Below are 60,544 nucleotides of genomic sequence, written 5' to 3'. Positions count from 1 at the left end.
ATATGTTTTCTTTAAGTTTTGATATTGCGAGCTTGAATATTCTAATATATTATCTTCGCTCAATTTTTCTTCCGATAAATAATTTTATCTTTTTTACTTAAACGTATATTCTACCTAAAAGGATTCTCTTTAATTATCAACACGTTTTACGGTTAAACGTGAGTGATGTTAACTTAAAGTTGATTTCATTCAAAAACGTCATTAAATTGTACTCTTTTATTTGTTATTGATGAAAGTTTGCATATTTGGTAGGCACCGCACAAACAACATTTTGTCTAGATAGATTTGAGCAAATACTAGTAAAACACGGCGGAAGTACAATGTATATACATCTCTTGAGACAAACTCTTTCGTTGGAGTCTGCTCTGAGTACAAATTATGATTTATAATCTGTCAAACATCATTTCTCTTGTTAAAAATGTTGCATGCAACTCTTTGCGAATGATGTAATGGGCAATAAGATATAATAATAACGAAGAAATGATCAAGCTTAGATTTAAAGGTATGAATGTTGGGAGCTGATCGAATATGAGCTGATAGTTTGTCCATAGAATTGGTGAACAAAAGAAGAATCTGTCGCCATACGATTTCACTAAAAATAGTAGTAGTTTGTAGTTTGTAGACGTTGACAATCACATGATACTTTTTCAAGAAGCGAATCCATGGAGAGTTTATTTCGTCAAGTTCATATTCTCTTTTGTCCTCCGAGTCCTTCCTGAAAAGTTAAGTACCAAGCTATCCGTGATCGACGTGCGTGTTTTACTAAGGAGATGTGTGAAATTTAATCTAATTCAATTTTTAAAAATAACGTCATTGTCTAAAACTTGTCTTCGAGGAGCCTTCTGAAAATTGATCCAATCATGACAATCGACCAATCAGATATAACCTTCCGAGGACGCTGCACTAATGACACTTAGGCGCAACAAGTTCATTTTCGAGGTCATTTTGCTCCTGTTTGTTGGATATAGACCAATGAAGTGTGAAATTGCCACTTTCTTGAGTATAACTAGTCGTTTTTTTGTCGATTTCAGTTCGTCTTTCCGAAGATTGCCTGATCTCAAAGTATGTATAAAAATGAAATGTCACCCCCAGAGTGACAATAAAATAGGGCCTCATTTTGTATAAATCGTTAGTGATAGCTTCTTTTGAGGAGAAGCATTTCAGTTTTCTTTAATATTTACTTTTAATATGATGTACGGTCCACCATCGCCAGCCGTGTCCTACCTAGTGCCAGGCCTGGCAGCAGAAACAGTCGATCTAAAGTATCATGCACGAATCATGGTCTATTACGTTTCAGAGGAAATGATACAGATCTGATTATTCCCATCTCATCATATCGGTAATATAGGCGAACAAAAGATTCTATGGCTTCGCCCACAGATATCCGATGAGAGGAATATTGATTTAAATCTAAATTTTAAGTTTCCCTCAATAATCACCTAACTCTCAGATCCCTATACACTCAGAATATGTTGAACTCCCAACCAATCCAGCCTGACACTTACACCAATAGGACAATAATTTTAACTTTAGCAATGCCATTTAAAACAATTTTAGTTTGCTTTTTGGTAGTGAACGTCATGAAATGCGATAAATGATTCAATGTTTTGTTTAGCCTTGAATAAAAGATGGATTTGAATAACAACTAGTTAAAATTGACTTCAAAAACATTTTACATTAGTGTAGGCCAAAAGGTCAAAATGTCTTCAGACTCCCCCCCCCCCCCCCCCCCCGGCCATAATACGCATTTAATTTTCGGGTTTCCTATCTACCACCCCCAAACAACCGATCCCAAACTTACTATGATATGTAATTGTGAACACAGTCTAATCCTCCAGGATGTAGAAAGCGCATGGGGAGACAACTATCTTATAAAACAACGCAAAACTTCAATGAAAATTGTTGGCAAAATAGCTCGCAAAGGGTGTTTTCTTTGGGCAGAGATTCTCCCTTGGTTATAGGGAGACTATACTAACCCGACCGAACCAAGCCATTCGGACCGGACAGTGAATTGTTGCCATGGATAACTTTGGATACCAAGTGTTTTTCTGATTCCTTTAACCTGTAGGATAAAATGGTCTGGTTTGATTGGACTATTAAAGACAGTCCGGAAACTACGTTAGATCCATTAAAATCAATCAAGTAAAAACAAAAACAAAAACAAAACAACTCAGGCCTAAATTTGAACGAAGTTACGAGTTATCCATTACAGGGGTTTACTTGATGAAGCTCTCACGCGGTAACTTTTTAAAGAGCGCAAATTACTCAGGTAGTCCTAGATTTTCACATGTTCTTTAATACGGAACCATAAAATTTGGACTCAGCTTATTTTCAAATTAAAAGTCATATTAACCTTAAAAACATCAATCATTTGCGTTTTTCTGGTCGTGTAGGGCCTACAATTTATTATTACAACATACAGCCACTGTCGCTTGTGGGTAGCTACCGGGTAGATAGATATACAATTCTTATAGATCCATGGGTGTTATTGGTAGAAACCATTTTGGAGGCATTTGTATATTCATTAAACATTCTTAATATGTCTGGCATTGATATGCTGGTTAATGACTTTACAAACATTATTCATTCTGCATGCAAGAATCTCAAACAGAGAAATCACAGAAAGAGGAAAGTTAGCAAGCCATGGTATGACCATACATGTCACAAATTAAAAAGTGAGATAAGTAAGATGGGAAAGCAACTACACAAAACCCCAAATGACCCAATTTTAAGAGGCTTTTTCTTCCATTATAAAAAATTGTATACTAAAACCTTGAGACGTTGCAAGCGTTCATTCAGAGAGAATTTATTGTCTCTTATTGTTGATTCTGAAAAAAGAGATCTGAAAAAAATTTGGAAAAAAAATTAGTTAATAATTTGAAAAATAAAGACAACTCAGTCAGTATTAATGTTGCTCCTGCGTCTTTAGTCATTTTAAATCACTTGCACAAAAGGGTATTCACTCTCAACATTTTGATGCTGATTTTGAAGCAAAAATTAAGAGGAGACTATTAAGTGGTTTTGAGTTCTATAGTAATGAACTTCTTGACTCTGAAATTTCTGCCAGTGGAGTGTTAACTGCTATTAGATCCTTGAAATCAGGCAAATCTTGTGGCGATGATGGAATTTTAAATGAAATGATTAAGAGTGGCTCGGTTATTTTAATGCCAGCTCTACTCAAGATCTTCAATGCTGTTTGAGTTGTGAGTTATTTCCAACTGTGTGGGCCAAAGGGTATATAGTGCCTATCCACAAAAATCTGGGCCAGAAGATGACCCTTCAAATTACAGAGGTATTACTATCAGCAGCTGTGTAGGGAAACTATTTACTATTATTCTGAATAACAGAGCTGACAGTTTTATTCAAAGTAAAAATTTGCTCAGTTGCAAGCAAATTGGTTTTCACAAAGGATGTCGAACATCCGATCATATTTTCATTTTAAAGTCTTTGATTAATTATTACAAGTTTCAAGGTAGTTTAAAGCATTTGTTTACATGTATGCTTTGTACTTACAGAAAGCTTTTGACAGTGTTTGGCACTTAGGGTTATTTTATAAATTATCAAAACAAGGCTTTAGTAGTAAGTTTTTGAATATTGTAAAGTGCATGTATGATAATGTCAAGTCATGTATCAAGTTATCATCTGGTTATACCGATTCATTTCGTTCACATGTTGGTACCAGGCAAGGGTGTAATCTCAGTCTCACTTTATTTAATTTTAAATTATTTGCCAACTTTACTTCATAACAAATGTATTGATGCTCCTGTTTTGCTTGATAGAAAACTGCCAATTCTTATGTTTGCAGATGATATTGTGTTACTATCAACCTCACAGCATGGTTTGCAGCACTCACTCAGGTTGCTTGAATCCTTTTGTAATAAGTGGCGGTTATCAATAAGTCTCAAGAAAACAAAAATCATGATATTCAATGCAAACTTTAATCCGCATAAATATAATATCTACATTTATGGTAAGAGATTAGATATTGTTTCCTCTTATACTTACCTAGGTATCACTTTTATTCCATCTTGAAATTTAAAAAAAGCAAGGCTTTCTTTAAAAAACAAAGCACTGCGTTCTCTATTTGCTTTTATGAAAACCTTTAACTCTCAAAATGGGACGCCAGTGGTGGTACAACTGCATCTTTTTGACTCTCTAGTCAAACCAGTGTTATTGTATGGATCAGAGGTTTGGGGAGTTACTTATTTAGAAAAGTAAGTTAAAAAAGATTTAATGATTACTTTCTGAAACCTGACGGTGAATTTGAGATTGATCAGTAGACTTGGTTCAAGTCTGTGATTTGTGAATGTTTGAGTGGAGTGAACGCAATGATTTGTATTTTGCTTTCATGTGAAACGCGCGCGTGAGTGGACGCGATGAGTCGGGTGAACGCTATACAGGGGAGTTTCACCCGGTGAATCCGGCAGAAACTAACTCACTGTACTGCGCAGACTCAAAGGTAACGCATTCAATCGCTGGGAAAACCTGGCCTGGGCTACCAAATTCCGAATAGGTTTGTACGAAATAGGAGAGACACAAGAGAAACTATTATAAATGATTTTATTTTTTAAAATTCACCGACTCGAACCAAATCTAATTGTTCAGATGAAGGCATGCAAACACATTCTTGGTGTTAATAAAAGTGCATGCCTCCATGCCTGTTTGGGAGAACTTGGGCGTCTCCCACTTCTGCTATGTATTATTGTTAATGTGATTAAATATTGGAGTCGTTTAGAAAGTCTCCTTGCCGTAGCATTTGAACTTGAAAACAAATTGCATAAGAAGGGTCAATCTACTTTTTTAGACTTTGCTAAATCTGTCTTTGCATTCTGTGATTGTTTTTTTTTGTATTTAAATTGTTTTATTGGTAACATTTTCTTTAGTAACATGAACTTAAATTAAAATGAAGTACAGTGCTTAGTTATCTACAATTTTGTGTAAAATTGAAATCCATTTGATGCAATGTCTCTCTAATTTGTCTTTTTCCAGAGCTATTTCGTACTCTAGATGGTAGTTGAATTTCACTTGCAACATAAAAGCTGCAAAGTGTGGTTTACTCTGTTTCATTTTCATGGCATAGATGTGTCTTTTGGCTGACAGTAGCAAGTGATTATGAATGTCAGAGCAACCGTCAACACCAAAGAGCACTTCATTTAAGTTATGTCTAGTGAACAAACTGAGAGATTCCTCGAAAAATGTGTGAAACTCGTTCCAGAAGGTCTCAGTGAATTTACAGGTGTAGAAAAGATGATCTAGTTTCTCGTTGCTGTTTTGTCAGAATGAACAGAGCGGTGATTGGTCCATGCCTCTTCTAGATAGATCGTAGTTTGTGTACAGAATATGATGAAGAAGTTTGAACTGGAATTCACGTGTTTTGTGTCTATGGCTACCTTAAATGGTAGACTATATATGGGAGACCATGGTCCAGTAAAGTCATATTCTCTTTCATAATAGCGTCATTAATTGGACTTAATTCCTCTTTACTGTAAATGGCGTTTCTGATGCTCTCCCTGGTAACTTTGTGGGAGGGTCGAAAGTTACAATTAAAAAACACATATTCGTGTTCATCTTTAAACACCGGTTCAACCAGCAATGGCTCTGGCCACCTAACTCTGAGACATGTGATTGCTCCATAAAGAAGGAGGACTTCGTTCCCTTGGAGGTTTTGTTGGCTAACTTTTCCCATGACAGATACCCCTCCTCGGTAAGTAAATCAAATATTAAATCAAACCCTTTCTGTCTTAGCTTTGGATTATAGACAGAATGCCCTCCAATTAGAACATTTCTGTTGTTCCAAATTGTTTGACAAGTAATGTCAATCTCAGAGTCATTGACCGCAACATTGCAGACCGACCAGGATTCAAGCATTTCTTGGTAGAATCTCGGTAGGGGCAGGCTGAGTGAGTAAATATCGATTCTGTGATTGTTTGCACTTAATGAGAGAGAAGAATTGTAAATTGTCTACAGTTATTAGGACAGTAAGACATTCCTTGAAAGCAAAGTTTGTTGACGTCTGGAAGAAAGCCATAGATAGTAATGAGAAACTAAATATTATTGTAAAATTAAAACTGTTTTCAAATATGAGAAGTGTCTGTCTTTTGTAAAAAAATCCTTTTGATAGAATAGCATTAACAAAAACAAGAATTTCAAATCATATTTTCCCAGTTGAAGTTGGTCGTTATAAGAATATTCTTAGACACCTTAGACTTTGTACTTTATGCAAAAAAAAAAAAAAAAAAAAAAAAAAAAAAAAAAAAAAAAAAAAAAAAAAGATGTTGGAGATGAATTCCATTGTATTATGACTTGTCAAAGTGCACCTGCACAAGGTTTAAGAGTATACTTACTGTAATTCTATTTTTGAGATTCAGGCTCAGCTGAAACATTTTGACAAGATGTCCTTCTTCAAATACATAATGTCTTGTTCAGATGATTCCTTTGTACATATAACTGCAAAGTTCTTTAATGAGCTGATGAAAGCTTATAACATGTAATTTTGAGATGACTTTTTTTCATCTCTCTCCTACGAAGTGTTTTTGATCTTGTAATTCTTTTGTTTTGTATTTATTTTTATGCCAATGTCACGTATGTGTACACGGCTAAATAAATAAATATAGGCCTACGCTGGGCAGCCCCTGTGTCACAGAGATCGTATAAACAAGTCAAGCGTATATCTATCTATAAACCGCAAGCGACTGCAACCATGGGTTACACGATAGTGCACGTTTACCCTGACCATGTACTAATTCATGATCACGGTGGTTGGAACGTCTACAAATAAGCCTAAAGAGGGAATTGATTAAAGGTACAAATAAAATCATTGGGAACACTATACTATAACAAAATGCTATGACAAGGTAAAAAGCAAACGTCTCCTTATATGTCAAACACATTACTCATGCAGTGATGAGTAAGTCGAAAATATCCGTATTTTCATGTGAATCACCGTCGCGTCCAAATAGGAATACAATCCCTGTTACTTTCCGATTGAATCATGGGATATTTCAGAGCTCTGGCAACAATGTGGAGGAACGAATGTACATGCTATCAACCATATATGCAAATAAAGGAACAACACCCTATACACCTTGTGCGTGTAATACGGGACTTCTGATTGGTTAAGTAGTAGCGTTTATATTTCGACATTTCAAATTAAGAATTGCAAAACAAGATATTTACGCTTTATTACCGATTGTACTCACACAGATATGAACTGAAAACATGTTTTTTAGTTTATAGCAAAAAGAGTCACATATAAATAATAATTGCGCGGTTATAATTCCCCAGCTTTAAACCAATCAAAACATCCGAATCGTCTGGTCATGACGTCACTTACATATCAAATGAGGTTTTTCTTCATTCTACGTGACGAGTGACTTTGGCAAAAGAGGAGCCTCGTCGCCATTCCGAGAAGAAGCCGATCGTATTCCTCAAGTTCACGAAATACGTCGACAGAATGGCTCTGAAGGTCTACTTGCTGATAATCTCGATAGTTTTCGTGTACTCAGGATGCCTCGCCAGCTATGTAGAGGTAAGTTTTTGTTTATTACTACGAAACGATCGTTTTTCACAACGCGTACGCACTGGGACTGATCAAAGACGGTATCTATAGACTTTAATATTGCTGCGTGCTCCATTGTGTGCGATTGTCAATAATAATAGGCGATCTGTCGACTTCGAAAGTTTGATAGATTTCTCTTTGACAGTCTGAACGTTATGACTGAAGTCGGTATTTGGTTTCCCTGCTTTCCCCCAGTGTCGATCTCGTCTTCTCAACGCGCCTCTTGAAGGTAGAGTCTGGATAAAAAGACGACGGGCGCTTTGATGTTAATGCCGTGCGCAGACTTCAGGAGAAATCGTACATGGTTTCACCTACTACACAAAACCTGAGATCGTTATTTTCTTAAAGCACATATATTGCTCTCAAGACTTTCTCATTTACCGTTTGAAAAGGCATTCTGAGGTGTGAAAATGGCCCCAGCTCAGTGCCTTGTCTCTTGTTCGGGAAGAGGGGCCACCATACAAAATGGCGGCCGCAATCAGACAAGGACGAGAACTCCATACATAATATGTATGTATGATTCAACCAATATCGATAATGTTCAGCGTTACCCTTTCCTAAATTATACAGCAAACTTATATTTATATTCATTTTGTGTATTTTACTGTGTTTTTTGTTTGGAAGTTAAATACCACAGCATATGCAAGGTGATCACATGCTTAATGAATCCGTGCGCGTGGTTCATTTTGAGGCCCACACAATCACATACAGTCTGTAGGTACCTAGCGCTGGCTAAGAAATATTAGCAGACCATTTACCTTTTAGGTGGTGTTTTACAGATTATTTGATAACATAAGCTTTTAGAGAAATTGATCGTGTTTTTATGAAAGATTCGAAATACTGAAATCATTTTTTGGCCGACAGACAGGTGCTTCAGTAGGATACAGGAAGTAGTATGCCCATCAACAACACTTCTATTGCAGCGTCCCACATACACAAATAAAACATCTCTATGACCCTTTACATTAACAAAAGAACCCACAACCCTTTTCCTGTTGTGTCTGCCATTGTGTCAATCGAAAGTTGTGCATTTCCAATATCAAGAGAGACAAGTATTCTAATGGATATTGATGATGAGGTTCACAGGGTGGTGAGACAGGCTGTCAACATTTGAGGAGCTGTCCTTTATGATGCATGCATCTTCAGTGTCTTTGTTCACATTTTAGAAAATTAAATGTACATGGCATTTCTGTGACTCAGAAAATAGTATAGAATAATGATAATAATAATGTCAGGCCTCTATCACACTGATATTTATTTAGAATGAACTTGACATTTGACTCTGGCAATATGGCATCAGTCAACTGCTACACTGTAATGCAAGTGCCTGATAAATTTTCCATAAAGTTATCTTTCATAAAGTTGTCAGACTTGAAGTCAAATCTTAATATTTCAATAATTGTAAACAAAACTAGATGGACACCTGTGGTAGAGATGTTAGAGTGAAATCAGTGTTATAATTTTGACATTGTATGTTTGAATGAAGTAAGCAAAGATTGAAAAGTGATCTAAATTACTTATGAGTTACAGTTTTTTGTAACCAAATTTAAATCAATAAGAATTTGACTATTATTAAAACGGTCAGCCATTGGGTGTAATGTGTTGAGGGCCTTTGCAGTTTCCAAATATGAAGAGAAAGTGCAAAACCTTAAAATACTGAATGATAAGTGGAAACCACAGTTCTGTGAAGTTTTCCAGGAAAAAAAATGACATGTATACAATGTATGAAGAGATGTACTGGAAAATGTCATCACGTCTGGTGGGTACTACCACAAGTACTCTGTAGAGGTACATGAGCTTGAAAACTATTGATTTTTAATTTTTTTAATAGCATCTCTTCAGGTCAGGGATCGGTATTTGTAAATTCATTGGATGATGACCAAGGAAATAAAAGAACTACAGGTGTACTAATGTGTTAGGAATAGATATCAGTAATTGCAAAGTCTAGACAAAATGATATTAAAATTCAGTAACAGTTTCCATGTCAGCCCGTGTTGTCTATAGTCTGATATATCTTGCCCAGTTAGTTGAAACTAATCAATTTCTCTTGAGTTATCCGCTGAGCTTCTTCAATGTCTTTAGCTTTCTTGATTGTATTGCTCGATAATATGGTGATATTGCCTTCTTCTCTTGCATCATTTGAATATTACTGTAGTGCATCATGTTCTTCACTGCTTATGTACAGCTTCACAACTTGGAAAGTGACAGTCCATTTTGTGACATTTCATTCAAAGAAAAACATTGCAGATGTCCAATTGAGCCTAGATGTTATTGTCAAGGGCATATGTAGTTTTGACTCGGTGTCAGAACTCTTGTTCAGTGTTGTGAACTTGACCTTCATACCTTTTGTTAATCGTGCAAAATATTATGTACAACTTTTGAGGTTGTAAAAGTTACATGGTTGTTTCCATGGCGTCTTGAGAACATTCTCTCCATCTAAAATTACTGTACAAGTAAACAGCAGTCATGAACACTATTTGTTGAGATTTGTAAATAATATGTGATAAGACTAAATATATTACATAAGCTCACATGACATGAGTGCAATTGTGGTTGTATATGCCCAATTAATCAGGATATGATAACATCAAGCACCCATGAACATTTTTTCCCTGAAATATGTGCTGGAATGACTAGTTATTATATTAATAGAGATATCTTGAAAAAAGCTGCTCATGTACTCCAAAGTAGTGGGACTTTTTAGTGTATTGAAAAGAATATGTGATAACAAAACAGGGGGATTGCTTGCCAACCTGATAGCTGATTGTGTGCAAAAATCATGCACCAGTGTTTTTCCATTTGTACGATAGTATCTTTGTGAATTTGACCTGTAAGCACATGTTCTTTGTTTCAACCTGATGACACATATGTATGTACCTCATGAGAATGGCATCTTTATAATAGTACTTTCTTCACATGTAAATCTCTAAATGTTATTTTAATCTGAATTTGAGGAAAGAAATGCCAATCAGACTGAATTTTCCTTGAATGCTTCAACTGTGCTCAGTTGCTAAGGCAAATGAAAGCATTAAAGTGAATACATTAGAAAGCTAATGTTAAATATTTAAAAGCTAAGCAGTTGTAATAGGGGGCTATAGTTATGTTAAACAAGTAGTGTAGTGTTGCCCTGCCAGTGTTTTTGTAAAGGTTTGGGAAACCTGGTTTCAACTCCATTGCTGCCATTCCAGGATACTGTATGATGGCATTAATGTACCATTTAGAATCCTTGTAACATGACAGGGGAACTATTGAGACACCGTGGGAATCCTTGTAACATGACAGGGGAACCATTGAGATACACATGTACCGTGGGGAATCCCCATAACATGACAGGGGAACCATTGAGATACCATGGGAAATCCTTGTAACATGACAAGGGAACATCGGTATTTTATGTTGTATATCACCCTTTCCAAAAAATGCTGCTGATTTGGCAAAGACACTGAAAACATTTTTCAACATTGTTCAGTTCAATTCATTGAAAATCAAAATACTGTAAAAAAAATCAAGATTCTAAGAAGATTAGTGTCGGTGTTACACATATTGCTGTGATAGATACAGTCTTTACTAGTTGTTATCAAGTTTGAGCCGATAATGACAAAAGAATCTTACTCCAAAAGTGAATAAGAGCATGTGTACATGATGATAATGAAGACAGAGAATTGAAAGTGGTAAAGGCCAGAGGAGACTTGAATCTCTCTGTTGTTTATATAAGCCACATTATGATGTGTTCATTTTAAATTTTCAGATGTCCTAGCTAGCTAACTAGCTGCAAACCTTATCAAACTCTACAAATGTTTTTTTCCTTCACAAGCTTCAATAGAGTTTGACAAAACATTCCTGATAATTTGCATAAGTTATTCAAATACTCTGCATTGCAACACATTTAAATACAATACAGAAGCTATACCCTGTACAGAAGCTGTTGTTGATTACAACAGAACCCATGGGAGACTGGTGTCCCATGGGAGATTGTTTACAATAGTCAAGCAATTCTGTAATGGAATATTTATGCTGAAAATTGAAGATTGAAAGTGTTGTTCTTTTGGCTTTGTGTATAATGAAAGAAGCAATATTAATTTTTGCCTACCAGTACATTACATTTAGAAAGAACAACGCATGAACCATGTAGAAATTTACATATTGTATGCTTTCTGTATACAAGTGCATGGGAGATAGGTACACATTGACATTGGAGTCTTGATCTCCAAAATGCTGAACTATGCTTGACTTGTGGTTGATAGATATATTTTGTGTAGTAATGAATTCCGGTAGCGGTAGTGAACATAAATAATATTGTAGCTGGTTGTTAGTGAGTCTAGAAAATCTTGACTGGCATTCAGTGTCTGTCATACTGTCATTCAATACATGTACATTCATACTCCCAGTATGAAGCTTGGGGATACTGTAACAAGGACAGTGTAAGTGCACTGAGCTACTTAAATAACATAAAACACTGAAGATTGACCCTATGGCATGAAATCTTTGAAGAGGTCTGTGTACTCTCTATCAACCTAGTATTCACCACAATGTTTTTCACAGACATTCAGCTGTAAGACGTTAGCAGACTTTAAAAGATGTTTTCTTATCTGATGGATTAATTGATTTAAATTCAATGCCATACGTGTATGCAAAAACTGCCATACAGAAAAGGAAATCCTGAATTTATAGATTGTTTTCAGTCATACTTGAGCTGAGGAAGATGCCATTATGATATTTCCTGTTATAGTTACTGTTGTGTATTTCTAAGTTTTACCATGGTTGCTTATTCCAGCAACAGTTATTTCACAAAAGGATAGGTATCTTTCATGGATCCCATTCAGTAAGTCCTTTTTTGTTTCAAGAACAATAAATTGACACTAGCACAGTGCCGTATTTATGTATTGGTTTCTACCCAAGCCATGTTCAAGGGGCCATTCTGTATCTGGTGATATTGATCCAGATAGGTCTAAATAGTGTCATTACAGTAATAAGTGAAAGAAATAACAGTGAAGGACAGCAGAAGGTATGCTCAGTTTTTTATAAACTCACACATCAAACTATCTTGTGGTGTTTTATTTGATGTCATTTGCCATTGTTTAATGGAAATCCAATATTCTGATTGAATATTTACTTTTGAAAATATCAGAATTATACAAACTTTAGGGGAGCGGTTTAACTTGAATTTTTCATGTTTTTGTTATAACATGATCACAACAGAAACATTCTTCAAAATTCGATTTTGTGAAGCAAGGGTTTTGTTCTGTAACTGTAATATTTACACACACAAGCTGTTTACAATTTTAGGAGATACAGAATGAATCTTTGAAGGTTTTTTCAATTTTAACGAGTTTTTAAAAATGTTCAGGACTTGCAATTTCTCTTCAGTGTGTGCTTGTACTTCACATGTAACGTCTTGTGTTCTCCACAACTACGAAAAAAAAGCAGAGTGGTGACATGACGAATGTACATTGCAATGCTACAATTAGCATATTCTTTTGTTGTGAAAATGTATTCTTTTGTATAGTTATTAACATGTGAATTGCTTTTAAAATATCAGGGGGTGGCAACATCACAAAACCCCTTAGCTGAAACCGAGTCTTTCTGTGTTGACAAAGATACAGACATTGGTATTCTATGTAAAGTGAAGCCCTGCAATTTCATGATAAAACATCGAAGTCTGAGTCTGCTGACCGCTTGCAATGTACTTCATGCCATATTTTGTAACCTTTATCCAGCCAAGTTCATATGCCACCACCAGGTCAAGTTTGTCAAAGCCAGTGATGAATAACATGTCTCAGGTGTTACATTTTAACAAAGACTTGAATATTAAAAGGCCCCAGGAAACAGAGATGCTATTGAGTACATTTGTGCATATATTAGATTTGATAAATTAGATGCCTGGCAGGTGTGAACAGTTCAGCTTGGCTGGCATATCACCTCATGTGTGCACATTCCAAGGCCATGCTAATAACATAATGCTATAGGAGCTAGGCTAGCAGACTGATTGTTGGAAAATTTTAAGTGTAATTACCAGAAATTCAGTGATAACTTCGATGATACAGTGACCTAGGACGTGATAGAAGTATTTGTTCATAGAGCATAGGCGATTTGAATTACAAATAAGAATGCTGATTTGGTATGCAAACTGAATGCTCAGCCATGTGTGCGCAATATGACATTGTAACAGCAATATTGCAGTATTTCTACAAATTAATCTTATTATAATCATGAACTCTTGCTGTTCATGCATACAAATGATTGATGTCTGTTTTTTTACATCAGATAGAAGCTATTTATTTCATCATTGTTTGAATTTCACACATGCATTTTCTATTGAGATGTTGATGCTTTATTTAGGGTGTGGTCAAATACGTTAAACTGATGCATCTCTAAAGACATTAATAAGTTTTGACAATTATTTACATCTTAAAAAAATAGATTGAACACCTTTGTACATCTGCTCTTTGTCAGGTGATATTGAAGAAAGCATTTGATCACCATTGTTGTATAGCATGATAATTCTTTATGCTTTCACAAGACAATTAATTTTTTTGTCAGTTACTTTATTTGTAGCTAGTTGTGTGTTTAGCACTCAAAGTAAAGGCATACATGATGTGAGAATGTGCAAATTTGAATAGTTATTTCCTTGTATATGTGTACATATCTTTCTATGTACCATTACATTCTGTAGAACCTCTATACCTAGATTTTACAGTGGCATTCTGTGATTATCTTTATCCAGGCTGTTGCTGGTATCTATGACTTGTCAAAGGGCCAACCAGAACCTAGAATAGCCATGTACTGTGGTGAAATCAACATGCATGTAGATCTCGACACCGGTAAATGGGTGCCAGATGAAGATGAGCAAGCTGACTGCATTGAAAAACCAATTGATATTCTGGAGTACTGTAAAAAGGTAAGTGATGTGAAAACTACAAACATCTTGAACGTGTCAAATTCACTTTGGAAAATTTTATGGAATTGCCATCTTTTGTGATTTTTTTGGTTTCATAACTAAGCATGTCAAGGTTCACACTTTTTATTAAATTCTGAAATGGACAATATTGATATTCACTTTTCCAAGTTATGTTGTTTACTCTAGACAAAAACTGGATGGTAAATTCTTTCAGGATGGAAAAACAGGTGGCATATAGTTACAAAAACCCATAGATCCATTTCATGGCAGAATTTACATACAGTATTCTTCCATGACCTAGATCACATCCAGAACTGTCAGATGTACTAGATACTATTTGTATAGCACCATGCAATAGATACAATCTATTATTAGATTTTACAATTGATTCTCATTCAATGGTGCAAAACATACTGAATGGCTGCATGTCAGGATTAGTTTGTTTGATTCACTGAACCATATACAGAATCATCGAACAGAAAAAACAACAAAGTAAAGAAAACAAATTACTCTCATGAAAATAACCTTTAACAAAAAGGATGATAATGAATAGGTGAGGACATGGAGTAAAGAAAGTGCTAGAAAATTTGATCAGTAACAATGTCTTCAGAGACAAATGTGTTGAAATAACGTAAAGCTGGATCACTGTTTAAAATCTAGTCATAAAATCTACTGTAGCCTTGAAAGCCAAGGACGTTCAAGCTCATTCATGTGAATCAGGTTTGTGCCCAATTATTGAATGAAATTATGTGGTCATTTTCGCTGTGTTTGATTTTTTTAAATCATTTATTGACATTTTTTCCTTTTCACAATTTCTTTAGAGGCATTAATGATAGCATTTTCAGATGAATTCTGCATACATGTGATGTCAAATATACACTGAAATCTGATCACAATAGTAAAAGTGTCTTTATGATAGACACATGAATTACTTTTGGAGTTGTAACAGTTGGCTGAAAAGTTTCCAGATTTTTTTTCAGTCAAAGTGCAAATATGTCAGAAACTGCGTAACTAGAATTATAGTTTACTCTACTTATCACATACTGTGTATACTTAAACAAAATTTCATACAATTTAACGGCCAAATCACGTATCTAAACTTACCACTGCTCAGGCCGTACATGATGCAATATACAGTGGTTGACAACTCATTAAATTATATTGCGATCATTGTTAATGTATTTTCATTTCAATATCATTTGACACCGTGAAAGTTCGAAGGCTCGGTGTAATGTTCTTGTTGTTCATCTGATGGGATGTGATGGTCATGGATGCTGGAAGGAGGGGGGAGGGTTCTGGGTTGTTCAGATGGAGTGGACTTGAGGGAGGGGCAGAGGGTTCCTGGATTGTACAAGAGGAGTGGATGCTGGACGGAAGGAGTTCCTTGATTATACAGATTGAGTAAATATTTACTTGCCATTTGTGACAGAGAAATGCTCATATAAGGACATAGAGACAATAGCATGTTTTTGTTTTGTGCTTCTGTAGTCTATAGTTTGATGAAGCAATGTTGCATAAAATAAACATTCTTTTATTCTTTGGACAGATATATCCTGACCTTGAAATCACAAATGTAGTTGATGCCAGTGAAGAAGAGAAAATTAATGATTGGTGTCGAGTTGGTAATGTTGGAAAGTGTAAGCATTCACATAAAGTTCAGCCTTACAGGTGTATTGGTAAGTTTTCACTACATTATTCTAATGTGCCTTCATCACCTTTTGCAAAATTCATGCATAGACTTTCACTGTGACTCAATTATAGCCATAAATCAAGTTTTAGGGTAATGTGCATTTTGCCTTTATCTATCCTCAATTATTGGCGAGATGATCCTTTGCCAATTTGCAAACAGATTGTGATGTCCTATGTTTCAATGTGTCAGTTGCACAGAGTGTATGATATTTTTCTTCAACCTTCCAAACAGCAGTAATATTACCTTAAAGGTATACTGTCACCTGTTCCAATTTTCCCCCAGTTACTATGAAAAGAGAAAATCTAACCAATCACAGATTTTAAGTGGGTGGCCGCTTTTTAAAAACCGCGCCCTCGCATTGGCATTTTGAATACAAGGAATGCCCCTTTGACCATATATGGGCGTATTTACATTACAGGTGACTGTATACCTTTAACTACTTTCCCATGTACATAGTTCATGGACATGACACAATGAGATTCATACACTCATCAGTTTGTTCATCAAGGTCAAAAAAGGTGCCAGACACTGGTTTGTATGATGATGTCACGGTGTCTATAACAGTCATTCCGACATTTATATCATGGATTTACTTTGATTACAGTTGGTGAATTTGAAAGTGATGCTTTGATGGTACCCAACGACTGCAAGTTTTCTCACATCCATGATTCATTGGTCTGTTTAACTCATGACAAGTGGGTAAGCCAAGCTAGGGAGTCTTGCATAAGTCGTGGTATGGGTCTTTATAAGACTGGCATGTTATTACCTTGCAAGATAGACGAATTTAGCGGTGTAGAGTTTGTGTGCTGCCCAGAAAAACCAAAGGAAGACATACATAATGGTAAGTTTGTCTGTACATGATACAATACAATGCACAGCATTTGTCATGTGATAATGGTGTGTTATATCACCAACTGACTGTTGCCTGCATAACAGTATTAACAGCAGTACACAATGACTGTTATGTCAATATGGACTGAATCAAGGGTTTTGTGATAACATTCACAGCAACTTTGCCATACAAATATTTATGTCTGTCTGATTCTGATCTTTATTGGAAGTCAGTGCTATCAAGTGTTGCTAGATCTGGTAGCCTATGAAGGGGAAATGCCGTATGTAATTCGAGAAAGGTGATACTTGTGATTTCACTCTGGTCTATGATTTAACCCTTTTCCTGCCAGACAGTATTAAGACTATTACTTCCCCATCAGCCAAGTCAGTAAAAAGCGGTATTGAGCCCAAACATGACGTATTTTCACCCGCTTGGCTTGGTCTGTTATAGCATCTTTAGTCCAAAAAAATCAAGTTTACAGTATTTATGTTTTCAACAGCTTTCAAATGTACAGTATTATGTTAAAATACACCATATGGAATATGTTGTGTTTCATTAATTTTAACCATCTTGACCTGGTGGTGAAATATGGACTTGGCAGGAAAAGGGTTAAATAAGGACAAATGTTGATGATTGATTTTGTGAGTTCTTTCCGTAACTATCAACATTTGGCTGTTGATGAGAAGTTGAACTTACAAATCATCTGTGATATGATTATGAATTAGTTCACAATTGATTGAGATGCAACTTTGGCTCTTAACAGAACCAATTGTAGAAGCAGAGCCCATTGATATTGAAGAAGTAGATGTTGAAGAAGATGAAGATGATCCGTATTTCAAACTGGAAGATGAAGATCCCAAAGAAGAACACATGGAATTTGAAGAAGCCCGTGAACGATTGGAACAACATCACCGAGAAAGGATGGCTAAAGTGATGAAACTCTGGGAGGAAGCTGAAGACAACTACGAAAAAATGAAAAAATCTGATCCTGTTGCAGCTGAGAGAGAAAGGAAAGAAATGATGGAGGTAATAGTCTGCAATAGCAATAGTCTGCACGGCAATAGTCTGCAATGCAATAGTCTGCACGGCAATAGTCTGCAAGGCAATAGTCTGCAGGCAATAGTTTCTTGGCAAGGCAATAATCTACTGGCAAGGCAATACGGTAGTCTACTAGCAAGGCAATAGTTTGCTGATCAAAGAATACATTTTATGATTATTTTGCTTTGAAGTTTGACCTGACCTGCAATTTGAAATGATAAGTTTGATTTGCATATCAAATATTGTAATTTTGTTGTGATTGTGTGTGACTGAGTGGATATTTTCCCCAAAGAAACTACAAGAAGTTGGTATGTGTAGTTATATCATACCAGTATATTGATGGCGCAAAACCAGCGATCTGATTGGTTGAGATGTGAAAAGAACCGTGGTATATTGGCGATATACCACGGCTGGCATACGCGCGAGCTCTCAGCTTGAGCAAAATCTGTTTTTGACGTTCCACGCCAGAATTTCAATATACTGTTATGATATAATAGCAATAAATCACACCCAGCAACGGTATACCACAAGATTTTGACCAGTTCACGACATATATGCACTCGCTATCGCTCGTGCATATATGTCGTGAACTGGTCAAAATCTCGTGGTATACCGTTGCTGGGTGTGATTTATTGCTTAAATATCTTACAGAAATGTGAAAGAGTTCGTCTTGATTCACAGATTGAGAGACGAGTTGTCAACTGAACTGACTATTTATTTGTCTTACAGAGATTCCAAGCCACTGTGATGTCCCTGGAACAAGAGTCCGAAGCTGTAAAGCAGCAATTGCGTGACACTCATCTCAATCGAATTGAAAAACAAATCAATAAGAAGAAACAGAATGCCCTTGATGCTTACACAAAAGCCCTTCAAGATGTCAGTCCAAAGGTAAATGTTTCATTACAAGTGAATTTGTAAATCTTTTAGGAGCCAATGTGTCCTAATTAGGAATCTCATACTGTGTTTCTACTTTCCTATTTCCCATTCCATGTATGTACAATGGACAGAGAGTAATTTTGTCATCACTTTGGTCTGCAGAATATGTAAGAGTATACTAAAAAATTATGAAATCAAATTTAATGTTTTCATTCTTATTTTTCATGAACTAGACTGGACACAAATTTCTGTAAGTATGCCGATACTAAACTAGTCTTATTGATTTTGTTTGTTTGACTAGCCAAAAGATGTTCTCCAAGGTCTGCAGAAATTCATCCATGCAGAACACAAAGATAGGGTACACAGTCTTCATCACTTTGAACATCTGAGACAGACAAACCCCAAGAAAGCTGATGACATCAAACCTGCACTCTTGGAACATCTTCATGAAATTGATGACCGTGTCAATCAGAGCATTGAGATGCTGAAGAGACAACTACCAAACATGTACTCTGTCCTCAGTGATAAAATTAGTAAGTCCCTATCCACTATACACCGCAAACTGCATCTTTACTTGCCTTTGACATTTACTTTGTGGGTTCCTAGGTGTCTACTCAATTATAATTTGTCAAACTATGACACACAGGTAGTACTGATAGGTCGGTTTCCCTCATGTTGTAACCCATGCAAATCTCTATGGTACATCTCAGGATTGGTTTAAATGATCAACAGTCATTGACAAGTAGACTTCATGTAAAAGATGAAGACACACATTTTATTCAAATTGGGAGTACAATTGTGTTGATGACAATTTTCAGCTATCTTCACAAAATTATCTTTATAGTTTCTCTGCTCGGTTTGATATTTCCTCTCGTAAAAAAGGTGTTGTAATTCCTTTCTTAACAGATGACATGATTAGGAAAGATGACAAGTTTGTTGAGAATTCATTACTTCTGAAGCCAGTACCAGTGATGGCTGTTGATGACACAAAACCAGAAACAGAAGAGACACAGAACGAAGAGCTTCAGGTTGAAAAAATTGAGCAACCAGCGCAATTTGATTGGTCAGATGACGAAAATGATGAGATGGACCCAGATGTCAAAGATATGCTTAAGTCAAGTAAGTTTATCCATTCCCCACCAATCCTGTTTCAGTGTGTGGAGTGGAGAATGATCAGTTTTGACATTTTTACACAAGGCCGACAATGATATATTGAAATACAAAATGACACAATTGGAAATTCTGTGGAATTGTGCTTGAAATGTAGGAGATATGATGAATAAATGTGATAGATAGATATTAATGGATTACTATGACAGATTGTAGGCTATGTATAATAGACTGATACAGGTAAAAGTATTAGCAGCCTTGACAAATACACTTGGGAAATACAGGGCTTTTTCGTCTCTCATGATGTGCTGTTTGACTTCTAGAGCTGAAGATCTGTTTGACCTTTAGAGCTGAGAAACTCACGAAATAGCAGGCTACCCAAATAGCGCCCTCAGTGTACAGGACATGCTGCACTAAAATAAGTTGATAGAAACACCAAACATCTATAATAGCATGGCACTAGTGTCTCTTACATCTACCAATATTTACCAGTTTTGGCAGACATAACCATCATCGTTGATAGCTCATTTTACTGTTCAGGAGGTTGTTATATAAATCAATAGAAATCTTGCAACATTTGACTGTTGTTTCACTTAATACTGGTATGATTGTTACAGCTGTTATGCCTGAAGAGACAACCTACGATGATGAGACTATGGAAGATGAATCCATTCTTCCTGTTGAACAGAAGAAAGCCATGGAACCACAGTATGCTGCCAATAAGAACAGCAACTTCAAAGTCAAAGAATCTTTCAACAAAGCAGTAAGTTCTACCTCACTATAAAGTCTCATCCAAATGACATATTTGACTCTAGTTTCCATCACACTATTGTTCAATGTTTTTGCACTTTTCTGTTCAAGAAATGTTTTCATAAAACTTTAATTATCACCCAAGGTATCTAGAAAAAGTTCAGGCATTTCTTTTTAATTCTTTTTTGGTGTATGTCATGATGGAAATTGCAGAATGCAAATGTACAGGGCTTGGTCAGCGCCACCAGTGTTCATTTTGGACATGTAACTGTAGTTTTCAAAAACCCCACATCATTCACCACCAAAATTCAATGATTAATTGCTTTTCATTGCAGCACCTCTTATAAGTACAACATCAGATAACTTCAATGTAATAACCCTTTTAAAAACAACTCTGTATAATTTGCAAATATTGGCTGGCTCTTCATAAAAATTAACGTCCTAATAGTTACTGTTGCCTCGAGCTGTCTTGTACATTATATTACTGGTTGTTGGAATATAACTGTTCCATAACTTGCAAGCCATCTGCTTCTGTATCCCATGGTAAACAAAACATGAATTGTGAATTCATGTAATTCAGGGACAAATTAAAGTTGTAATTTTGAAATGTTGTTTCATTATTATTACAGCCATCTGTCATGAAGAAGAAGTTAACAGACACTCACAAGTCAGCATTGGCATTGGGTTTTGGTGGTGGAGCTGTTGCTGTAGCAACCGTTGTGATTGTTGCCTTGGTAATTGTGCGTAAGAAGTCTCAACGTGTCCCTGTGAACCATGGCTTTGTTGAGGTTGATCCAAAAATGACAATGGAACAGAGACACATCAACATGATGCAACAAAATGGCTATGAGAACCCAACATATAAATATTTTGAAATGCAGTAAAGCCAGGTATACCACTTTTCTTAAAATGAACTTTGTCACGTACAATCTGTCCCCATGTTGATCACATGAAATTGTGCTTATAAGTATTCATTACAAACTTCACAGAGAATAGTCAGAGCCAGTTTGACCTGTGCCAACTGCCAAAGTTCATTTGAAGATGCAGAGGTGTTTAGCCTCTGTGAGGAGTATGATGAACACGTAGTGTGGCTATCTTTGATGGGAAATTGCTTGTCGTAATAGAATAATGCAAGCAAATTGAACATATCTATAAACAGTGGTATGGTTGCTGTCTTGTAGAATGGGTAGCATTGTATTGAAATTCTCATCTTTTGTCATACTAATGGATATTTTGTATTTGATGTCAATTCATGGTTCTCATACTCCTCACAGATAGCCGTGACTTTTCTGTCTTTCTTTTCCTTACTTTTCCAAGTCAGTGTACACAAAAACATCTTTGTCAGTAACTTTATGGTACTTAGCACACCATTGTACAGTAAGAATGCCAGGACATGTCAATGTCATTATGAACCCAGAAAGATATGAAATGGATAGCATAGCATTGTAAAGTCTCAGAATGAATACAGTCTTTGAAAACCCTTCAAGTTTTTTGTGCCCACATACTGTGAGATGTTCATTATGACATTATACATTGAGGAGATTGTTGTGTACTGATTGAATTATCAAAGTTTAGTGTTAATTGTGTCCTTAAATGTAAGACTAAAATAAGAATCATGCACAAATTGTAAACATCCTAGAATTTCAAAGTGTTTCTAAGTAGCTATTAGGCATTCTGACGGGGAAATAGATATAAAATTCAATATTCAAACCCCAAACGTATTGAAGATTATTGTGTAATTTTTGCAAGATTTTATCATGAAATTGTAGTGTTTTAACATCATCTTCAGTATTTAAGAGTGCTATCAAACTGATTTAGCTTCTATGTCCCTCACAAAACCTGTTACACTGTTTGTTGTCAATGGAGGTAAAAGGTACACTGTATATTACTATTTTGCCGTCAAGTGAATGAAACACAACAGATGACTGTAGCATATTTTGTCATAGTCCAACTCTTTATTTTCTAGGAATTAACTCATACAATTTTTGCAGGGGTTTTGTCACAGACAGTATGTTTAGATCTTTGAAAGGGAATGTTTAGATCTTTGAAAGGGAATTTCACTTTTGTTCCACTTTTCATTTTGTGACTTTACAGGACAATGTCAATATCTTTTTTCGTAGCAGGTTTTGTAAGGGTTCTGTTTTAAGATACAATTTTAACCATGGTGATATTTACTTTATTATCATTTATCCTGTCTCTACATACATTTGTGATATCAGTTTTTATGCTAGGTGTGAAATCCACTCAGACCAGAAATTACATAATACTGCCAAGTAAACATGGATCAATATGACAGATAGACCCATGGCAGTACACTCATAAATTCATCAGTTTTCTCGATTTCCTTTCCCATCATGCAGTGGGGTATAACAGTAAACATTGTCCCTGGCAGTCTATTTTTACCTTCCAAGATACTTTTAATTTATATTGATTTTGTAATCATATCTAAATTTTATATATAGTTGGCTATTTCAAGATGATTATAGCCGAAAGAGGCACCACAGCGAGACTTTGAAGACAATGTTGTTTTACAATTGTCATTGTTTATTGTAGCTTATATAATTGTCGGGATTAGAGTGGTTATCTTACTAAATATATAGATAGAAGATTTCTGATATTTAATAGAATATACATGTCTTGTAACTCTATGTGGTTGGCTTACTTCAAATGGTTGAGAAAGAGGAGTTAAGTTACTGTAATGTCATTTGAAGCGCATATTTATAGCACAGATGGAACAAAAAGATTACACAGATCAGAATGAAGTGCTTTTTGCAATAACTGTCGGCAATATCGTATTGTTCAAAAAAAGATTAGTTGTGCTGTCATGATCAAGTATTGTGATGATGAGAAAAACTAGTATGGTGGAAACTAGTATGGTGGATCCCATGCTTTCATTCCATGAAAACATTGGAATCCATACAAACATGATAAGAGTACTTGCTTGCAGTGAAGTCAAATCCAACATTCTCTACTGTTTGAATAGCAAATATAGAGCTTGTACTGCAAAGGTATATGTATAGGTATCATGGTGCGGTGTATATGCAAATTATGCTTGTCATAAATACGAAACTGCTCTAGGTAAATGACAAATCTTTTAGCAGTGAAACTGAATTGTATATGTGAACCATTTCATTGATCTGTGCTGCCATGTGTAATATCTTGTCACTTTTATTATTAAATTTACTCCACAAAAAAACTGATTGTGCCTAGTGTATGTATATTCAGGGACAACATTTTGTACATTGTAACCTTTACTCTCCACTTGACACTCGTCATATGTAAATCAGTCTTTTGCAAGTTCGTTTTTGTGATAAATATCTCTCATGCAACATAATCACACGTTGATCTGGGGCTTGGTCTGGCTGAAATGTTACAAGGTTAGGTCTGGCTGAACTATTACAAGGAGCTCATGCCAATTCGTAAAGACAAGAAGGCTAGTGGTGTACAAAGGTTAAGCATAGACTCTTGCCCGAGGGTTTATGGGTCAAGTGAGAAACGTGTGGACAAATTGTTCCTTTAAACTGATACTAGATTGAATATTGAGCATTTAACACAGTAAATAGTACAATCCACACATAATGACCAGCCTACAGCTTCATTAAAATGGACTATTTTGGGTAACTCATTGGCTTCCTGGAAACAGACATGCCATTGCTCAAAATAAGGCCAGTCATATCCTGTTTAATGAACACTGTTCAACGTTTGCACTGAAACTTTGATAAATTACTCGGCTATCACCAGTCTCAGTCGTAGATGACATGGCCTCCTTTACATGTAGCAGAATGTTTGCATTCGTAGAAAGCACTTCAAACTCACTCAGTAAAATTTTCAAACTTTTAACTGCTTAACATTTCCAACAATGTTATCCTTCAACTGGCAGTTTGCATGTATCAGTGCAAGAATGATGCATACCATGTGATTGTAAATTGACCAAACATGATAGAATTGATTAGGTTTTGTTACAATAAATGCAATGGTTTGCTTATGTTCTATATGCTACCAATTCACAGTTGTGTGTCAGCTTGACATATTTATACTCGACATGTGCTGACTGGTTGCTTGGTAAACTCTTGACTCAGAACAGTTGTCAGGAAGTGAGAGTTGTTGCTGCACATCAGCTGTAGATCATAGATGGGGGAAACAGCACCTGGTAGTTGTTGCATCAGGGCACGGTCCCTCTTCGGCTGCAAGCCCCCAAGTGCAATCTGGGTAACCGAGACCATGGAGGGTGGGACTAAACAGCGCCCTCAGTAGATCAACAAGCCCTTCAGGTCACAAGTGCTCGCGAAGGAGTGATGGCCTATAAGCGTAGGTAAATGTGAAGAAAGACGGGTTTAACACGCTTTGTGTACTTAATCGAGCACCACTTGCAATGGTCTCAACATCGGGGAGGGGCGTCACAGGAACTCTCATGTGGTGATATTTCGTACACCTGTGCCAGTTCCATAATTGATCCTATAGATTCCGTTACATATTGATCAATTGACAACTAAATATCAATTAAATAAGTACATGATACCAATGGGAATTGGCCGATACCAGTGGGTATTGGCTGATGCCAATTGGTATTTGCTGATACCAATGGATGTTTGCCAATACCAATGGGAATCGGCTGATACCAATGGGTATTGGCCGATACCGATGCGTAATTAGCCGATACCAATGGTAATTGGCCGATAGCAATGTAATTGGCCAGAACAAAATGGGAATCGGCTGATACTGACGGGAATTGGTGATACCAATAGGAAGTGGCTGATACCAATGAGTATTGGCTGATACCAATCGGTTTTGGCTAATACCAACGGGTATTGGCCGATACCAATGTGATACCAACGGGTATTGGCCGATACCTATTGGTATTGGCTGATACAGATGGGGTATTGACCGATACAAATGGGAATTGGCCGATGCCAATGTGATGCCAACGGGTATTGGCTTATACCAATGGGTATTGGCTGATACAGATGGGGTATTGCCGATACAAATAGGAATTGGCCGATACCAATGTGATGCCAACGGGTATTGGTTTATACCAATGGTTAATCCTCTATCTGAAGTGAAATGTACAGTCGCCATAATTCTTTAAACAAGGGGTTTTACTAGCCTTGGAGATTGATGGCGTGCCTCTGATTGTAATTTTTACAGGACTATTTGCTTATTTGTACATATGTGCCATCAAAGTCTTAATTGGATTTATGATGAAAGACCAGGTACAGACATGCGTGAACTGTGTTCGTTCAAACCATAGACAGTGTTCAAACATGGCACAAGGGCAGTCAGTGTACTTTGCCATCTGTCCAACACTGTTATGTATCACGAGCAATTATTTATGTTCGATTGAAGTACATTTGTATGGGAAGCATTTTTCATGTTATGGGGACAAAAATTAAAATTGAGAGTAAGACCAAAAATATGGTATTGACCGATACAAATGGGAATCCCAAACTTTCTAGTATTGTGAATTTCCTACTGCTTATTGGTAAAAGGTACATTTATATTTGTCGTTGTAAAAAGACCTTGCCTAACTTTACAGCATACAAAAGATTTGTGAACTCTATACAAAAACTGAGTATCACATTGCTTTGAGAAAAGATAAAATTGTTGCCCATAATAAAAAGTGGAGAATTTACAGTACTAATATCCACCAAGACCCTAGCACAACAGACATACACAATAATGATGTATGATCACTACTTTATTGATTTCTGTAATGTCTTCTTTTTTTTTCTCAGATTTAATGAGACATGTATTTGAAACTTTTTGATAACTCCAATAAAAACGTTAAAAAAAAGTACATTTGTAAAAATGTGCACCAGGACTCTGTACCACGATAAACATATCATTTTGTTTTGTTGTAAGATCCGATATGGCGAGCATGTATTGCTAAGACCGTATCCATAGTTTCTTGCATGCCTGCATGATATCCTTGGCAAAGCAGACTGGCCATTTTACTGTAATTTAATACGTCCAAAGCCACAACCTGACAAATATTCTTGAAGTCGGTTTTATCAAACCGTTCACATCGACAACGTACTACCAACAAAATAGGGAAATCCCTTCCTACCCCCACCTGCTGTTATGATGTTGGTAAATTTGGACACTATTTTTGATGTTTGACCCTTTGTAGAGTTTGATTGATATTTTTGACTGTTTTTTCAAAGAAGAAGACTTTTTCTCTGTGAAATAACAAGAGAATTTATAATACCCCAACTGTTTTCACACATTTGCCAGTTACCGAAATCCGCTTATGATCAAAGTTCATGAGCATCAAAGTGGAACAGCATCGACGAACAATGTTTCTGTTCCACAATTATCCGGTCTACATTATGCGATAGACTTCGACCTTCGTTGAAAATTGTAGTCCGGTAATATATAATTTCTACATGTTTCTGCTTTGAATCGCACGATACACAAACCGATATTATAAAACTTTGCTAAAACGAACATAAAGCGTGAACTCCCTGCATGGACACCTAAAGGAGTACTAGTCTATGTTCTCCATACTGAAGGTGTTTGTCAATGGTTCTACTCCGGAATAAAAAGGACGCGATGTGTTCTACACACTCAGTACGCCCAAATAATCACGTGATGCCGGTACAAACAAGCCCACATGTGTACTAACGCGTATGGAAATACACGTCGTCTATGCGCGTTTGCCCACATGGCTTTGTTTGTACCGTGGTCAATTCGAATTCCGGGTTTGGCCTATTGACAAACACGCACATGCCCGAACAAATATAGCTAAGTGCTAAAAGGACATAAATTAAGAGATGAACGTGTCAGCGTAAAATGTTGGCAGGATCACCAGTCCTCCGGGGTCCCTTGACGTCAAAGTGTGTGGTATCGTGATATACATTTCTCATCACTTTATTTCGCCATAGGATTGATAGGATTAAGCATCTCCATGATTTATCTCCATGATTTTAGATTGTACTTTATTCAGATGATCTCTTTATCAACTTCCGAAAGTAATACTCCTGAAAAATGTAGAACTAAAATTGAATTCAGCAATGATGATTTTTCTCCTATGACTGTAATTCATATCAGTTTTTCAAATTTTGATTTAAATAAAGCTTATTTAAGGTATACTCGGAGAATGAAAGCAGTACGTACAAATAATCAAATCTTTTCTCTTCCTTTAAAAGCGCAGCCTTATCAGACAGCAAATATTTACCGAGGAATAAGTCATAGTATTACCGTGGTGGCGCTTTCAGAGGAGTAGGTATGGGTCAACACTTGCTCTAGAATAGATTACGTAAAGTGTTTGGCAAAGAAGCTTGGCGAGACTTCGATGGAAATAAGTATTTGTTTTTCAACTTTGATTGATGCGTACATGATCAACAGAAATTAATTGTCCTGTATTTGTACAAGTTGTGTATGCCAGCATCTTGTCATTTATGTCCACTTGCTGGAGTTGCAAAGATCAGTCCATAGAAGGGACTATCGACATTTACGAATTGAACGCTTGTCTCTTGTTAAAACATCAATTATACATATAACTATGAAATAAAGCTACCTTGAGGATATCATAATCAAAATCCTCTCAAAGTTGACGAAAACGTGTGACTCATTTTTGGAAGGACGCGGCACTTTGATTGGGGTTAGAGGTTACGGAGAGGGTCTTATCGATAAAAGTCGTTGCATGTTTATTTTGCTTCAGTTGACGCGCTATCAGTCATATATACAGATGCTGTAAAATTCAGAAGTATCGCCATATCTCCAGGTAGCAAGTCCGATCAAAAATGTCTACTGACGGCCAAGTTCCCGGTTTCTCCACTGCCGACTACGTCGTTTTGTGTTGCATGTTGGCAATTTCAATGGGTATCGGCGTTTACCATGCATTCGCGGAAAAGGACAGCACACATCGAAAAAGTTTCTTCTTGCTAACCGTAACATGCACGCAGTGCCGGTTGCGATGTCATTGGTCGCGAGTTTTATGTCAGCAATAACGGTCCTTGGTACACCTGCCGAAATCTACATCTATGGAACTATGTTCTGTTATTTCGGTCTCACCTACAGCATAGTAATGTGGTTCTCTGCGGAGTTTTATATGCCGATCTTTTACAGATTACTGATAACAAGTGCCTATGAGGTAAGTTAGCGGTATGACCCACGTCTTGTCCTAACCTTTTCACATGCCATTAGAGTTGAAGCACAAGGTGTATAGCTATAAATCATGTCCTTGAAAAACATCCAGTCAGCCTCGACACCACCTTGAAATTTACCACAATGGTTTGTATGGATTTGTAATGATAACACAATTAATGGCCTTTGAAATTGTTGATGTATAGTTAACATGTTAAAATTATCTATAACAGCACCATATGATGCGAAAAATGAGTCGTTCTGAAAATAAATAGAAAACATCATTGCTACATCAACTCAGGATGGTCTTCATTGGTACAAGATCATTTTGCGTGAGCGATAAAATTCCTCCAACGTTGACACACCACGAATTCTTGTTTGAAAGCTAGAACAGATACATTGCTCTTTCTTCATGCTTACCGTCAAGTCATGATAACTTGTGATAATATTAACACAGGAACGACCGGAGCTAGTTAGTTAATGAATTGTCGGAAGAAGCAGATACGGCACCGTTCGCTGTTTTACCAATCCCGAAGATGAACATATACGGCTATTTAGAGCTACAGTGACAATTTTGACAATATCTAAGCTTATATGTCAACTACAGTAATTAGTCTAATTTTTAATGCAGTGCTTTGTCAGTCCGTTGTGCCAGTGTGTTACGCACCCTGCAGTCATTTTTTATATTATTTCGTTTAAGCCTGGCCTTGAACAACAATGCAGGATGCACGGTCACACGTACACTCGATGATGTGTGCTTGGTTCTGGGTATTTCAACAGGCTGTGGGAAGTAGACTTGAGAAACTTTCTGATACATGCTACACACAACCTGAAAAGTAACTGTCAAAATTTACAGTTAATGTGCCTTTAAATATCCTAGAGTGTGTAATGAGTCGCATCCTAAAACAAACGGAGTATTCACTGAAAGTAAAAAAGGGCTAGCGATGTCACAGACCTTTTTTAAAAGTTAAAGGACCCGAATGGACAACCGATAAAATCAAACGTCCCATATATCATGAAGTTGAAAACAAATCATGAAAGTTTTATAGGATTATATAACTGAGACGTCGTAAACTATAATCTCACTTGTAAGCTGATAAGAAAGTTCATACAGAGGAAATCGTCAATGTTGTTTCCATGACAATGGACAAATACCATGTGATTGCAATACAATTTACTGTAGACCTCGCCCCGTGAAGCTACAATCCCGTAAATAGCCATACTTATACAGCCCTACAATTTATATCCATCGCGTCAAACCTAAGACTTGTAAAACTTTACATTCAGAGTTGTTACATATCGCAAACCACAAACAAAGCAGTTCCACGGAATATTTGGTATGTTTCATTCGCAAAACCAATCGCATCTAAAAAAAACTGGTGCATCCCTGGTCTGACTACAGCACAGAGAATGTGCATGAGTTCAACGTATTAAGTTTGCGACATGCTATAGCCATCAGTTATGCCATGCGGCAGAGAAATAAGGAAGTTTTCATATATTAGGGAGATGGGGGGGGGGCGGAGGAAATCGGAGCGTGTCTGTAGTTTGAAATGTTGTCCTCCCCAACTCCTCTTTCTCAAACATTGCTCTCCCCTTGACCAAGCTTGTTTAGGGTGGCCCTCCCATATCCTCAATTTTACTGTGGCCTTGAAAAATCTTTCGATTTGATACAGATATGTGGTGCATGCAATTACCAGACACTAAGTCATTTTGATGAATTTTGTGCGTGCAACACACACCAAACAATATAACTTACACTGTTAAACCATACATGTAATATCGTGATTTTCAAGTTGTGCGTCACTCTAACTGACCGTGTTGGAAAATACATGTATATGTTATTTCAGTTCCGGTATCACTGTCAATGTCATTGTTGTAAAAGTCAATAGAGTTCTGTAACACTGTCACGATCGCGAACCACAGTAGGGTAGAGTAACCGTGCTAGAACGTTTACAGCCACATCATGATCATGATTATCATTGTCATCATCATCATCATCATCATCATCATCTTCTTCTTCTTCTTCTTCTTTTTGGTAAGTTGATATCGGAGGCTGGGAACAAAAGATGTAAACTATGCAAGACATGTAAAATATGACAGGTATTATTTTACTCAGTGGGTAACTTTTCGAAATTAGCTACCCGGATGGCCGATTGTTATTTGTTTCTAATACCTTACAATTTCTGATGGCAGAATTGCATACGTTAAATTCAATAATTTGTAAATCACAGGGCATCATACCTTTCTAATCAAAATCAACGCGTGTTGCATCACAAAGTGTCAACGTTTGTATCATATGAAGGTATACCACAAGTACTTGCCCAACCGAACTGTCGTTATCTCAGACAGTCTCTTCGTGAAGTAAATCTCTTTCAAATCCAACCTATGACAGTTATTAAAACAGGTATACATTTAGGTCTACTTAATAGAAGTTTAAAGCATTGTTCCTCAAAATTCCTGCCCTGTTGATTCATAGACCGAACGCGTAACGTGACACCAAGACCTGTCGGTTACGAACAAATTTGCATATCAACAACTGACATGGCACTTTCGTTTGATTGGCTGCCCTCCTACTTTAGATGTGGCACCTCCAATTGTAGAAGGCGTACACAGAGAAAGTACTTTGTTTATTTCTTCCGCGTACTAGAGAGAGTGAGACGCTTACTGCATTAGCCCTCAGAACTCTCACCAAGATGACGGCTTCACCAACCATTCCCGCTTTCTCTACTGCTGATTCTGTGATTTTTGGCTTACTCCTGGCCGTCTCGGCAGGCATCGGGATCTACCATGCTTGCACGGGTGGAAAACAGAAGACCGCCAATGAGTTTCTGATGGCCAACCGCAACATGAATCCTCTACCAGTTGCAATGTCCCTGACAGTTAGTTTCATGTCAGCCATCACCATCTTGGGAACGCCAGCAGAACATTATGTCTACGGGTCAATGTATTCCTTGTTCGGCATTAGTTATGCACTGGTGATGATTTTCTCGGCAGAGTTCTATATGCCGGTGTTCTACAAACTACGGTTAACAAGTGCCTACGAGGTAATGTTTTCAGTATTTCTGCCTGCAATTGCTGTATTGATCGCTTTTTACCTTTCCCTATTGACAATGCAATATATATTGAACGTTATTACATAACTTGTAGAGAGTTTCACTAGACATTTTGTTTTCTTTCAGGCTCAACTTTACTTTGTCCCATTCTGTTTAGAGATGTTTTCAACACTTCAATTATACAACATAACTTCCGATGGCTTTATAAGGGTAGTGATTTACTTTAGTTAGTAGACGTAAGTTCAGTTGATTCTACATTTCCAACAATGATGGACTGATTGTAAAACTCTCGGCTGCCTAACGGTTAGCTGTAATTCTGTGAGGATGAGGCAACCAGTTCTGACTGCATCGTCCTCAAAATAAGCCAAGAAGTCAAAAAACATGTGACCAAGTATAACATTGATGTCAAGCTTTAGTAGCCGAGGTTGTCATTTGGTGAGAGTGGCCTATAACATGTCTCCGGTAGACACCAGAAACAATATCATCCTTCATTTATCTTTGTCATCAGCAGATGAAGGAGAGTAATCTTTATCGATAATTTTTTCAGCATATTTTAAAGTTTTAACCAATATAACTGAATTCTCAAATTTATTTCAAATGAAGTACTATAAAGAATGAGTGACTTTCTGGTCCTGCTGCTGCCCATTCTGGGCGACGGGTTTATAGTAACCTTGATCCAACAACAGGCCTTCCTGTCTCGAATATACACAAAAAATACTTGGGTGGACAAATCTTTAATTTTACTGCAAGTCTAATGCACAACCTCGATCGAAGGATCTCTTTTTCTGTTTATGTTAACTCTAACTGAATCAGGCGTGTTATTTCTAGTGTACAATTGTAACTGTTGGCCCAACCCATGGAAGTATGAAACTGACCTCCAAGCCAAACCGAAGGTTAACAATCTGTCCATGAATAACACGGGACCCGTTGTACGAATCAAGTTCTGTTCCCGCTGTTTTCCTTTGATATGTTTATGTTAGCCTCAGAGCAGTTCATATCCTTGAACCTTTTCTTACAAACCAGTGGGGGTACTTTCATCAATCACAAAAAGCCCAAAGTCTGCAAGCCCCACCTTAGCATCATCTCTAATGTGGCGTCTACAAGAAATCACAATGCGAAAGTCGGAAAAGATCGGTAGTAAGTCAAGCGTTGCGCCTTTTGCGAAACTTTATGTACAGCTATAGTTGTTTGCACATTAATGTGAAGAAAGTTCCTTAACTTCAACACTATACTGTACAGTGGTGTAAACGTCCCTGACCAGGCAAATGTATTACAAACTCGAATTTGTACAGAAAGAGGTAGTAGCTAGATTCCACCTTTACGATACAAAAAAAAAAACAACATTCACCAGTGCAATGACACTATTTGACTGTCCCACGCCGTGCGTCACATAAATTGTAAAACGAACGACCCGTATTAACATCTAACCACAAACAAAAGCTAAAGCCACCGTTCCTGCCTTTTGTCGATGCTTAAAAACATCGCGACAGCTCTATGATGTTTATGAGGATGCAGAAAGCACTGACCTAACCACGTTCCCAGGAAGCTGATTTACGTCATGGTCAAATGGCCAAAGAAAGAAATTTTCACACTAATATTGTAAACAAAGTATGGTAATCAAGTTTACATAGAGTGCTACTTGTTGCCCATACAACCATTTCTGATACATTCTCGCCGCTGCGACTAACATATAGTTTGGCAGATTTTGAATCCATGGCGTAAGGTATTCAAAATAAACATGTGGCATTACATTAATATTGGGAATGTATGGGTATTCAAGCTGCAATGTATTGGGTCTTGCCTGTAAAGTTGCAGTAACGGTACTGATAATTTATAGTCTGCATAATTCCTGTCGGACTCAAATCGTTGAAATCATGGTCCGCGGTGCAAGTCTACCAAAGTTCAAATGAATAGCCTTAGGGAACGATATGTAGCATTTGTTAATTGTTTATCAGGCTAAATGTCGTCAAAAACTTGATGAATCCTCTCGGCAACTCTCGGAATGCCCACTTGCCTTCACAAAGCCACAGTTACTGCATTTTCAAGTGCAAAACTGCCCCTCGACAAAACCTGGTTAGTCATGATAAAAAACCCCATATCATGCCCTTCCTTAAAGCAGCATGCAACTCGAAATAGAAAGACTTGGGCCTTTGATTAAATTTATCGTAAGGAAACCTTAAACCATTACCTTTGGAAATCAAGATGACAAGTTGCTGCCAGAGAAACACATTTTCCGATATTTTCCGACACTTAAAATTCAAAACACCAGCCGCCCCTGTGTTAATGCTATGGCGAAAAATTAAATTTTCGAATTTCACAAAGTGTGAAAACTAAATCAACTCCATGAGCATCAAAATGAGTGTCCGCAAGAGATAGAACAAATAAGTATTGTGAAAATATTAGCGTCCGAATATTAGTCCCCCAGGAGCACTCTATATGCTAAATGAAGTTTCGAGATTTGGATCTTATAACTTGTATGTATATGATGCAGGCCCCTACAAGCAAGTCATATAAAAGTTGATACAAAAAATTAAAAATCGGATATATGGCAAAATCAGATGAAATTTTACGAATATTCAATTACGCAAAAAGAAGCATCCCCTTTGCGACGGTGCCTCTCAAGATTAATAGAACAATGTGTTAAAATAAACACCCATTAAGTGAATCAAGCTCCATGCAAATTTAATTTTATGAGTTTATTGGCCTAATTTGTGGGTCAGGGGTGTAAAGAGACCATTCAGTTGGATATTAAGAAAACATTCAGTCGAGTTCAAATTTGAAATGCCGTTATAGTGTCCAGATACCATTTTCACCACCACAGCCCCTTTTTATACTGTCGACAGCAGCCGCTTGTGCCATTGTTGACGGTCAGTGCAGCTCGAACGTATCGCTGAGCCTAGTGCCTTCGGCACTCGTTGTGAGGAATAATATATTCTATGGCACTTGCCCAGTATTTTACTCGGAGACAAAGAAGGCAAGAGGGAATGGCAACAGTCTATACCCGTTTGTTGCGTCATAGCTATTACACTAACAAACAGTCGCACTGTTTGTTGTTCAAGACTTACATATCAGGTAACCCTGCTTTCAAATGTTGAGCTCACTGTTGGTGCAGTCGATAGAAGTACATATGCACAAGTCGGGGCACTAGTACAAAGGACATTATTTGTTCATTCAAATTTACAGCGGATGACTTTCATAAGAACACTTTAAAATGTTATATCAAAACGATACAGATACCGAAACTTTAAGAAAGACTTCGATTTTTTCATGTGAGCCATTAAAAGTCTTCAAACCCGACTGTGTCGGTTAATGTGTGGCATCAACAGTAGTGTGTTTCGTCAGGCATTCTATATTTTGTATAGAGGGGTGAATAATGAAAAATTTAATGGCTGAGTTGCTTCATAATTACACTTCGCTGTTGGAAGTTAATTGAACTGGAGACCACGAATATTAGCTAGCATAGGAATTTGGAAAAGTGATTGAAGTGTTTACTTTGCCCCATGTTGTGCAAATGTCTCTTTTATCAGATAATTGATTAATCGATTTGAAGTTACGCAGTATGGTGACCTTAAGCGATCTACTAAAAACAATAAAGCTACCGCGTTCTTTCGTGCACTTGATGATAAATTGGATGCATGAACATGACTTTGACTCGTTTCGATTAAGTTTCAATTGTTAACAAGAACTGAAAATGTGCGAATAACGATTTGTTTCTATTTCAGTGAGAAACCGTACTTTATATCTATCTATCTATCTGTCCATCGACATCTATTTATCTATCTATCTATCTATCTATCTATCTATCTATAACATATGTGTGCATATGTATGTAAATATATCTGTATTGTATATCTATATTAATATAACAACAAAAAATTTATAAACCGAGTATGATTTGCATTTTTTCAGCAAGGTAAACATTCTATGCTGGCCAAATTGAGATATTATCGAAAATCACAAAAATGATTAGAGGAATAGTGCGAGTCAAAGTCGTAACGTCTGACAATCAAGCAGAGCAGCCAACACGTTTTCATGTTACTATATAATTGCATTGTGTAATATTCAGTTCAATTTTGCGAACAGAACTCAAAAGTATGTTATCGTACATTTGATTGCCATACCGGAGGAAAGAGAGTCATTGTAATAACAATATCCCAAATAATCTCTGTAAATAAGTCACTACTTTTTCACTTCTAAGTTTCAATAGTCTTCGTTGCCAGATTCTCCAGTTGCTTGGTGACATCATATATCGTTTGTTTTCAATGGATTTAACTTGTTTTCCGACTGGGTGCATTTTTACCATTACTACCCCGACATTGCAAAGCGTTTGACAATTTCATGATGACGAAGGCAGACTTGATCACAGTAATGTGATTTTAAAAACTTTGATCAAATGATGGTGTTTTGGACTTGTACACATTATTTATTGCTCCTTGTTGAATGTAGATGACTGCTCTTACCGATAATCTGACGATTCTTTAACTTCTTCATGTTGCTCACCATCCATTATATCAAGTTGTCATACTTTTTACGTTATGAAGCATGACAAATATTATATTAAATACAGTACATACTGTGAAGTACTGTCTCGCCATTGACTCGAGATAAGTGATAAGCAGTACAGTTCATGGTCAACAACATAATATTTCCGCTGGAGCTCTTATTCACTAAATATTGGTATTTACTCAGCGGCCTTGACCTTTGGCCCTCCTGTTAAGGTTGCTGTGACCATCACCCCTTTTGTTGCGTACACCAACATGTTAACTTGTCTAATCTCATCAAGGAAGTAGTAAAACCGCGGCAGCGTTGACGACAACTTTCTTGAGGCTATCGCAGCAATCAGTAAACAAAACCAAGGTGACCTTTAACATGTTTAAAGTCTCACCGGTCGGTGACACGCAAGACGAATCACTTTTAATTTGGCATTTGTACAGAATAGATCCATCATGAAACCTGAGTTACAGCCACGCGGTAACTGACCGATTTCGTAACCCCACGCAACACTGCACCTCAATCGTAATGATGGAGATTCTAACACTGGGTACGCCCATCCAAGGGAGGGGAGAGTTTCATTTTACACACATTACTTTCACGTACCTAACAGACGCTAAAATCATGTCTGCAGCGCCATTTACAGTTTATGAGGTAGATTACTGTTTTAGTTGCTGATAAGAATGCACAGTAGCGTGACATAATTAATTGTCCCGCCTTGCGAACTCTATACAGCCACTGGAAGACATCTCATGACTTCTGAACACAAAACATCAGCATGACCATTTGAAATTGTTTTCATAATTTTGATAACATAATATTTCAAATCCTTGTTCGTTATCTTCTCAAAATTATTTATTTGTAATGATGCACTATCCACCTTTGCTAGGTGTGTTTGAGTGCGTACTTTACTCCAAAAAGTAGACAATGGCCACTGATTCGGCCATTCGATACATGTGCGGGATCCTTGAATGATTGATAATCGAAGAGGTATAGTTAGCAGACTTGGCCCAGCTTTGGTGTCACTGGCTGAAATCACTCGATCGCATTTCTTCAGTTTCTTCCTTGTTTTTAAAAGTGCTCTCGTCTCATGATGATTCAGGCAAGCTATGCACACGGAAATAGTGAGTCGACACAAACATTTTAAAACAGGAAACACATTGATAATAACTTGAAACTTAAATTAATAAAACATATCTACTATCTCGATGAAATGCACTGTATTGTGATGCGACAACGCCATGAGGTATCTTAACAAAACTATTAGTGGCTGACGACACGCTACGCTTTCCAAACTTTTGCATGAAAAATACCGACCCTCCCCGATTGCTTGCATCAAAAGTGCTGACCCCCAACACTCTTTCCTTTGATAAGTCACAAGTAGCCTTCAATGAGCGAAACAATTTGCATTTCAATAGTGAGTCTGGTAGTCTTTCTACATTCTAACTATTTACCTTGTCAGCACAGTCTTTACATGTATGTGAAGTCTGTCAGCATATTATCGACAGAGCTATTTACATCAGTTGTATGACTTTGAGTGTCAACTGTCTACCATGTTGTGGACTATACATATTTGATGCGTTGGCAATTTAAATAGTAAGCATTGCAATATTGTACATTGGGAGAAGAAGAATTTCTAGTTTTATAACAGAAATACAAGAAAGATCATCAAAACAATCAGCGTCTGCCCTTTCCTCGAAGAAACAAAACAAAACAAAAGTTATATATTGCTCTGAAACAAAATTCATAATTTTCTTTTACATAATATTCACCACTATAATTTATGTTTGATGATTCTATTGGAGTTTAAAAAGAGTTTGTTTTTGTAAAATATCTATTTAAGTTATATTTATACAGTGAAAATACAAATGTTACACAGAGAATGTATTTGACAGTACAAGTACATACTGTCGAAACTACTATAAGATCTTCTGGATATTTCATAATTGACCGATAAACTGAAAATTCATTGTTTCCATATTCACATTTAAATGCAGTGTTTTAAAATATAAGTTTATCTCTTCCATATCCTTGAACTAAATGTAGTGGCCCTCCCCCCTGATTCATGCATGAGATGAAAGGGCTGTCCCCAACTATTTACATACATGGAAATTGATATTAATTCTGTTCAGGCCATGAGCAAGTATCTGTAACACATAGCGTTTTATTACAACAATAACCTGCCATTTTAATAAAAATAAACGTTAATCATTGACATCTTTAGTTTTTCTGCAAAGGTTGTACAATAAATTAATGATTTTTCCGTTTTCGTATGTAGCATGTGTCTCCAGTACCACAGTTTTGTTTACAAAGTTGATTTCAATCTAAGTTAAGTGGGTCAGTTGATTCAGGTTACAAATCCCCATGGTATAACAACATAATATTATTAGCGTACCCTCTGAGTGCTGTGTGTAAATCATTATGATTTGTAATGAAGACAGCACCTACATGCCTTCAGTACACAGACACTCCAAAACCAAAAGTAACAAATGACATTGCCGCGTTATATTGTCTTGCAAGGTCGTTTCTTTTTGTGGTAACTTAGTTCCTGAAACCGTAGGATATTTTAGAGTCTATGTTGTAATTTTATCCAAGGGCAGATTTCAGAGCCAAGGTTGACCCTTTGAACTTTGCTCTCGTCATGTTTTGTGAACCAAAGCACTCTCCGGGGTCAGCACGAGACTAGCCACTTTATGTCCGAGACGGCGAGCTCTATTTGTATTCTATGTGCACCATAAACACAAACGGTGACTGAACAATTGGGCACTCTGTGCATTCTATGCAAAAAAAAACCGTTGAAAATTAGATGACGAGTTCGTGTGACACTGTCTGCCCTGGTGGGGGCCTTGAGAGCACCTTAGAGTTTAGTAGCCGACGTTGTTACATGCAGAATTTATTACTCGAGTCATTGCGTCCCGCGTGATCTACAACGAGACTACACTGAATCTCTATGAGAAAGTTACCCTGTTATTTAGTTTAAGAACACTTCTTCCTCCCGTGTAAGCTTTCTGTTAGGACTGTTTTCACAAAACTTGTTCGTAATTAAGTTGTCCACTTTTAATCTATGTAAAATACATCCTTCATATGCAAATAATTGCAAATATACCCCTCAGTCAGGACACCAATAATAGATTTATCACGCATTTACACAAAAATTAAATCTTTTGGCATAGCTTTGAAGTTTTTATAATGCGATGGTTAAAATGTCCAGGCCTTATGGAAAGGGATGTAACATGGGATAACAATAGGAGAATTTTTCGACATGCTAAGTTTGTGTAAGTATAAATCATTGCGGAATACCAGCGCTACAACTCAAAACAGACGTATGAAATATGGGTGCAAAGATGTTAAAGATGTTAAAGATACCCATAAGCCGAGTGCTTGTGACGTCACCACTGCTGTGGTTCATGAGGGTCATACTATCTTTACACAGGCTTATTTATATCCTGGTACAAGTAGACACTGGCAACACACTTTGCACAAATACATATATTTAGTGAGGGTTCGTTTACTACAATGAAAGGGATTAGAGAATTTTCACTAGCATAGGGGCGAGTATTTCAAAATGTGGTTGGACGGAGTTTTATTTACTAGAGCAATAAATACAGTGAAACTTAAGTCTGTACGGCACAATGTTATCCTGCGATAAAATCTAGAAACTGCGTAAATGGAATTCGAAATGTTGCCGTATTTTCAATATCTTGCTTGTTGTATAAGTTTAAAAAGTGAATTCACACTATGGGAATATGGAACATTAACTCAAGGTGACCACTCTTAAAAATCATTAAAGGAAAGTATAAGTGAAATATTTAAGGGAATTTGGTAGTGATATGAAAAAATGCGATCAATGTAACTACATCTCACTTACAAACTTAAAACATTTACGAGGACAACTTTTGACATATAGGCATGGCATCAGTTGTTGTTGTGCCGGTATGGATTCGAGTCCTCGTTACGACGTTAATTATTAACAGTTGTAATTGCAATACTCAGATTATTGTATAACTATTAAAGGACGAATGTAGGCAGTAGTGACAGTCGCTACTGCAATGAAATCTGTACTTTGTCAATTTTTGGAGAGTGACAGTTTTGGGATTTTAAGGTACTATGCGCCTCGAAAGTAAAAGACTTAAAACATTTGCTCAAAATTCCCTCAATTAAACTTTCAACCAGTTTCTTACCAAATTAAGAATAAAAACCAGGGGTCACCATGCAAACTTTGTCACCAGAGAGATATATTACCTAATATTTACTGATATTTGAGATTCAAATGGCCACCATCCCTGAAATGTAAGACGGTGAAAATTTTCTTATTTCATGAGTTTCACAATGAGCACCCAGAAGTGGTAGAGAAGAAAAGAATTTAAAAAGTTTTTAGAGTCTGAATATCTGAGCCCGAAAGCGTTGGAGAACATGAAAATTGATGGTGTGATTACTGTGTTTATCGATCGATTTCAATACACCTTTATATTCTGGTGATGGAGCAGAGAAAGAAAAAAAGTAGAGAAACAGAATGGGATTGAGACTTCTTAGAGTCCGCCTTCTGTTGCTATGTATAAATCATCTTTGAATCAATGAGAACATGGGACATTGTACCAGGTCCGCCAAGAAAGTCAAAGATCGATGCAAAATTCGTACTTGGTGAAAAGGATATGTATATAAAAATTCAGCTGCCTGTTTCACATTATGAGAAATGGTACCGTGTCCTACTTACGATCGACCTAAATAAAACACGGGTCATGTACTGACATTTTGACTCGCTACCATTTTGTCATTGATCTATGGCGTTTATCTGATAGGTGGAGAATTCAGTGTCTTAAAATTCCGTGTCAGTATGTCTGTCAGTGTGTCTGTCAGTGTCTGTCAGTATGTATGTCATGTCTGTCAGTATGTATGTATGTATGTATGTATGTATGTATGTATGTATGTATGTATGTATGTATGTATGTATGTATGTATGTATGTATGTATGTATGTATGTATGTATGTATGTATGTATGTATGTATGTATGTATGTATGTATGTATGTATGTATGTATGTATGTATGTATGTATGTACATCCACTATACGCGTATATTACTCTTGTAGTTAGTGTGAGGATGCGCATGATAAGTTTACGAGCTCCCATCGCTCAAATGTATAACCCAAAATATGAAAATGAGCTTGGAATTTGTGAACATGGTAAAAGAACTCAAGAACTACTTGTTAGATTGCTCTGATATGATCTCGTAAACTATTAGCATCGTTATTTTTTGCCCAATGTTGGCTTTTCCCTCCTAATGGTCGGAAATATGCCAGTCAGCTGAAATTTGGCTGAACTTTTGTCAGTCAGCTTAAGGTTGCCTGTCAGGCGAAATATTGCTCACGAACAAATCCGTATTTGTGCCTTTATCAGATCGATATGTCAGAGGGAATGTTGTCACAAACAATAAATGATGAATGTCGATTAGAGTTACTCATATATCAAGTGTCTTATCTATGTGTTCTTTACATATTGAAAAAAATATTCATATCATATATCATATCATATCATATCACGAAACTAACGAAAAAAGTGTCAATATTAAAGACATACGGGTCTGATTTAGTCTCACCGTATTTAGAGATCGAGTGATACAATTTACTCAAACGCCATCCCATTATGTAATTGTTTTTGAAATGCTATTATTTTGAACAAAACACCGCCGCATTTATAGGTCGTTCTTTTGTTGATGAAGTCAGTGAACTGCAGATAATTCTGATCACATGGTATTTCTGCAGGTGATGTTGAACGAGATATACCCTGTGTGAAATCCTGTTCGGACTCTGTCGTATGGTTTCACTCTTTAAGAATGAAAATGCTATTATCAATCGTACGAGTTGTATTTCAGTGCTAACCAGAGAGATTCAAGGACATGCCTCAACCCCCGTACATTACCCCATGGAAAATTGGCATAAGCGTATCCGAGTCCGTATTCTTACTAATCTTAGCCTCAACTGGTGTTGGGAAATATGTCCGCTGGTCAATTTCCATGGCCAAACTGTCGCTAATCCATTATGGTTGGGCTAGAGTAACAACAAACATGTCGGGAAATGAAAAGATTAAGTTTTTTGATTGGCATACATTTAGTTTATTTATCAACACTTCCAGTGATTATCCTATATACGTCTAGTTTATTTACCAACACCTTCCAGGCCTCATGCGATTCACGTTTTACACCTTGTATTTGTGTATCGAACACCTGACCAACGACTTTAAGACTAATGAATTTTAATATATGTAAATGTGACTTTTACACACCACACATGTATATAAACCCTTATATTTTGTGATAGGATTTCGTAGTTAGTGTTCAAATGCAACACTCTGTACTGGCTTGTCTGTACGTCCTCCCGTAATTGCACTCCGCCACAAAACATACACTTAGCTGTCGGACGGGATTGGAAATCTTCCCGTGGATCAATTTTGGAAAAATGACGACTTGACCTAAACCACAGTCCCTCTGACTTTGCCTAAACTGAAAAAAATGCCAAAAATTGAAATTGCAAAAGTTGTCCACATATACAAACGTCTGTGTGACATCATCCCTAAAATTCTTCAAACCGAATTTCAATGCGTAATTTCAGAAAAATTGACTTTTTCTCTCCAAATGAGAAAATTGGCTAAAAAGTTTGCATATACAAATATTGTCTATTGTCATCACTTGTACACATCCCTACAAATCGACATACCATATTCAGATATTTTAAAGCTATCAGTGGCTATACAGAAAAACGTTCTGACTGAAATAAGAAAATTTACCCGAAAATATCAAATTTCACATCAACTTGAACAAATCTAGTTAATCTCTTTTTTGGACACCATTAACACAAATCTGAAAACTATCGAATAAAATGTGATTCAAAGGAGAGGTTTTCACCATAGAAATGAAAATATTACGATTTTATCTTTGACAATTTGTTATCATTACATGCTATATCTGTTTCTCCTTGCCAACGTGATCAATTTAAATAATGTCTATTATGCAGTCTTTCCTTGTCAGTTATTTTTAACTTTCATTATATTCGTTTACTGATCACTTTGACACTGTCTTTTTATCGTTTTCTCAGTATTTGGAAATCCGATTCAAGAGTAAAGTTGTCCGCATTTTAGGATGTATTACATTCATCGCTCAAACGGTAAGTTTCAGTGTTATCGCATGAAGTGTTAGTGGTTCCAGTCCACAGTCGCTCGTCGTTAGGTACGCGGGGTGGGGTGGGGGGGGGGGCGCCGTCTGCAAAAAAGGGTCAGGTGGGCCTTAGCTGTGTACCTAACCACACGCGACAGTGTGCTGGCGTTATCGCTTCTTGTGCTATGTAGTTGTATAGTGTTATGTAGTGTTCAGTTGGAAAGATGGAAACGAATGTACGAGTGTACCGTAATGCGGACAAAACAATTTTCTCACCAATAAGTTTAGTGTTGGTGAATGACGAACAGATCAGTTATGTCAGTCTGTATGTTACATGTAAAGGACAAACGCTGTGATAGCCAAGAAGGCGTTGAAATATGTTGTTATGCTGCATTCAACAAACTGTAATATCAGTGATTGAGCACTGCTTTCATCCATATAGGTGAGCGGAGAACTATGTCTGGCATCTCCAGACCGTATCAACTCCATGTAGATAGAGGCTAGGTATTATTCCTGGCATTACTACTTTAGAACAACACTTCGCATTGAACACAATTGATGAAATATTGTAAAAAGCCAGTACATTTGTCAGATCCATATTTGGTCCATAACGGACAGTGTACGTGTAAAATGATGATAGAATTTATTCATGTATCGGATATGTCTATATGCTGTTAGCATTTGAATTAAATAATGCAGCTCATGATACATTATCTGAACAATGAATTAGTATGTACACGAATTCTAGTATTTCCACCAGGGCTGTACTGGTAAATCTTAACGTATTTTTTTTCTCGCAACGATAAAGCTACAAGTTTCAAGTAGTCGAGTTTTCACTTACCGATAGGATAGAGATTGTCGCGTGCTTTACCGTTAGAAATGTTCAGTGCATAATTTTGACGTGAGGTTGATGTAAAATGCCTTGAAGGCACATACTCGTTTGCAATAGTTCAAGTTTTTCGGCTGTTTCCGTATCACTTCAGATGATACATGTATTTGATTCCCGTCGGTTAGCAGTCGGGATCGGTGAGACATATTTCGGTCTATAATTTATCTACCATGTGGTAGATCGACTGTTTGGTGCAGTGTATCAAAAAGTGTAGTGACCACTTTATCGAAAGTTCATCAAAAATTTCACTTGTAGATAAGAATTTATCACATTTTTACATCGAATAGGAATTGTCGGCAGATAAAGTCGACGCCGTTGATATCTACATTCCCTGCTATACTTCAGTGCATGTTTGATCTTTTAAAATTACTTTATCTTCACAGACCTTATACATGGGTATCGCCATTTACGCGCCGTCATTGGCACTTAATGCAGGTAGGATTTGGTTTGTTTTTTGTGGCGGAAGGTTATCAGCAACGAAACACTATAGATGTTTCAATGCATAGACTTTCGTAAACATAGATAGCGATGTGAAACATTTATGTACATTTTGAGTTTAAAATATACACATATTATTCAGCAACAGAAACACAGAGCTGTTTTTGGCATAAGACGACACTGTATTCACTTGATGTCTGATTTTTCGCTACCGTTGGTAAGATTATTTATCACGTATATTCAGTTGATTTGCCGTTATGCCATAAAAAATCACATTACATTTGTCGCAGGCGTTTGTTAAGGTATTACTCCTAATGAAAGTGAGAGACTTTAAACTCAACATTTCCTCGAGACAACTTTGAACCATTATCTTCAAAATGAAGAATAAACATTTTGGTTCATCGTGCAGGTCTTGATATTAGAGAAAGTACATACTGACACTTGAAATTAAAAATGGCCGACATCCCAGCGTTAAATGTATGCGGTAAAATTGATATTTTGGTTTTCACAAAATAAGAGGTTTAAACTTCATTTACTGACAGTACTTCAAAATGAGATCACACAAATGGTAGCCGGTAAAGTACTTTAAACATGTTAGAGTCCAAATATCTATCTTCCAGATGCATTCTACCTTGAGTCGTAGGAAGTTTGATTCCATAATTCAACATTCGCACTCAAACTAGTTTGTCTGCGAGGCAAAAAATTATTTGGTAAAAGTGTTACCGTTTTCAACTTCATTTTCTTTGCCCAGTGACACCACTGGTCGAAAGAAAAACATGTGTTTGCAAACATGTTCGTGTGATTTTGATCTGTTGAATTGCACATCATAAAACGGAAAAAACGGAAAAACCGTGAAGTTTCAAACTTTGTTGCAGTTTACTTTTATAAGTATATTTGTTAGAGACTCAGTGTACCAATGGACGTGACGATCTAAAACTTGCGTGTATTCCGGGTAAAGGGGAGAAATGATCGGTGTTTTGTTTGAAGAATGATTTGGTTATTGAATGTAAAAACCTTGCGAAGAATTTTATTAAAAATCGCTGGTTCTATAATCAACTATATTTTCAAATTCTTTTTTATAACTGCAGTAACTGGTTTTACACTCTGGGGTTCTGTATTGACATGTGGATTAGTGTGTACATTCTACACAACCATTGTAAGTATTCACGCTGTATTTTTTGGCTCGAGATCAATTCTTTTTAGCCACTTCAAAACCATCTTGATAACGGATTGCGCAGCCTGGTTAAACTCTTTCGAATAAGCTGTGGATCTATCACAATTTACGGAAATAAGCAGTGCACTAAATGATATTTAAATTGTATTATTCATTCAAATTGAACATTAAATTGTACAGAACTGAGCCAAAATGAAACTTCCTTTTAAAAATTGCAAAAGTTGTGAATATTTTTTGTTCAAAAAATTTATGCATGCCTTGTTGATATATTGAACACTACGTTCCGTCTCACTGATGTAAAGTTGTAAAGGCATAAGTAGATCGAAGTATTTTACAAAAATGCTCCTCGACTGAAATTTCTGATTTCTGTATTTTCAACGATGGGCATTTGTTGTGGAGATAGCGAGTCAATTCCTACCAACAATCTCATCATCATACGCAGAGGAACAAATTTCCGGATCTTTGGTTCACGTGACTTTTCGAAATTTTGTCTAGCTTCTTTTTAAAGTCTTCTCAGCTCTATAAAATAACCAGTGTATTAACTTTTTGCAGTTTTTCCTTCAAATTGGATTTAAGAAATTGGTGAAATAATGTAACTCCATCACTTAAACGAACGTACAAAATTTTCAGCTGATGAGACAAAATTTAAAACGAATGATTCTAAAAGCAAACGTTTGATAATATTATCGATCACTGGTGCGTCCAATATTCATATCTTAACACAGAGCAGACCACGCTCCATCATGTTATAAATGGGATTTTTATTTTGTGTACATAGGGTGGCATGAAGGCTGTACTGTGGACAGATGTTTTCCAACTGAGTATAATGGTGGCAGGGTTTCTCGCTGTCATTATTCAAGGCTCGATCAACGTTGGTGGTTGGGGAAGAGTTATGGAAATTTGCATCGAAGGTGAAAGAATTGAATTTGACAAGTAAGTACAAATCTATTGCCTCGGACAATATTTGTGAAAAGCAAGTACATAAATAACAAACAAACAAACAAAAGGGGAGAGCATTGAGGAACTATTTTACCAGTGGACAACATAAACAGCTTTACCAATTATAAAGAAATTTAAACGAAGTGGCGAAGTCTCTGCAGTCATTTTCTTTCAAAGACAGTGAATTTTCTTGCATTGCCACGCATTAAGTAACCTTTAACATTGCATGTGTGTGTTTCTGAATTAAATGGTAATGCATTATTTACCAAGAACGAACGACACTCCGTCTTTTTTGCAGTTTCAGTTTTGATCCAACCATTCGTCACACTTTCTGGACAATCTGCGTGGGTGGACTGTTCACATGGTTGGCCATCTACGGTATCAACCAGTCACAGGTGCAACGCTATTTGACCTGCCGTACTGAACGCGATGCAAGAATGTAAGTAAGAACACAAAACGAAGGCTACGTCTTGGTCTTCGACGGATTTAGTTTCAGACTTTTATGGAAATAAAAGCAACTCGCAATCAATAAATTTTGAAGTGTACCTAACAGGAACCTCACCGCTATTGCAACGATCTTTGTGTATCTGTTCTGTGTGTTTATTGTTTATTAAGTTGTACCTGTTTAATTACTTAGAGCATTCAACTGGCCAAGTACTACTCTAACTTTCAATATGGTCTGTTTACAGTGCTATATATCTGAACATACCTGGATTGCTGCTAATTCTTGCCTTAGCGGCTTGTAGTGGCCTTGTGATGTATGCTACCTACTATGACTGTGATCCATATGACGCTGGTTACGTCGATGCAACAGATCAGGTACATATTGAAATGTGAAAGAAAAATAAAGATCACTGATTGTATGTATACACACTTCAATTTCATCATCTCTTTCTTGAGAAAAACCTGCCAATTTTGTTCAGCTTTCCGTGTGGGCGCACTAAAAATATTGTCCTCACAGTTATTGTAAAGTGATCTCGACATAGCCGTTTTATCCTCCAGCAAAGTCTATCGGGTCTTGTTCAGGTGCGCGGGATGTGCTTGACACTGAAACATTTCGTTTTAAGAGGGAAAGACATTTGTTTCTTAGCAACCGCATTGTTTTAAATTTGAAAATCACTCAGGTGGCAGAAAGTCTGGTTGATCACTGACACATATATCGTCTATCTTTCAGCTAATGCCATACTTTGTCATGGATATTCTAAGTTTCCTTCCTGGGTTACCTGGTCTTTTTGTCTCCTGTATGTTCAGCGGAGCTCTAAGGTTAGTGACGCTAACATTTATATGACGTCAAACATTTTGCCAAAAAAGGTTGAACAACTAGACACTATGCAAACAGAGGCTCTTTGAATGTAAGCCCTTTGGCTTTTTGTTCACTTTCTACACATTTTATTTATTCATTTTTATTTATTTACATTTATTTACATTCTTACTGAGCGGCCGAGTTACTGAAATAGTAATTTTCATCGGGGCTCATACAATTTTCGAAAAAGGAAAAAAAATACATCTGTCAATACAAGAAAACAAAAGTATATTAAAGGGGAACATTTCTTTTAACATATTCTTTCAGTTTACATTTGAATGTGTACAGACTGGTCAAATTTTTCACTTCAATCGGTAATGAATTCCAAACTTTCGTGGCACAGATATGAAAACTACGTTGTCCAGTGCCTAGAACACATCTTGGTACATGACAATTCTCACGTGCAGTAGAGCGTGTAAAATAATCATAAACATTACTTTGTGGAGTAAAAATTAGATAAATATTGTGGAGCATAACCATTCATACATTTGAAACTTAAAAGTGCCATGAAATAAAAAAATCTTTGTCTAATCGACATAATGTAGAATATAAAGCATTTGAGGGAAAATCAATTGATAACTCAAAAAGTGTGCGTAACGCCCGTTTTTGAAGAGTATCAACTTTGTCAAGATTATTTGCCGTTGCATTACCCCAAACAACACAACAATAATCTAAAATACTCTGTATGAGACCATGATATAAGATAAACCAAAACCATCGCCAAGTGATGCGACTTTGAATGTTCAGTACTCCATGGCAACAAAATCAAGAATCAGAATGTCTTTGTTATCATCAAAGATCATGAATATCTACACATTGCTGTATTTAGAAGAAAGTAGATATCGAAATTGATCGCTAATATCTAAATATATAAAATAAAAATTGTTTTAACCGATGGCATCTTCCCTTTGAGGCTTTTGAGAATTGTTACTCTCGAAAAGAGTGTACGCAATATTATACAAAGTCACATCGTAATAATGCAGTGCCGAACATAAACCTTTCTACTGACTGTAGTATTATTATTAAATCGCGGCAACACATAACCGCTATGCACGAGTGAACCATAATTCAATGATTTCACTTCTGTAATAAATTCATCAGAACAGGGCACAGCAGCCAATCAGCATTGGAATTGAGAACAACACCCAATCAGCAGTCGATTGGCATACTCAGGCCTTGTTATTATGATTGACATGACAGCTGTACAAATTAAAGATAGTGACCATACGCCATGTATGGCTTCGACAATATCAACCACAGCCTAGCCCTGCGTACAGGTCTGTGTGTTCCCGGCGTTATACGGCCTCCACCACAGCCCTGCAACGGTTGATGGAGATGACTGGCGACAATGCGGTCCAGATCTGGACCGCAACGAAAAGACTCTTTTTGGCCGAAATTCTGCTCTATTGGGGCAAAATCCTTTCCCTGACTACCATTACCTCCTAACCACCCCAGAAAAGATGCGATTAACTTCTCCTAAAGTCCAAAACCGCTCGTTTTCTGAAACATATACGTACTCGACAAGTTGTATACCCATGGAGATCGCCATTTTGAATCTCGCCAGTTATCTCTATGGACCCTTGCAGGGCTGTGGTGGAGGCCGTATAACGCCGGGAACACACAGACCTGTACGCAGGGCTAGCCACAGCCTAGCTTTGTAAATTTGAAACTTGATTTTGTCCATCGGACAGATCAAATGGCATCTCAAGTTTTCTGGGGATGTTTCCGTCTGGCGTAACAGCCAGTCCAACTTGACTTCAACCAGTTTCCTGATGGTGATTCTAAGTACAATTGCTGACAATGAAACGACTGCGATTCTGAACTTTGTTACCGACCTAGCTGATAATCACATCATGATTTCCATCCTTTGGAAAACCTGACCGGGTTTGAAGGCTGGACATGAAATAACTGGTTTAGATCAAAATGCGCAGCATATCGTTATATTAGTCTCGGTTACCCAGACTGCTCTGCGGGGCTCGAAAGAGAGCCTCGCAGAGCAGTCTGGGTAACCGAGACTAATCGTTCCATATAATCCATCATTGCATCTGTCTAAGGTTTAGGTAGAATGCGCCTCGGGGACAGATATCCAGAGTGTCAAGCAGGCTAGGTTTGAACTGTTATTCGACAGATTACTGTTGTTTACAGATTACTGTAAACACATTTAATTCTTGGAAAACAACATCAGCTACAATAACCATTGAAATAGTATTAATTTTACTACAGCTACTGATACCATTACCACCGCCATCATCAATAAAAATGATCAATGGGAAGGTGATGGTGATGGTGATGACAATGATGGGAATAACAATAGCAGCACTGGTTAATGTCAATCATAAACCGATGACTCATGAGGCGGGCAAGAAGATAAATCTATCTCGTAATCATTCGTTTCGACATTGTGTGCCTTCAACGTCGCAAAAGGTCTCATGTAGATACAATTTGGACACCACTCTAAAATACAGAGAGTTACCATACACGAATCAATCTGATTTTGCGGTACATACAAATTTGAAAGAACCAAGACAGAAACTCACCTAATCATTGGTAGTCCTTTCAGTACAGAAATGACACAGTGGGCCTCCGTGTATCCGTATAACTACAGAAGAGATCCCTTCTACCATGCCAGATCTGAAATAATGGCAGTGTATTGCACGGCGTTCTACGTGGCAGCGAAGCCTAGTTAGATGGAGACTCCAGGTGCAAATTAACCAATTGTGAGCGAGTGTTTAGGACGATTGAACAATAACGATTGAACAGAAATAATGAGTGTATGATGTCATGAAAAATCAATGACAAAATACTTTAAAATACCTTGAAAGTGGCACAACAGCAATTAGACAAACAACAAGAGTAAGAATAGGAAAAATATAAACAGCAACAAATAAAATTCAAATAATTCCTGTCAATCGAGTTTTCATCACCATTAAAAAACGACATTTAACATCTGGAGGACAGAAATAGAAGAATCTTGAAAACAATTCTTAGTCCACGAAGATGCTGAACGAAAAAAATGTACAAACAAATTATAGGGAAATGTTATCAATGATTTGTACGAGCTGTTCCAGGTTTGAGTCTTACAGATTCAATAAAATACTAAGTTATAGTCCCCTTCAAATGTCATTGTCTGTTCACATTCAAACGTTACAAGACAAATGACACAACGGTGTACCCAATTGATCCCTCGGTTGACAAGCAACAAGTTATACTCCTTGTGTGTCACTTCAATGTCCACTTTGTGTAAACACGGGCTGATTCGTGTACCCTTATGCAAACATTCGTCACCCGATGGAAATTCTTGTGACCAACTGTGAAAAGTTACATTTTGGCCCCGCACTGTTATTTTTCTGCATCGACCTCGGAGCTGAACTAGTTTTCCAAAAGTCCATATGGACAAGTGCGTACGGATTACCTGGGACAACTAGTGTAAATAGTGGGCACAATGTCTGGTAAAGTCAAACTGTTGACCTTACCATAAATTGCTCAGCGGAAAGTCGTGGGTCATTCGAAGACACAAGCCATTATAAACACCCCTTGCTTCATCTTACTTGACGTTTGTCGTACAAGACTCTTCGTTTCTTATGCCATGTTTATATTAAGAGTCAGTAATTTCAATGCTCAGAGCGTGTTAGTCACACTAAGAAAGCCGCCCTCGGGCAGGCAGGGTAACGCCATAAAGTCGACTACGTTTCAGACTTAAAGCAAACTTTGGTTTCCTAAAAGTTTCCACTTTTATTGCAGTACCGTGTCATCTGGTTTAAATTCCCTTGCCGCAGTCACCGGAGAGGACATCATTCGTCAGTATTGGAAAAACATTCCGGAGGCAAGGTACACCCTGATAACAAAATGTCTTGGTGAGTAAATGTATCGTCGTTGAAAGTTTCTTATAAAATACTAGTTAATTGAAATCATGACAGACTTGTCCAATGTCAAAGCCGATATATGTTTAAATGTAATATTTTCAAACTGTGTTGATAATGTCAATCCAGAACGATCGAAGTGGTTAGTGGAAACAGTTTTAACAATTTAGTTTATGGTATTCTTCTAAAATTAATTTATTTTACTGAATATATTTAAAGTAAAATAAAATAAAGTAATGCATAACAATTTCACGACGTAAATTCACAGTGTATCTACATATAAAATTAATTGACTATTGTGATATTTTCAGCTCTTTGTTATGGCTTGTTCTGTGTCTTTATGGCGTGGATATCCTCAATGATGGGTGATGTCTTACAGGTAAGTTACATGCCTACGCTTCTTGTGTGTTTAATGTAAGATGGCACGGATACAGAAAAGATGAGGCTCGCAGTTACCAAATCAATTTATTACAGGTTCAATGAATGAGTCGCCTAGATTAATGCCAAATATTGATTTGCGACAGTTAAAGGGATACAGTCTTCGGAACTGCGCTGAAAGGTTTTATGGGACCCATGCGACCAATGTTAACACTGTATCAAGGGTACGATGGTGATTGATGAAAGTTAAAACATGTCTGTCATAATCTACATCGTATAATTTAAATGTTGCAGCTATGATGATGGGGTGCATCTAGATATCGTGCACGAAATACATTATTTGTAAACAAGAAACTCGCACAGGCGCAGTTCCGGTGACGGTTTCCCTTTACGCTCATAACCATGTACAGTGAAATGCTAAAATGACATTTTAGCTTAGTTGCAATGATGAGCATTCAGAGCAATGAGTGTGCTCTCACAACGATCATAGGTGCATATCACGTTGTTTCGAATTTGGCGTTAACGCGTTCGCGGTCGACCTTGCTTAATCTTTAGGTTGCAATGTTCCCATCTTAGTAAACCACGGTTTTTCCAAAAGGACTATAGCCTAACTTTTGATTTGTCAACTGCTTTTTGATACTTTCATTTAGATTTGATTCCATTTACGATTTACGACATGCAAGTCTTGAAGGTCAATTGTTCATATGCCATCTTCTCTGAAACCGCAAGTCCAGTATTCAATACCCAGTATTCTTAAATCTCGTCGCCCAACGTTCAGAAATACAGTGTAAAATTAATTTTGGCGAAAAGTTCGAACGAAACGCGATTAGCAATCAAAAGTGTAATGGATCCTTAATACCTTGTTTACTTAAAAAGTGATTTTTGGACATTCTGCTTTTTCTTCCTATAGGCCGCCCTGAGTATATTTGGTATGGTCGGTGGACCTCTGTTGGGTCTTTTTTCTCTGGCAATGTTTTTCCCTTGGGCAAATGCAAAGGTAGGTCTCACACTGATGACAAACTATAATTGTTTGCATCAATTTGGTTATTTTCAAACTTACATAGGTCTTCCATGTCTTATACAAGTGGTAAAATATCAAAGCATAAGAGCGGTATTACAGAATAATAAAAAAATGAAGACAAGAAATATTAACAAACATATACAAACGGTCTTGATACATTGCTTCAATAAAGAATTATGGGGAATGACTGTTTTCCTGACATGAATATTTATTCATGTTAAGTCCAAAGTTATAACAATGACGGAGTCTAATATCGGATGGATGTGGCTTTAAATATCTTAAGTGTAACCTTTCGTAATACTTTGCTTTTCTAAGACAAAAGTATTTGCGATTGAGGAACAAGTTCGCAAAGTTTTGTTGTTACTGACGACGTGGTTTTGTCTCACCTAGTCGATGACACAATTTGTAAGTGGATGATTCCCCCTAAAGATTGAGAAGTAAATAAACATATTGAATGTTTTGGTCATCAGGCGTTCCGTTAATTTGATAATGCTGTACGCACACTTGTTTGTTTATTTCAAACAGGGTGCCATCGTAGGTTTATTGACTGGTCTGGCAATGTCGTTTTGGGTCGGCATTGGAGGATTTCTTTATCCGCCATATGTGGATAAACCACCACGTGTTACCACAAACTGTACAATCCCTTCAAACTCTTCTACAACCGTTGCTTATTCAATCGGTACAACCACGGAGGCCCCTTTGCCCCAGGATTCCTAGTAAGTTTTGATGTTGATTATCTTCTAATCTGTATCATCAACACATACATCCAGATCCAATCTGATTAAAATCAAATATGGAGGTGATGTTTACAATGGGTGCTTTTTCTTTGCTGTTCTGGTTAGCTGATCTGATATCAGTTCTTCGCTGAGCGACCTGATGTCATCTTAACATTTGATTTTGATTGGATTGATAAACATCATGCACCCACAATTTACTTTTTACCAAGTCATTATTATTATTTTAACCATTAAAAACCAAAATCGATTTGAGAGCCTCACAGAAGAAGCAACATTTAAGCAATGACAAAACAGTATTCGGAACACATGGTATGCATCTAGTAGTAATGTTCTGTAATAATATTGAGAAAATATTATGAAATTTTAATTCCTTTAACGTAATATGGTGTACAATAAGATGCAAATCAAAAGAAGTATACAATATTTAGCAACGAATTTACAAAATAGCTCCGCTGTCAGCAACGCGAAACCTGCTAAATAGGTGGCTGTTGGTCGTCTGTCGTCCATCAACTTTTTATTTCAAGCTTCCCTGTGAAACCACTCGTCAGAGTAGTTTAAAATTTAGTATGCAAGTTGCTAGGGGTGACTTTAGCCAGTTTGTTTAAATAATTGTGGAATTTGCATATTCATATTTTTGGGCAATTTTTCATGCTCTTGGTCAAAAAATCTTCTCTGAAACCGCTTGTCCGATTGGTTTGGAATTTTGTACGTGAATTGCCGGGGATGAAATTAGTCAGGTTTGTTCAACTGTAGTGAAATTTGCATATTTGTATATTTGGGACAAATTTTCCTGATTTTGGTCAAAAAATCTTCTTGTCTGATTGCTGTGAAACTTGGTATTAAGGTTCCTTGGATTGACAGTGACGTTACGTTTGTTCAAATCTTACTAGAATTTGCAAATTTGTATTTGGGGCCATTTTTCCCCATTTTTTAAAAAATAGATCTTCTCTGAAACAGCTCATCAGATTGCTTTGAAATTTTATGATCTGTATCAGTACAAATCGTGAACAAATCTGTGAAACCACATTTGGGGCAATTTTTTGCTGGTTTTTGGTCAAAAAATTCCAAAAATCTTAATCTCCTTTTCTGATTGCTATTTTGTATGCATGTTTGTAGGGAAGACCCGGCTGAGATTTATTGAATTCATGATAAAGCTTGCGTACTTATATTTTTGAGAATTTTTGCCGGTTTTGGTCAAGCAAAACGTTTGTCTGGGCAGTTAAGCTATGATTAAAAGGTTAGTACTCAGGCAAAGGGCACCAGCAGTTGCAGCTAGCACTGATGTATGCTGATGATCACAGGTTGGACTTTCCCGTCTCCCCCTCCCCTCCCCCCAAATCTACAGCACATTCTGAAATTTGCTTCAGATATTCAAATGTGTCCCATGTTCATCAGTATTCCCTTGATTTACAAACCAGCCACTGACATTTGTCATCTTTATCTTAAATATCGCAGCAAGATTTGATCGACGCTAGGTCACTTGTTTGACTGGTAACATGTAAAATATAGCCTATACAGTTGTCATCTACAGACCTAAACTAACTTGTTTGGTTGTTTTTATTTCAGCCCTCCAATTGCTGAATTCTATTCCATCAGTTACCTGTACTATGGTGCAGTGGCCTGGCTTACTGTCATCTTCATTGGTTTAATTGTCAGCTTTATCACAGGTAAGTAAAAAATACACAAATTGATCCCTTGTCGTTTACACTGCAGCATTGGCTACTGTTTGATCTTACCTGAGGATAAATTAATCTGCTTAAACATTGCAAGACATATTAGGTATAAGAAAATGGTCTTTTGGAGGAACTTAGCGGACTCAAAAGAAGATAGTTCACACATTTCACCTCCGTTGTTTTCCTTCCTCTGGGAATATATCAGATTATTTTTATTTATTTGAAATTGTAAGCAAACATCAAATTCATAGTGCAGCATAATAGAGTTCATCCCCTTTACAGTAAAATTATGTATGAAGTCTATGACTTGTGTCGTTATAGGGTTCAAGGATATTATAATGTAAATTTTAACCAAGACATGTATCTGTGCACCAGTTGCCTTCCATCTATGGCTAAACAGTCCCTTGCACCACAAACCCATGATATTACAGCGACTGAAATTGTTGATTTTAATAAGGGAGCCGTCATTATTTACAGCCTGGGGGGGGAGGAATTTCATCGGAAACTCCGAAATTTCGAGTGACCTCCCCTCGCCAACCATGATGAATTTGAGTAACCCCCCTCTCTAACTCTGAAATTTTGACTGAACCCCCCCCACTTAGAAAAGTTAAATACCAATACATGTAATTGTGTAAAATTTACAAAATTAGCAACAGTAAAGACCTTTCAAATCCTGATGTAACAGTTCAGTTTTATCCCAGATCCTATGATAATTTTGAGAAATTGATGTTTGCAATCTGAGAGGTGTTTCAATTTATTTCACGCTAAAAATTGAGTAACCCCCTCCTTCCTCTCCACATTTTGAGTAACCCCCCCCTTGAAGTTTTCAATTTTTTGAGTGACCACTCTCACATTCCTCCGACCCCCAGGCCATAAATAATGATGTCTCCCGAAATTCTATGTCAGATTCCAACATAAATGATATGAGTTATCCATGTACAATGGTCCAATTCACATTGTAGGACCAACAAAACCAGAAGAGCTAGATCCCAGAACCATATGCCCAGTTGTGAACAAATGTTGCTGTTTTTTGCCGAGTGGACTAAGAAAGAAAGGCTATTGCGGAGTACAATACATTGAACGCGAGGAGGACGAAGATGAGAAGAAAAGCCCAGAGAAACAATATCCTGATGATGTTGTAAGTCATTGGAGAATATTTTACATTTTACAGCGAAAGTAACCGTGAAAAGATGACAATGTAGAAGCTACTGGCACATAAATTTTCAAGAAATTGGACATTTGTCCAGCTTGTTTTGTTAATTTTCCAGTTTTAACATCAACGTGAAATGGACCAATCTCCAGTGTGAATTCAACAATTGCCAATTAGCCAAAGAGGTTATTGAATGTTAAGGTAGTATATGCCTCAAAAGTGAAAGATTTAACTTTTGCTCAAATTTTCCCCAAGGAATCTTTCCAAAATACTCTTTCAAAATCAAGAATAATAATTGGGGGTCACCATGCAAATTTTGGAACTGGAGAAACAAATTATCGAATATTTACCATTATTTAAATTCAAAATGGCCACAAACCCTGTAATAACTCTATGTAAAAAGATAAAATTTTTGATTTTCAAAAACTAAGACGATGCAAATTTTTCTTATGCTAAGAGCTTTAAAATGAGCTCCCACAAGTGGTAGATCAGAAAAAAAATGCAAAAGTGTGAGAACATCTGTACCCCAGGTGCATTCTAGTATAACATACTCTTTGTTGACTGTGGTGCTATTACTATGCCACAATAAAAGGGAATATTTGGTCTTGATGATTGGAGGCAAAATTGACGTTTTCTTGATAATACTTGCCTTGGCATATCTACAGCAGTCACGCATGTCTGCCAGCAGATACTACTGGGGATTAGCCGGGCGGTTCTGTTTGCGGCCTCCGCTGCTAGGTGATTGGGTACCGTGCGTTGTGGGTTCGAGCCCGATTGAAAACCATCATATTTAATGTAGTAAATGTACACGCAGAAATCTCCATTGACACAAATGCTTCTATGATTTTCAGGATATGGTTACTGTGGAGGTACAGGCTGACATGGACAAAGTTGATGGGATTAAGAACGACTTAGAAATGAACGGCAAGGCTAATAGCGTTGCTGTGCAACACGAAAGTGGACTGTAGCCTATATTGCAGTACTCCCAGAAACCTTGCATAACATCAAGATGTGTGTGTGGAATCCAGTGCAAGCTGACTCAATGGACTACCTTCAAGATGTCCATCAACTTGGTTTAAACAAATAGTGATGGTGTTACCTCGCCTTCTATTTCTGAACAATAATTTTATGTTCAGTCAATCTATCAGTTTTAACTTTCTGCCTTTTATGACCCCTTTGTTAACAGAGTTTGTTGCTTAAAAGGCAAGCATATGTTGGAAATATTTAGAATTGTGTTTTACTGAGTTATCTCATAGCGGATACTATAGCATTTTCTGTAGAAATATATCTCAAGATATTTTTTGGTTTAAAATTTTAAAATCATACACAGAATGCACTGCCTGCCTTTAATTAAAACGAAAAATATCTGTTTATCAAATTGGTTTCATGGAGCCATGAAGAATTGGAGGGAGAGAGAGGGGGAGGGGTGAGAGTGTTTAGTTTAAATAGTTTTGATATATTGTCCTAATGTACAATAGCAACCGGAAGCTATGAATGACCATCGGATTCATATTTGGACCAGTTTTAGTGTATGTATTAATCATATTATTTGATGTTATTTGATGTTCAAAACTTTTTGTGAATATTTCAAAAATCATTCCAAAATGTGGCATACGTTTACCCTAAACATGGCTGCATTTTGCATATGGGTTACCTTAGAACCTATCTGTCAATTTGCATATGGATTACCCTAGAACCAAGCTGCCATTTCAAAACTCCAAAACTTAAAAACGTATAGGAGTCCTACTTTCTAGATCGGTTCTCTTTATAAGTTGAGTAAAAGTTATGATTATAAGATGTCGGACAAAATCATTTTCTCAAATAATACAAAATTAAGAATTTCAGCAGACCTTGAATAGAAATTTGTCACTTATTGCATACATCAGCATATCTATTCAGCTAAATGCTGTACAAAGTTTGTGTACAGGTTCTCCAAAGAGAAAGTGAAACTTACAAAATTTGTTCAGCACTAGAGAATTGATAATTTGTATCCAGCATAAACATTAAATGTCAATGGATTCAGTCAGATTGAAATCTCAACTTGAATAGTGTGCTCTGTACTTGCTCTTGAATTGGTTAATTAATATTCAGATTTGGAAAAGGTTTTACAATCTGGTAAATGGTTATCCAAATACACACAGCTACAGCAAATACTATTTGATTATGACAAATTTGCAAAAAAATGAACAACAAATAAAAAAAAGAGTACAAAAGTGCCAGGAAATAATTATGAGCAAAGTCTAGAAGTTTAAACTCTAGATTTAATTTTTATCTACTCCAGGTGCTATGAAAATAAAGTTCTGACATATGTAGAATGTGTGTTTGTATAGTGTGTCACAATAGAAATGCATATCATTTTTTGTCACAGAGATTGACACATGCTCTTCAAAACTTAGGCGCATCAGAACATATCACTACAATACACCACATCATATCATCATCAGAGAGAATAAACAAACATATCCTTGTAATTTAGTCTTTTGTAAATCAACACTTGATTATTACTTTTTGGTATTACAACTCTGTTTACTAACTTTGTATTTTAATGACAGATGTAGTTTGACAATTGAAAAAGAAGGTAATTGGATTTTTATCAGAAACTTTTACTTATTTTCATAAATGCAATTTTCAGTACCTTAAATACAATTTTGCCACCTAAGTGAGTCATAAAAATCTGAAGATATCAATCATATTTTCAACATGGCAGATTTCTACAGGTAAAACACATAAGATGACAGAAGTCAAAGTTTCACGTTAGACAAGAATTTCATACCAGAGGTGCCTAAAAAGTTGAAAGAGTTGAGCTAGTTTCACAAACAAACAGAACTTTTTAGCTATGAAAATGATTGGATATGTTTTTAAAGTACTTATCAGATCACGATCTCAAACTCTTGCTGTGGTGAGAAGTTGACTTGTACCTACAATGTATTTCAGTATCATGCAGTTTGACCCTTAGCACCGGACAAAAGCTATTTAAAGTAGCGAGAATTGTGATAGCCAAATGATATGACATCTTTTTATATATATATAGAAATTAAAGGTATTCAGAGCACATTCTTTGACTCGTATTTCAATTCTTTCTTTATGACTCTATTCAACTTGACCTGAAGTTTCCAAAGTAATTGATTTAAAGCCCCAGTAATGATAACTTTCAATGATAATTTCACCATTTTTACTTTCAATGTGAACAATAATTCCTTGTTCTTCTCCCCAAAGAATGTTGGTATTCACAGTATCCAGCTTGTCAACTCAGCCCTTATGGTTGTAAAGTGCATTGTTATTGTTATTGTTATTGTTATTGTTACTTCTGGTCCAGACTAGAATTCAAATGTAAACAATAACTATGCATTTACACATATAGACGCTAAGTTGATAAGCTAAATAGTGGGTTATTCAACATTCTTTGGGGAGTAGAATTAGAAGTTGCAATTGATTTATAAAATGAAAATAAT

At 36.7% G+C, this 60,544-nt stretch overlaps 3 protein-coding genes across 4 annotated transcripts in view; all 3 read left to right on the top strand.

Moving 5' to 3' along the window:
- Positions 1–991, top strand: part of LOC139116233 (uncharacterized) — an 11,250-nt gene extending 10,259 nt beyond the window's left edge. Inside the window, exon 10 of the mRNA XM_070678816.1 lies at positions 1–991. This exon is cut by the window's left edge and continues 202 nt beyond it. The gene's annotated coding sequence lies outside the window, so the exon portion shown is untranslated.
- A 6,325-nt stretch (positions 992–7,316) lies between these two features.
- On the top strand, positions 7,317–24,746 carry LOC139116232 (amyloid beta precursor like protein 2-like). The gene is made up of 10 exons (XM_070678815.1): positions 7,317–7,528; positions 14,283–14,456; positions 16,003–16,132; positions 16,751–16,987; positions 17,742–18,004; positions 18,746–18,904; positions 19,194–19,425; positions 19,799–20,011; positions 20,620–20,765; positions 21,382–24,746. Exons 1-10 carry the CDS (start codon positions 7,454–7,456, stop codon positions 21,634–21,636), a joined length of 1,884 nt encoding a protein of 627 aa, XP_070534916.1. The 5' UTR covers positions 7,317–7,453; the 3' UTR covers positions 21,637–24,746.
- A 3,664-nt stretch (positions 24,747–28,410) lies between these two features.
- Positions 28,411–60,146, top strand: LOC139116231 (sodium-coupled monocarboxylate transporter 1-like). Of its 2 annotated transcripts, none has more exons than XM_070678813.1 (15): positions 28,411–28,844; positions 43,472–43,540; positions 44,803–44,854; positions 45,946–46,013; positions 46,810–46,964; positions 47,269–47,409; positions 47,660–47,789; positions 48,145–48,233; positions 52,015–52,127; positions 52,445–52,512; positions 53,422–53,508; positions 54,058–54,248; positions 55,836–55,936; positions 56,905–57,080; positions 57,944–60,146. In XM_070678813.1, the coding sequence occupies exons 1-15, from the start codon at positions 28,647–28,649 to the stop codon at positions 58,058–58,060; spliced, it is 1,755 nt and encodes a 584-aa protein (XP_070534914.1). In that variant the 5' UTR covers positions 28,411–28,646; the 3' UTR covers positions 58,061–60,146. The 2 variants fall into 2 exon arrangements, with proteins under 2 accessions (XP_070534914.1, XP_070534913.1); XM_070678812.1 differs by lacking the exon at positions 28,411–28,844 and adding an exon at positions 31,420–31,881.
- Positions 60,147–60,544: the final 398 nt, after the last annotated feature.

The sequence above is a fragment of the Ptychodera flava genome, chromosome 17, assembly GCF_041260155.1.
Source record: "Ptychodera flava strain L36383 chromosome 17, AS_Pfla_20210202, whole genome shotgun sequence".
In the NCBI taxonomy this organism is placed as follows: domain Eukaryota; kingdom Metazoa; phylum Hemichordata; class Enteropneusta; family Ptychoderidae; genus Ptychodera; species Ptychodera flava.
The sequence above is the reverse complement of the archived record's forward strand: the minus strand, read 5'-3'. Positions and strand labels throughout refer to the sequence as shown.

Excerpts from the sequence above, each read along its gene's own strand:
- LOC139116232 (XM_070678815.1), top strand. The coding sequence starts at position 7,454 with ATGGCTCTGAAGGTCTACTTGCTGATAATCTCGATAGTTTTCGTGTAC. Across the intron at positions 20,012-20,619 it reads CAAAGATATGCTTAAGTCAA|CTGTTATGCCTGAAGAGACA; the intron begins GTAAGTTTATCC and ends TGATTGTTACAG. Across the intron at positions 20,766-21,381 it reads AAGAATCTTTCAACAAAGCA|CCATCTGTCATGAAGAAGAA; the intron begins GTAAGTTCTACC and ends TTATTATTACAG.
- LOC139116231 (XM_070678812.1), top strand. The coding sequence starts at position 31,531 with ATGACGGCTTCACCAACCATTCCCGCTTTCTCTACTGCTGATTCTGTG. Across the intron at positions 46,014-46,809 it reads GTACATTCTACACAACCATT|GGTGGCATGAAGGCTGTACT; the intron begins GTAAGTATTCAC and ends TTGTGTACATAG. Across the intron at positions 47,410-47,659 it reads ACTGAACGCGATGCAAGAAT|TGCTATATATCTGAACATAC; the intron begins GTAAGTAAGAAC and ends GTCTGTTTACAG.